Source organism: Drosophila yakuba, chromosome 3L (assembly GCF_016746365.2).
Source record: "Drosophila yakuba strain Tai18E2 chromosome 3L, Prin_Dyak_Tai18E2_2.1, whole genome shotgun sequence".
Classification (NCBI taxonomy): domain Eukaryota; kingdom Metazoa; phylum Arthropoda; class Insecta; order Diptera; family Drosophilidae; genus Drosophila; species Drosophila yakuba.
In genome coordinates, this window is record NC_052529.2 from 694138 (window position 1) to 760631 (window position 66494).

Here is a 66494-nt window from a genome sequence, read left to right on the forward strand (position 1 = left end):
AACTGCAGCAGCAACAGCAGCAACATGCGCATGCGCAGCCGCCAAGATGGCAATTTGTCAAATTTCCGCATCGAAATTGGAGCTGAGGCTAAGGCGCAACTTAAAACTAAGGCTCAAAGCCGCGAGCCCGGTGGAAACTGCCCGTCTGAGCTCACTTAACGCCCAGTCGGCGTTGCAATTATCCTTATTAGTTGTGGCATAAAACATCGGTCCCCTTGCCGAAGGGCGTACAGTGGACACCCGATGAGCGCAACCGCCAACTGTCACTAAAAATAGCACAAGAGCAGTAGAAACATCCTGTATATACAAATTATTGCACTTTTAAAGGGAAAAGAATCCTGGCAAACGTTCTTAATTAAGTAGAAATATTTTATATTGGAATTGACTGTCGCATTTATAGTCGCACATCAAGCAAGCTGACCTGTTTGGCCTCCAGTTTGATATCGCATTTTGGCCTCGCCTCTCGCGGCTTTCGATTTTGGGCTAAGCGGCCTCTTAGCGCTTGTTTGCACTGATAAATGCGAGCAGCAACAGCTTTAGGGCCTCAACCTTAAACATCCCCGACAGCCGCGAGATCGGCGGTTAGGCGGGCATACGCCTAATTACACGGCTCGGGTGTTGCGGCTTCCTGGAAGCCAGCGATCCAGCGATCCAGCGATCCAGCGACCCAGCCACTTGGCCAATTTCACACCAATTGGCAGAGTCACGGCGATCTGCTGACCGTCTTTGGTTGCGCTTCAAGTGGATGTTCTTTACACTTTTATGGGCTGGCAGGGGCCCATCATTAGCCAACAGATCCAACCAGATCCACTTGCGGATCCGGCGACATGGTTCTGTATCCTTGCGATGCCATCAATTGGCATCGGTCCTCGGCAATTACGGATCGCGGCTTTCTGCTACTCCAATTTCCTGCGACTTCCTTCGGTTTGCTGGCTTTTGTGCGGCATTTATGGCGCCGCATACGCGGGCAATTAAACAATCGGCAACAACAATGCCTCCGCCGAGTTGGCCAAATTAGGCGCGTTGACCATAGTTGGTCAGCGTCAGCGTCGTCGTCCGTGGAATCGAAGTCGAAACAAGTTGTAAGCGATAAGAACCTGGCCATTGTTGCTGCTGAACACGTTGCTGTTGGCATTGTTGTCGCCGCTTGTTCATTGACTCTGGCTGTAATTATGGACATTATTGTTATTGCTCGTGGCTTACAACGAAATCTACATGTTGCCGCGGCGCCAGCAATTCGAACTGCACTCGATTAGCGATCGGGAAGGCGGTTCCACAAACGGCTACCGAATCTATCCAATTACACCTGGGCAGCAAGGCGATCCAGTGCGCCTTTGTGATCGACACCTGTCCGATGGCGCAATGCTCGCGATTCACTGCCAATTAAACTTGATTAGTAGATGCCTTCTGCAACGGCCTACCCGGCAATCATGTAACTTTTGCTTAACTCCAGGATTTCTTCCTGCCTGTGCACTTCGGTGAATATATGATGCTATAAAAAGTATATCATGTTGTGTGCAAATCGAATATATCTGTTTAGTACGTCATTACCGCACTGCCATAAACCATTACTGATTTGCAGAAATATTTCTCTCGCCGCTGTCAGAGCTGCTTAAACTTATGGTGCAGCCATTTGCGGTTTCGTTGACTGCGTCTAATTAATTTGCCATTGGTGTCCCATTAGCGTAATTGTGTGTCTCCCCTTTGACATTGCTGCCCATGGCACATGGCATACCACTGCACTTGGAGCAGCCACTTGGAGCAGCCACTTGGAGCGACGACAGTCGGACAACCAGTTAGTGTCCAACCTTTAACTGCGTTTTATGTGTCACCGAGTGTCGCCGAGTCTCTGTCTTGGGTAATTTGCATACTGCCGAGCGACGAGGCCGCGCAGGAATTCGCATCAAAGATCGCCGCTGCGCTTTTCCTGGCGCCTTTTCATTGAAATGGGCGTTCCGCGGCGCCCACATCGCGTCTGCTAATGGCGCCCATCAGTCTGTGGGAACACCTGCAGTTGGCCCACGCAGCTCCCACCTGGCCACGCCCACTCCCCAGAGCAGCACTCCACACCCATCTTGCAACTAAGACCAGATCACCAGCTCACCAGAGCTCCCCAAGTTGGGAAAACACGCAACGATCGCACAGACATCATGGCCATAAATGAAACGAAGCAGAACATTTTCCGCGGCAACTACCAGAGATGGTTGCAAGTGACTAGAGCGGTGACTGAAAAGGTTACTTTTCTAGAATACTTTAGCTATTGAAATACTATTGTTTCCCTGTTTATCAACTAATTTCATGGACACACATCTAAGTTGAACATTTGTGAGCTGCATTAACTGACTCTCTACACCTAAGTATTATGATATAATACAGTAAAATTAATGATTTTTGTAGAACTTCCTCTAAGACACCCAACATAGCAACGAAGAAAATGTAGCTATGCATTTGGACCACAACATGGATGCATGGAGGCCTCGCAGACAAGGGGAAGTGTGTGGCGACTGTCGGCGCGTTTGCCTTAAAAAGGCGAGTCTGCCGAGGATCACAGATGTCGCCAGTGGGACCTGGAGGATCGACTTGGGAATGGGGATCCAGACTGGCGATCCAGCTGCGACTGGGGTCGCGACTGAGGCTGGAGTGAATATGGAGCCCACGCACTTGTCTAGCAGGCTGGCAAACAAAGGCGCCCAGTGCAAACTCAATTTGCCGAGAGGAGTGGAATAAAAGTCGGCGGCGGGACGTGGGAGGCCAAGTCACGACTTGGTCAATCACCAGGCGACGGCGGCTCGCAACCCGATCCCCAGCACATATTTGCAAGAGTTGGTCTCTTAAGGAGTTGCTCGCATAATTCGAACGGCTTTTGAGCGATAAGTGCAAGCCGTAGTTTATGTATGATGTAAACAGGAAAAAAATCTATATACTCCCGATATTTACCTTTTAAAAAGTGTAGCATGAATCATAAAAAGTGAATATATATCTTTTAGGCAACCTAAAGGCATTTGGAGGTGATCTGATATCCTGGCCAATCATCTTGATTTTTTGCTGAGTGGAATCTGAGTGGAAAGCTGGAGGATGCTCCATGCTGGGCACCCCAGAACAGAGCCTGCTGGCTCATTAAAGCAACCAGCGATTTTGGGTCGATGGTCTGGGGTGCTATCTTATCATAAAAAACGCGGTTGCCTCAACACCTGCAAGCCGCATCAAACACGCATTAGCACTCTGATGGAATTTCGCCTTTTTCGCGTTTTTTGTGGCTTTTCGGCGGTGCCGCATAAATTTCAATCGTTAAATTTCAAGCCTTAATAAACTGTAAATATTTTATCCGTTTTTGCGCGGGGCGCATATAAAATGCTGAACATGAAATTGAAATGAGAAGAGCGAAAGAACGAACGAGCGATCGGCCAAGAATTGAGATGCAATCGATTTTAGCAGAATTTTAAAATATATTTTTAATCACGAGCCGGCAGGAAAGTTCTTGCGCTTTTCCCATTTATTTTTATGTGCACTGTTCACTGCTGCCTGGGCCACATAAAACCCACTTTAAGTGACCATAAAAATCATCCAATAATTTTGTTCGAATTTCGCTCTGCACTGAAATTTATGTGCCTGCCAGTCAGTCGGACTTCAGAAGTCCTCGCAAGTCATTGTGATTTCAATTTGAGACCCCGGGGCCTCCGTTCCTGTGGCCCAGCGCAGACGAAGGACCGTCTGAGTGCGTTTGCGTGTTCCTCATCATTTGTTTGCAATGAAAATAACACCAGCATAAACAACCAGTCCCAGACAGACCAATCCGATCTCCCATCCCATCCAATCCCTGACTTTCCTTCCCTTCCCCCCGGAATCGATAGCGATATCGATGCCACCGTCGTCGGGGGCATTAAAATGCACGAGCCCGCTGCGCTTGCCTCCTCCGATCTCCCATCCGATGGCCATGTTCCGAGTCCATGTCCTTTATAGGCGCCACACCCTGCTGGGGTCCCATGCCAGGTCCCGATCCCGATCCCCATCCCGATCCCGATTCCAATACCGAATTTCGAGTGGGAGCCAGCCGCATCTAAGTTATGTCAAAGCCCCCAGAACGACAGATCCTTAATTGAATTTCTTACCTTGCGTGTCCCGCTTTAATTTCTGATTTCTGGATGCTAAACTGGGGGCCTCGGAAATACTCCTCGTACTCATCATTTGTCCGCTCGCATCTGCCGCATGAAGATGTAACTCCGTTGGCAGAAATTGATGAGCTGAAATTGGGGAAATAAATAACGTTATTTTGGGTTTGGCCCAAAGAAAGATGAGTTTTTGGGCAAGGATTTCGGTGAGTGATTAGTTGCGGTTGGGTAAAGACAAAAAAAATTAAGATAAAATGGTTTGGCTTCGAAGAGAATTATCAAGGAGAAACTTGAAAAACATGCTGAGAGCAGACCCAAATTGAAATACGGTCGCTAAATTAAAATACGATCTGGGACTCCTAGTAAATCAGCTGAAAGTAACTCTTGAAATCAAGTTAAGAGCGTGCCACTTGTAATTCGAGTGGCCTCGATTTTTGGCTACCGTTTCCGATTGCAGCTTCTGTTCTTTGTGTATTTTGCCATGAATTTACGGGCAGGAATTGAGACATTAATGATGCAGCTGACACGAATCGGTTGCCAAGTGCGAATTGGAGCTTAGATGGAGGCGTCTCGGATTACGGGCACATCGTCAACTGATGGCTCAATTCCGACTCGAATTACCAGTTATCCCCGTAGTCTATTTGCGCATGGACATTTGCCTGCGCCTCCGATCGAAGCGGCCAATTAAAAAGTCATTAGGCAAGGAGCTCGGATACCCACTCCCTGGTCGAAATGGAAGGTGAGGCGAAAGGAGCCTTAATTGCCGGTTCGCCATGACCAAAATGTCCGGCGGGCAGGCAGAGGAAATCACTTTCAGCACGTGGAAAGGCCCAAAATGATGGGCACTTGCATTAAACGAAATCGTTTAGCCGCTTAGCGGCTCAAGGGGCCAACTTCTGCAGAGAGCTCCGGGTTCGATGGCAATTAAAGCACCCATCGGCAGGCAGACCAACCCAATCCCAATCCCATTCCCAATCCCAGTTCCAATTCCAGGCCCAGTCTTACTGCAAGATCCAAGTCCATGTCCTAAATGTGTTCAATTTAAATTAACGATCGCAAACGGAGAGTTGAGAGTTGCAGCCCAGTTGCAGGCAGCCACATGCGATGCAATTAAGCAAAAGTTTTATTTAAATTGCTGGCGCTGTCGGCTCGAAATTTTGGCGTGTTTATGGCCTGTAACTTCTGGCCAAGAAGTACCACTTGGTGGCTCTCCATCAGCAAGGTGCCTTTCCAGCTTTTCCTTTGCCGAATGGCACATGTGTTTGCTAATTTCTGCGTGCAGCCCAAACATTAATTAAATCGAACATTTTCGCTATAAATTGTTTGCTTAATTGCCATTTAGGGGGACACTCGACACTGGACACTGGATGCTGCTGGAAACTGGTGGATCTTGGATCTTGAATCCTGCAGTTACATCCCATCCAGATTGGCCAGTTGCCATTGGCAGTTGAATGCGGCAAAGGCCAAACCATAAATAAATTAAAAGTCCCAGCGAAATGACAGCAACAAGATCAGGCAACATCAGAACAAGAACAAGAGCAACAGTATCTGGTATTGGTAGCATCAGTGCTCCAGTACCTCTGTATCTCAGTACCTCACAGTATATCAGCATATGGCCATTGGGATTATTAATGATGGCGGAAGCACAGGCGGCATCGTTTGATGCTCGATGTCCCTGCTGCAGTTGCCGCTGTCCAAAAAGTCTGACAGCCATGTTGCAAGTTGCAAGTTGCCGTTGTCGCAGCGATGACAAACGCAGCAACATCTGCCCATCAGCCACACAAAGCAAACACAGCAGCATCTGCGATTTGCGGCCCAAATTAAAGTTAATCGAATGCTGCTGACATGGTGTTCCGAGCCAAAAGTTCAATAGACGGAAATTCGAGCGCCGAGTGCAGCTGGGCGCCTATTTTATGCCCATTTTACTATTTATTTCTTTTCTCGCAGCCATGGGCGACGCATAACTTGGCACCAAGCTGGCAAATCGTTTCCACTACCAAATAAAGCATTCAATGCCCCCGTTTGCGCCTGTTGTCTGTTGCCAAACAAAACCCCACAAATGTCTGGGCTGAATCTCGAATCGAGCCTGCATCCGAATCCGAATCTGAAGCTGAATCTGAAGCTGAGCTTGAGGTTGAGGTTGAGGTGCGTGGTCTGCTGCGCAGCTCCAGTTCGAATTCTCCTTGTTCAGTGTGCGCTTTTCCTTGGTTTTTTTTATATTTTTTTTTTATTTTTTGCAAGGCGGGTTGCTTTGCATGTTGTTCAATTTCAATGGCGCCAAATCTTGGCCGTGGGTTGCAGACGCCAAGAAAGTTGCAGACGCAACAAAATCCTTGGCTTTGCTTGTCGAGTTCAATGTTGCCGGCCATTTAGGCCGCGGGCAGGCAGGCAAATGGCCAAATGGCCAGATAGCGAGCGATATGTTGATATAGACAAGCAGATAAGCAGGAATAGTTTACCGAAAGACACCAATTTAGAGCCATGGTCAAGGGCGAAGGAGGTGGCATGTTGTGTAGTTTAGTTGTGGGTACTCGGTTCCCTGGAACTAGCATTAAATAAATAACAGTTTGCCATTGTTTAAATTCTTTTTCTACAAAACTTTGAATCGTTAAGCTTAAAGAAACCATAATTGGACTGTAATTTTAATCCTTTTTCCTGCTTAACCTTTGTTTTAGCTTATTGATCCCAAATTCAAAGCCAATTTCAAATCAATTCAAAGTCCCGCCAACGCCAATAGGCGACTTTAGGCTGCCGACAAAACAAATTTGGCTCAGTTTGTCTCAATTAGGGGGTTTGAACAATCCGTAAGCTTTGCTGTTGGCTTCTCGTTTCGTCCATTTGCCAGGTAATCACGAGTGCCATGGATTCCCACACACGAGAATCCAAAGCTCCTCGAGCGCGTTTCCTGTTTCACTGGAAAAACTCTGAACAGAACGAGATCCCCACTCCAATTAGCCCAACAAATGCGAACGTGAGAACTTCAATTGAACTTGATGAGTGTTAGACAAGGGTTTGCAGGACAATAGATGGGATTCGGGACTAGACCAGATTACCAGTACCACCGATGGCAGCCACTTTGCCGCATCTGCTCTCAAAAGCTTGGCACCTTTTCGCAGCCCATTGTCTACCTATTGGTATACGGCAGCTGCTCTGGGGTTTCAATAAAAACTTAAGTAGCCCGTTAAGCTCATAAGTAAATAGTAAAATAAAATAATAAAATCAAATTACATTTGCGTTCAATTTGCAGCTGCGGGCATTAAAAAACCATATAATTTTATTTGCGTTTAATTGTGGGCCTGCAATTAAATATCAATTAAAAAATGGCTGCAGCAGCCAAATGCAAATGCGAACGCACTGTCCAAAAAAAAACGAAAGACTCCAGACACAAACTTGACAAATAAAAAAACAAAAGACTTAAGACACAAACTTGACTCTGGGCTGCTGTTTTTCTGAGCTTTTTCAGAGTTTCTGCGTGTGCTGTTCACCTTCGCGACTTCTCAGCATGTCGCACATACGTATGTAAATGGTAAACGCTTAACGCAATTTATGGCGGCCGACAAACTTTATTAAATTTTGCGAATTTAATTTTCGTTCGTTTTTATTATGATTCTGTGTCTTTTGCCCACCAGCCACCAGCCACCAGCCGCAAGTTCAAGTCGTTTGTCATGCGCACACCCGACTTTGCAGCTGGGCGTTATTTTTGTTGTGGCATTTGCATAAACGAATGCCCCTCTAAATGCCTTCTGACACATTTCCCCACTGCGACGGGGGGCGGCGGTAATTAGAATCCGGCCTTTTAATTATGTGGAAACGCCAGACGACGGCGTATCACATCGCAACGAAATAAAACGAAGCGAGTCAAGTGTTCGCATTACAGCCACTAAATGTCTTGTGTAATTGCCCAGTCCGGTGTTCAATTAAACGGAATTGAGTCATTAGGCTGATATTGTTTGGCATTGCCCACCGGCGATCGCGATCGCCAAGTGGCCCTCAGCACTTTGGCGAAACATTCCCGGGAATGCTGAACGGTGCTCCAATTGGGTCAAGTTTGGACACTAAGTGTCCAGGTGTGAAACCCTCTTGAGTTAAATTAAATTGCCCCAAAGAATGTTTCGAAATGTCCAACATATTACATAACGGTTTCAGTTTTATGTCATATACATGTTGTTTCATAGCTTACTCACTACATCATTTCTTAAATAGTAGCTGCAGCATCCCTCTTTTTCCTGGTTCCCCATTTCAGTTGGACAAATGTTCCCATTGTACCGAATGGGATTTTCCCATGACCTCGAAATTGAGTACAATTAGACGCAAACGCAAAAAAGCATAGCTATGAATTCAAATCCGACTGCGATGACCAGAACGACGAGCACGTTGACGGCCAACTGTGACGACGTGACGTTGAAATTAAGTTAACTAGACTAGAGAAGACCCGGCCTGGTCACTCAACCGGCCAGCAAGCCACCAGAGACAGTGAGCCAGACGTTCCAACCACTTGACTGCGATCGTCGGCCAAAACCGGGTTGTTTTTCAGCCAGACAGCGCTTTTTGGCCATCTCCCTGGCTCGCTGGCTCCCTGGCTCGCTGACTAATGCAGCGGAGCCGGAGTGCAAATTGCTTAACATTTAGGCGGCTTTAATTTGCTGCCACGGCCATAATGCAGCGCATTAATGCTGGCCAAGGCCCCCGGGCGACAATTTTGATTAAAATGCCATTTAGCCAAAGCTGAAGTGCAACATGGTCGTGGAAGGCCTTTAATAAAGTAGTTCGGCCGATCGCCGTGACTGCGGGATTAAAGAGCCCTCTCGATGGAAGTGACTAATCGTGGTCATAACCGATGACCAGATGAGCAGATGAATACATTGAAGATGTAGATTATGCCAAGATAAATACTATTCAAAGAGGAGTTGTCAAGCAGATTATCTGCTGCGAAATAAAATCATTAAAAAATATTTAAATTACTTGGATTTTGCAATAAGCACGCAAAAGATTTCCCTAAAAGATTTCACCTAATGCACCGTATCGAAATGATGGCCAATATTTGACTTTTACCCCGACTGCTGGCCACTGATTATTTCACAGTTATTGAACCTAAATTGGAATCCAAGTCAGTACTCCGAGATGGAGATTGAACCTGGCCCGGCACTTAATCGTGGCTCCACGGGTATTCAGGTACTTGGGTTGCCGGGTTCCTTCTTTCTCGGTCGACACTCGACAGTTCAAACTGATTGCAACTACAAATCTCGGACACGTAGACGCAAATTGCGCGCCATGGGCTGCAACTGAGGTTCAGGTTCACGTTCAGCTTCAGCTTCAGGTTGGGGTTAAGATTCAGGTTTCGGCTCAGCCAAAGATCGGGATGCGCGGAGCAGGTTCAGGTTCACCTTGGAGCGCCCTAATAAAGCCGGGCCTGCGAAAGCCGGCGCAAATCAATAATAATTGTATTGACTGAGTGCAACAAAGCAGATCAAAAGGTCGGCGATGATTTTTACTCCTGCCGCTGAGATTATCGACATGAAATGTGGTTGCATGGGGAGGAAATCCTGTAGAATTTGAGGTTTGTCCTTACTAGTTAATTAATATTTTGCAGAATAATTTATTTTTAAATTTCCCTTATCCCTGTTGCTCTTATCATCTGAAACCGCAAAATGCAGATGAATCCATCGGGAAAATGCAGAATGCAACCAGGATTGATTTGCAGAAAGGTCAGCGCGATCATTTCCGCATGATTACGAACCCAATTCGCTGGCTGCTCCAACATTGCCAAAGAGCCGATCTCACGAAGGTGAGAGAGAGAGAGAGACCTCTGAGATGGGAGCAATTCTCCAATGGATCGCCGAGTTGGGGAAACTCAGCCAGTTGGGGGAGTTTCTTCGGCTGGGGAAACGGTCGCGCATGCTCAGTGAGGAGAAACTCAGGGGAAGTTCAGGGGAAACTCAGGGGAAGCTCTGTGTGGAAGTTGTTTCCATGGAGGGGTTAAGGGGTTCGATATCAGTCAAAAGGTGGTGGGTTTTGGTTTGAGGGGTTTTTGAAGGGGTGGTGCCTGGGGTTAAAAGTCTCCGTGGGAACGTAAACGTAGTTCCCCTGGAAACCGAGAAGGGGTTACATTTTTGAAGGTGGGCTCATTGAGGGCAGGGGATCCTTAGTCTCCTCTTTTCAAGATGTCTTAGTCTCTTTGTGAAGAAACAAGAGGGGAACAACTGCTCCACAAAAGGGGTAACTTTTTGGGGCAAAGAAGATCACGAGAGTTATTTCTTATTTTGGCAAGAGAACCATCACTTCGTATATGTTTCTATGCATTAGCTAATATTATTTTGGCGCAAAAACCTTTCAAAGTAAACTTTACTCTTAAGCAGATGTGAAAAATGTTTCAAAAATATTAAGCTTGTTCATTTTTTGTTCTCACTCAGAGATTGTTACCTTCCACTTAACTGATATTCCGCGTAAATGATGATCGATGATCCGTGGTGGGCTGGGATGACTACCAGAAAAGCTTCTTTAAATAAAGATCCCCGCTTGGGAGCTGATAACAATGAGTAATTGCGAGGCGGTAAATGATCATCGTAAACGGGAGATTTCGCAAATGAAGCTGTGGCAGATGGGGCTCCCACATCCCACATCCCAGCTCCCAAACTCCATTCACCAACCTCCTCCTCCATTTGCACATTTATTTACGTATAGTGTCTCGCACCTCGACGATAAGCAAAAGTCAAAATTTTGCAACTACCTGTTGGCTGTTGTCAACATATCATTTGTCACTGCGCCATCGATAGAGGCTCTCCGCCCAAACAAGACAACCTCCTAGCTGCGACTGCATGCACGCAGAGAAAATCTTAGTTCGAATAGATGCCATGGAATTTCGACAAGTTGTGGTTAGTAAAATCAATGGCTCTGTCTTCTCTCTCTGTACATTTATCTATGACAAACGGCAGTTGGCCAAAGACAATCTGGCTATCTCAGTTATTAATGAAGTTGCAAAATCGCGGGGCTGGGGATGCTGGCGATTGGAGACGCACTTGGTGGATGGGTATGGGGATGTGGATGGCTCATGGCCAATTAACCTGCTAATTAAACGGCTGCCACGGTAGCCAGTGGCTGCTGTACAGGAAGCTCTCCTCCCAGTTGGCGAATGTGTTTTATGCCCCGTTATCGGCCGAAAAAGAGAGATGCCTCATGAATTGCAGCGTCGCTGGAGTTGAAAATGCACAGCGACATTTTCTGGACCGGCTGCCACTTCATTAACTCCGAATTGATGGGTTCAATTAGGCAACAAGGTCCCAGTTTGGGTCCCAGTTTCGTTCCCAATCCAGACTCAAAACTCCGATTCCCAGGCAGCTGCATGTCCCCGATTCCCAAAGTCCAGTCGTCAGTAATTAGCGCAGAGATTTTCAAATTGCCAAAACTTGTTGGCAAAAAATGATGATGGCGATCACCTGCTGCGGTTTCACTTTCGCAGGACGGCGAAATGGAATCAAACGAATATGAATTCCGTTTGCCCAATTCTCCGTTTGCAGCTGCCCGGGGTATTCGTAGAATTTTGGGTTGTCGTTTTATATATTGTTATTTATATTTTTTATTTCGGGAGTCGTTAATTAGCTCGTTTTGGAAATGGTATTCTCGTGTTAAAACACTGATTCGATTGGCGCGCTTAAAAGGTGTCGCCGAAAGCTCCACTTTTCGGCTTACCCATTCGCTCATAAAAGTTTCGGCCAAAAAATCAAAAAAATCAACAGCACAAGGAACAATCGAAGCCGTGCTGAGCTGAAAATATGCCAAGAATCAAAAGGCGCCGTATCCTTTTTTCGGTTGTCCCATCATTGGGGTCGAAAGCGAAATTCTGGCGGTGGATTTTTGAATTTCCAGCTGCTCTTGTCAACTTTTATGTGGCTTATGGTATTATGGCATGGGCTTAATAGGTAATGCTCGTTTAGCAGCGCGGCACCAAATGGCCGGCAATTCATTAAGATGCAGGCAGGATAGCAAATCCATATGTGAGCTCATTTATACCCATCTGAATCAGTTCTCAGTCCCACACTTCTTCGGTCATGCGAACAGCACCTGAGATATTTCCGAATTGAAAATGCGGCAAAAAGTGCGAGGAGAATTTTTGATCGTGTAATTGCTGGCCAGAGCAGCCCGAGAGGAGCCCAAAAATCGGAGGAATTCTTCTCATACCCACATACCCACTTGCATTCTGGCTCTGTTTCCCACATTAAGTCAGACACACCTCCTGAGAATATGTGCTCCAACTCAATTTGAATTTGGTTCCTATGCTCTGGAGTATCTGGTACCTCTGGTTAGTTGGCAAATAATTCCACGCCAAAGTTCACACGACACGAGAATCCCACCCTCGCTCTGGCAGCGATTTCCCTCGGATTGGGAATTCCCATTCCCATTCCCACTTCCATTCCCAACATGAGCAACTGTTTCGGTTCTCGTGTGACTCTCCGGATTCCCGATTCTCGCGTCGCAACGCGCTGAGAAGCAACCGACTGTCCAGAGCCCGGATCGAATGGAGTTCCCACCCCTTTGTGACCACCACCTCGCTCGCACTGAATCCGCACCTGCGATCCGCTGGATGCGCCTCTGATTTCGGGGTGGTTTTCGTGTCCGACGCGTGCCGCTGTGTGTGGGAACTGCAATTGGTTATTGTTCAACTGTTTACCCACATGCGAGCTCGACAAAAGGCTGTCTGCAAATACAGATTAAATAGGCACGACTAATTCGGAAATACTAGGCATATATTCAAGTCTTTTTTGGTCTGAGCTGACCAACTACCGATAGCTATCCATGGCATGATGAAGTTTATATATGCATCGATTATCTTGATCCAAACGAATTCATAATCGCATCATTTCCAGAGGGCTGGGCTCTGCTTTTTGGCCAAATTGCGATCATTTGAGCCGCTGTTAAGGCCCAAATGCGGCTCCTTTCGCCCAGATAGGCACTTCAAAAAGCGTTTACTTTAATGCAACTGCATTGGCTGGCGAATAAACCAACAAACGGGCAACAAACAAACAAACAAGCGATATCATCATCAACCGAAGGGGAAAAGCAGAGAAGCACCGAGCGATAAAATGATTTTTGTTGCTTGATTTCGTTGCACCAAAAAAGGCAACGGCAACTCCCATTAAATGTCCCAAAAAGGCAAAGGCGCCGTGTTGCAGATTGTTTGTGTTGCTGTTGCTTTTGCTGTTGCTGCTGTTGCTGCTGCAGATTGTTGCCGTTGATGTTTTTGCCGCAGATCGCTGCTGTTGCAGATTGCTGGCGCCCACCAAGTGGAGGAAAACGGCGACCACCGCGGGTATTTCACTCCGTTTCTGCACTGCCACGCCCACCGCACGCCCACTGGAGCAGCGTTTGTGGCATATTCACGGATTTGGCCAGGCCTTCCCCTCCACACCACCACCCATCATATGCTATCCATTCAGAGATGACTCAAATGCAGAAACAATATACTAAATAAGTACGAGTTTGAGTTTACTTAATATATATGTAAATAAGCAATAAGTTATATCATTTAACTACATATATTTAAAGCAAAGCTAAAATGTTCCTTCCACAATAATCGCCTTTTATGTGCTTAGGACGCATTCCTCTTCTTTGTATTATTAAATATTTCAACATTTACATAAAAAGTAAGTAAAGTAGTATAGTTTATATACATTAAATCATAGATAAATCTGGAAATGGCCAGGTAGTCATCTCTATATAGATGATGAAGCCGAACCGAGTTGCTGCATCAATAAAGCAGCTGCATTTAATTTCAATGCCCATTTAGGACTCGGCCCCTCGAAGGGCGCTTTTCCCTCCTGATTCTGCCGATTGTGGGGTCCCAGGCATCGTGGCCCATGAGCCCCCCGCTTTTTAGCGACAGCTGCCTTGCATTTCTTACAGCATTTTTGCCGCGACTAGTTTGCGGGCAACACGTGCAACTGCAACTGCAACTGCTGCCCAGAGTCCCACAGTCCCAGAATCGCAGAATGCCAGCAACATCACCCCATCACCTCCATCTCACCCAGAACTGGGTTTCCACTGCGGTTGTTGTATCAATTAAAGCTGCGCTTGATTTTTCACTTGCGTTGGGCGGACGACAGGTGCAAAGTGCTACAACAGCTCAGCAGAACCATCGGAACCAGCCCCAATCGGCATCTCCCTCCCAGTGATTTGAATTTTTCCCTGTCCTTTTCTAGCTTAATTGCGGCCCTACAGCAGCGGTCAGTGATATAGTGGCTAATTCTTATTAAAACGTTAAACAGAATAATCAATTTTGTAGATTGAATCCTGTTTGTTGTAGTTAAGTAACTTTTATGAGAACTAGATTCACGAATTTATTTCTTTATGTATGTACATACATACACTATATTAAGGTTTTGAAGATACTTCCATGAAAAGAAGTAAGTTTATCTGCTTAATGCAAAGGTCTGCAGATGCAGCACTACTAAGCACAGAGACTTGACCCATTTACAAGTAAAACTTTCCTCAGCATTAAAAGTAAGACCAAACAACACATCAAGTCAAAAACCTATATATGTTTTAATATAATTAATAACATAACATAATACAGTAAACTGTACAGCTGTCAGAATTCCTAGTATTGTATTACAATAATTTTATTTGATATATACTATCAAAAAATAATTGCGTATTTAACAAATCCTAACAGCTAGCGAGGAAACCAATCCTCGAGCGTAAGCCTTCTAGCTTCACAAGAAGTGGTCGTTTGCAAGGCGGTTACTTGTCGCTCCCTTCTGAAGACTTTGGCGTAGCTGACGGACGAGATCGAAAGCCTCCTGATTCTTTTGGCCGTAGGCGAAGAACTCTACCTGAGTCAGCATGCCCATGATGTTGGTCAAGTCGGTGGAACGATTGCATCCTGTGGGATGCGCATTATTGGATGTTCCTGGGACTGGAGCAGGAGCCGCCGGAATATGTGGTTGGTAGCAGGTGGATGTAGCGGGCGCAGGAGCCAAAGAGTTTTGTGCGGGATATCTTGGTGTAGTCCCTGGTCTCGGCAATGTTGGTTTATAGCTTGTAGCACTAGGCCGTACAGCAGGCACAGGGTTTGGTCTTTGGTAACTGGAGCTGGTGCACGGAGCAGGTGGACGAGGTGACTGGTAATTGGGCGTGGTATTGGGCAGAGTAACCACCGGAACAGCTGGACGCTGATTCGGTGGAGGGTACCAAAACGAGTTGGCTCGTCTCGGATCCACTGGATAGCTGGAGTTGATTACAGTGGGAGCAACCACGGAGAGAGGCCGTGGATATGTCGCGTTGAATACTGGTGTGGGGGCCACAGCAGAGGATTGAGTCGATATGGCTAGTGGGGATGGGGGAACTACTGGTTGGCGACTGAGCGTGGAAACTGGAGAAGCAGGAAGGAGAACAGTCGCCGGATAGGTGGACGTTGAGGCTGGAGCGGTTGGTGGTGGCCCATTTACTTGATAGCTGGCGGTATATGCTGGAACATTCGAAGAATATGATGAGGTGGCCACTGATGTGGGATTATAGCTATCCACGGCTGACCTCTTCGGCTGGCCGTGCAAGCCATTGTCAGTCGAATTGCACTGATTTCCTGACTGTTCCGGTGTCAATCTTCGCTTTTCAGCTGCTCCCGGTCCTTTGGATGGTATGGACGGGTCAACAGGTGCACGTGATGGTGGCTGATCCGATTGCTTCTGCAACAGATCTGTGCGAACCCGAATCGTATCCACTGGCGTGACCAGGTCACTACGAATTCGAATCGTATGTATAGGGAATTGGGGGGGAACTTCTGGAGTAGCATTCGAATTAGGGATATCTTCTATATGAGCCTCTGAGTGGGTGGAAAGTAAGTCCTTCACCAGCGGTATGCCTTTTGCTTCTACTTGCTTTGGTTGCTCGTTCAACTTGGTATTAGGCTTTTCACTTTCACTTTTGCTTTTTGCGTTGGGTTCATTATTTTCTTTTGCTTCTCCATTCATTGCCAAATGCACTTCAGGGTCCGACTTAATTGAGACGCTTCGCAGGACATCGGACTTTGGTTTAATATCTTGGCTTGCTGAGGTTTCTTTCTCGATCAAGTCGTTGCAATTTGGCACCTCTTTCTTGATATCACTTTGGTTGGGCTCCTTATCCGTTGGGGTTTTTGGTTCTTGGCTGATTTCATGGCTCGCAGCTTCTCGATTTATATCCTCAATAACCATGAGGTCGGATGACTTATCTTCCTTGAAGGAGGTGTTGGATATGGTACCATCTTTGACGTTCAGCTCTCGCAGTACCTGACCGCCTGCTTCGCCACTTGCAGGTAGCTTTGGTCGTCTGACATACGTTTTCAAAGCGCGACGGAAAACAGGCGATGGAGTTTTCTCCTTCTGTGTTTTTTTGGGAGTCAAGAACTTCTTTATGGAGGTCTGCTTATTGGCGTTAAACGATGTGTTATCCTCCTCGCGGCGATTTCGCTTTCTTAAAGAGGCTTCATCCAGTTTTCCATCGACGTGATCAGCATAGTCCTTCAGGTTGACCTCGCCCAGCTCATCGTCAAGGACCACAATCGAGGACGTGGAGATAACTGATTCGGCGTCCAGGGTTTCCTTATCAGGAAAGCGAAAAACTGACTCCTCATCTTCCTCATCGCTGCAAAGGTCCACAACTGATGGGTTGGCTAATATTTCCTCTTTCACTTTTTTCTCAGCGAGTAACTCGGATTCCTTGTCGCTGTCCTGCTGGGATCTCGCTCCAGGGCTCACCATGCCGTTCAAGTCGTCAAGTCGCTTTAGCCACTTAGCCACCCAGGTCATCAGTTCCTCGAACGACTTGGCAGGTAGCGTCTTGCGCAGCTCATCCCGACAACTGCTCTCCAAATAGTGACCGTTTGGGCCCTTCTTCACCTTCAGGTTGTTGCGATCGAAGCGCACTAGGAGCTGCCAGGTCCTGCGATTGCATTGAGTTGATGATTTGTTTTGCATAGGAGGTGCACATACTCACTCGGATTTCTTGCCCAGTTCACTGCACCTTTGCATCATTGACAGTTTTTGGCAGCTTAGGAAAGGCGGCAAATGTGCAATTTAAACTCTACTGCCGTTTGCTGCATCGCAGACGTTGAAGTTATAGCAATTTTGGCAAGAATTAACAAATCAAACTATACAGAAAGTATTGGGAACCTAAGAAGGCTCAAGAAGTCAATTGACTCGAATAAGTCGAAGTGGAGGAATCCTTTTGCAGAATGCCTGGAATGTAGCCTCCAAAACGATTGCTGTACCTGCGAAAGTCTCTGTTAAATGCTAATTCATATGAAATATAGACAAGCCACTTACCACAGATCGCATTAGCTTCTTACCAATGGTGTTTACTCCTGCGAAATCGATGCGCAAGTGGTTTTAAAGGACCGGCGCTTGCGCAGCACTTCAACAATTTCAGGTAACGCCGAAACACTTTCGCTTATTTTATCCTGTTCATACGATACGATAGCAAAACAATATCAAAAGAGGGATGTGTGCGTGACTGTGTGACACTGCTCCCCAGATAAAACAGGTAAAAAACTACCGGCGATATAAAACTCAAACAAACACCTCTCAAATAACACAAAAGAATTAACTGCAAGGACATTTTATGGCCGAAATCCTGGAAACCGCCCATTAAATTGTATTCTCTTCGTTCGCAGAATTGAAGACGCATCTCTAAATTATATGGCTTCGTTCGGCTGCACGCCGTTTTCCAACACTGTAGTGTTTAGGCGCGAAATTTAAATGCATGGATGATCTTTTGTACAGAAACATATTAATTCTGTTTGGTTGATATATTTAAACTGTATTCACTTTTACATCTTAATTGTATTTGTTGTACCTATATTACCCTCTAGTTTGCAATGCCTCCTTCATCGTTATTATGGCCTGAGTGGTTTCGAACTCTCTTTAGAGCCTTTAGTGCTTAGTTCTGAGTTTTCGAAAACTTCAATTGTGATAGTTATATGAAATGCTTCAAAAGTCGTAGAGTAACAAATGCAGAAATATCCAATGACTTGATAGTGTTAATATAGGATTCAGAAGTGATTTCCCACGGTGCTCTGCTGTTCGCCACGGTTTATTCGCAGGTTGCCCATGCATCCCTCGAACAGGATGTCCGCGATGGCCTTTCGGGCCAGAATCCGTTGCGTGGGCGACATTTCCTCGTACTGGATGGCCCAGGATCTGGCCAGTGCTTCGGAGGACTCGCTGAGTTTCATGGGTGCAGTTCCTCGCTCATTCTCGGGATCTGTTTGGATCGAGGATGTGGGTTCCTTCGGGTCCAATGAATTTTCCAAACACGTTTCCTGTTTGACTTCACAGTGCCCTTCCTCCGGCTCTATGATCTCCACTTTTGGACTCAGCAGGGAACCCTCTTCGGATTGTGGGGCTGTGGGTTCGGACTGGTAGTTGAAAGCGTTGTCATCCCTCGTCGGCCAATCACAAACGCTGTCCGTCTTGAGATCTGTATTCTTCGAGTTGTATTTGTCCTAAGCGATTTACATATTTCATATGTTGAAAAATCTTTCAATCGTTAAAAACCGCTGTCTTACGTTCTTTTCCCTGCAAAACTCGGGCTTTTGTCTGCCGCCGCGACCTTTTCGGGTCCTGTGCTGGAAGGTCTCCTGGGTCAGGAGGAAACCCATGTAGTCGTAGAACCAGAGGGTCGGTTTGCAGAGGTCGGAGTGCAGACCCAGCTCCTTCTGCTTGAGGATTCGCATCTGCTCGCGCCTGTAATTGGTGCGAAATATGTTGATGCGCCTCCCCACTTCGGTGCGCGTGGCATTCGGCTGTATCTCCCGGAGTTTCCTCTCCAGCAACTCGTATGCTCGGTTCCGCAACTCCTTGTTTCTATAATTGACATGGTGGACGTCCCACAGCTCCGGCATGCCCTGATATAGGGCCAGAAACTCGCGCCAGAACTGCCGTTTGCCCGCACTAAAGCGATCTGGAAGAGCAGTGGCCATCTGCCAGCCAACACATATTCATTGTAAGCTCAACTGCATTGTAAACATAAATATTTACCTTTTTTGTTGTTTCGAGTCAAGCAGCTGTTGTTGTTTACAGTTGGCCAGAGTTGCCACTTGGAGCGTGCAGTGTTGGCAAACACCTCACATGCTCCCACCGATTGTTGTAGTTGCTCTGGATCTGGACGTGCATATATATGTATTAACTTATTTCCACCACCTGGCGAGACAGACGACCGGCGTAATGCTCTCCTCAAGCGACAATCACAAACTGAATTGATGTAGAACCGAAATGGGCGGGTGTGTGTGTGTGTGCGTGTGTCCGATTGAGTGATTGATTAGTCGACTGACGTGAGGAGCGCGTACATGTGTGCGTGTGGAAATGCGCAATAAATCATGTAATTCCTGTATATTTGTGGCAAACAAGAACGTAGCTGAATCCGAATTTTGTTCGTTATTTATTTGTAATATTAGTTTTAATTTTGAATTTATATAAGACATCCTGCAGTGGCGTATTTACAAACAAAGAGCCACAGCTCCCCCGCAATTTCAGTTTCGCTGCACGTGTGTGCGAAAGAGGGAGCGCAGAGAGCGGAAAACAACAGATAATCAGACTTCAACTAAGGGCAGACCTGCGCACTTGCCCAATTTAGCGCCAATCAAGATTGTCGGCATGAGGAAATCGGCTAAATCTAAATTTATTTTTAACTCGTTCTTCGGCATTGCACACAGATCGGGTAAATGTTTAGAGTACACTCTAAACATGGGAAATTCGCTCTTTAGTAAGATTGAATTCAATGATTGACCTCTTTGTTCCTCTTATTTTTATTTTCGTGCGCTCTTTCTCTCTCTCCCTTTTGGCTTGAGTGAGTGTGTGTGTGTGTGTGTGTAAGGGCGGTAGTGGGCGACCTCCCGCCCGGCGAGAAATGAAGAAGAAGAAGCTCAACTAAGGGCAGACATGCGCACTTTGCAAAAAAGGCAATCTAGCGCGTATATTTAGCCGACTTTTTGTTCTGGCGTAAATGTGTGGAAATAGGTAGCTGTAATAGCACACAGCGTAGGTCAAGATAATGGGGCTACCGTCGTGCACACTCACACCAGAGGTAACGACAATAGCTCCCATGCAAGAAGTACGTTATATAGATAAAATAGTCACCAAATGAATATCATTAAAAAACACCCCCAGTGGAAATGCGCTCAATACGAACTTGGTTTGATTGCGTTTATTTGGTTCAAATACAAATTATGTCCGCCTTAGATCTAATGATTGATTGCATCCGACCGATACCGACGTGCATCTTCTAGATGCATCAGTTTGCGTAGCGTATGCTCTTTGGCTGCAGCTATTCCTCCTCCTCTCCCCACTCCATGTTGCACTCATAGCTTGGAGCATTCTACGGCACATTGTCATCCATTTCCCGCATCACCTCATCGGCTCGTGTGATCAGGCCAATCAGCCGGTAGTTCTCCTTGTACAGAGCAAACTCCTCGAGGAGCTTTAGGTACTTGCGTGCATCGGCGCAGCTGATGACACTTGACCCACTTCCTTGGCCAGATTCCCCGCCATTGTTGTTATCATCCTGGGCGGACTCATGACGACGTTTGGTGCCCTGGCGAGGATTCAGTGACTTTTCGACTGCCGCAGGCGAACTCATCTTGCGCTGCCGCATCTGCTCGATGTACTCCTTCTCGTCCTCCACATTGGCTGCCAGAACCTCGGCCAGCGAGGTGACACTGGAGCGACCATTGTTCGCGTCTTCATCGAGATCCGCTGGGTCCTGGTCCTGGTCCATTTCCGATTCCAACTCCGCCTCTGGCTCCACTTTAATTTGCACGGTGGGTGTAAGTTCAAGCTCCTTTTCCCTTGGTGCCCGCACTTCGTTCTCCTGCAGCTCCGCCTCCAGCTGATCCGCCGGAAACTCTTCCGGGTCCTTGGGCTCCACCTTGATGTCCTTTTCCTGCTTGATCTCCAGTTTGGGTGGCGGCACCACGGGTCCTTTGTCCTGCGGCTGTGAGGCAGGCACCTTGGTGATGCTCTGAGCCAGAGTGGCCAGTGGTATGATGGTCATGGTCATGGGCTGTCCGCCCGCTTGCGTCGGAACAATGGGTGTGGCGAGGAGTACTTTTTGGGAGGTGCCCGGCGGTGTGTTGGCTTGCAGGGGTAGTCTAACCAGCGGCGGCAAGGGCTTCAGAGCCCTGGCCAGATTAAGTTCACTTATCGAGGGCTTGACATCAGGCTCCTCCTCCAGATCATCTTCGCCGCTGACCCCGCCACCGTCCACATCCACCTCGTCGTCCTCGTCTTCAGCACAGCTGCGAGGATGGCTGCTCAGCGGGCTGCCCAAGCTGACCTCTTCGTCGTCCTCCTCGCCGTTCCGCGGCCCACTTTCTGGCATGGTTTCGGACATGACATCCTTGACGATGTCCTTGATCTGCACCGAGTAGCCCTGCGTGTAGCCGATCTTCAGCAGTCTGGTGTCGCTGTGTTGGATGCTGTAGGTGCGTCGGAACTTGTCGCACCACTCCTGGTGCGGAAAGAATTGGGCCAGGCCCATGGAGCTCTTGAACTGCAGCGCCATCTTCTGAATGAGTCCGTCGGAGATGCTGAAGTCCTTGTAGTACATCATGCGGCGTATCCAATCGTACACGGCCTTGCCCAGCATCGAGACCCTGACGGTCTTCGTCTCCATGGTCTTGGCGTCCTGGCTCCGGCGCGTTCGCTGATCCCACGCGTTCAGAATCTCTGGGCGCTGCTGCACGATACGCTTGATCTGATCCGGACTGCAGTTGAACAGCCGGCCCACGTGCTTGTAAACCGGCAGCCGATCGTATTCCCGCAGAGCAGCCACCTTTTCGTTGAGGGCCAGGACATTCTTGCGCTTGATGCGATTGTCGAAGGCCACCTTCTCGGCGGCCGGCAGGCTGGGGGTGTGCGTGCCAGTGGGTGTGGGTGTGGATGTGGGCGATGCAGTCGAAGTGGGTGCTGCTGGTGGAGCAGGCGCAGGCGCAGGAGCTGGTGTGGGAACCTCCGTGTCAGTGGCCTAACGACGAGGGAAAAAAGAGTGCTGTCATTACCGGGCATTATTGTGGTAACAGTTGAAATCGTGCATAGTAATGCCACCATGAAGGTACGCGTACAGTGCTCCCTCTGAACATGAATAATGTAGTTAAAGCCATTGAAGGACCAAATTCTTTGAATTTTCACTCAATTACGTGGTTGAACCAGTAGTACTATGTATTATGTTACAATCTTAAGAAAAAACTTTGAAAAAGGAAAAGTGTCAAGGGATCAACCTTGCATTTTTGGATACTTTAATACGACCTTAGTAATGAGCTAAAAACAAAAGAGTCCTTCAATCTTATAGGATATAAAACTCCTAGATCATGTCATTTGCACTTTTGCGTTTTTTGAGCAGTGAATATGGGGTGGAAACACTTTGCGAGGCTTGACTGTGGCCACTCACCTTCGCCTTGTTGTTGTTGTCCTGCGTCTTGGCGGACTCCTTGTGCTCCTTCTTCTCCCGCTCCCCGCGCTTCTCCTCCCTCATCTCCCTCTGCAACTTGCGTTTCTCGCGTATCCGCATTGTTTGTGTTCTCCGTGCAATTTACACGGCAATTGCCGTTTGTTTTCGTCTTGTTTTCTTTTGTTGTTGCTGCTGCTGCGCCCACTCAATTCCGCCCGCCCCCTTGCACCCTTTCGCGCTCTCTCACTCACACTCCCACCCGCCTGTACCGTGTGTGTGTGTGTGTCCGTGCGGCTGTGTGTGTGCGATGGCTACGATTATGCGCGTTGACTGGCAAGCGAATTCAAATCATTTCGTCATTGCTTTTCTCGCTTTTCCTTGGCCTTTCCATGTACTTTGGCTTTATTCGCTTTTGTTGTGACTTTCTGGGCAACCGATTTGTCCGCTGATAGTGATTTTCCAACTGGCCGTGCACTGCACCTTGCGTATTTTCCGATGTCCGTGCGAACTAGACGACGACCCATACAAAAATAGCTGCCGCGTTATCTCGCGCAGTTTTTCATGTTCTGTTCGCCCCTCTACCGCTCTCTCGCTCTCCTCTCAGTAGCATGCGCAACGTGGCCGACTGGTGTGTGTGCGTGTGAGCTGCTGAGAGGGTGCAACTGCGCATGCGACAACTTTACTGTTACTCACGCCATGTGGCAACGCTGCAGGCGATCGCTTTTTAAGTGGCGTGAGATTAAAGGGAACATTTCTAGTTTTCAGTTTCATAATGCATTGATTTCACGAACACTTAAAACACCAAAGCTAAATCAACTGTACAATGTAATTATACAGTTTTTGCTAATTATAACAAATATTTGATTAAAATGTATCAAAAATATTTCCCCTCCTAATTTGAAACTCAATTGGAGACAATACAATCCCACCCATTTACAATGCCAATACTTTTCGTAAATAATCTTTATTTTAGGCTTGTCCCCTAGCAATTCGATTAACCGAATTTGGTAAAGTGTTGCAGGATGTGCGACATGGCCGCGGGATTATCGGCAGGAACCATGTGACCAGCCCGGTTCACCCAAAACATGCTGAAATTGCCATAGGTCTTTTCGTAGCCCTCCAGAACTCGGTCTACGGTGATTCCCACGCGGGGAGAGGCCTGGTAAGAGGATTTGTGGGTCCACTCCATGGCTTCGATCCAATTAACGGCTCCCGGAGTGGCGCAGATCAGGTCAAGTCCTCCGGAGAACACGCCCACCTTTACGGTGGTGTTGCTCAGCAGCTCACCCACTAAAAATGTCATAGGGATATAACTTGAGGTAGCATCCAGACCGTTGGCACATACCAATATCCACAGCTGGCTTCATGAAATCACCCATCAGCTTGGTGAAGGTGGTGCCGCTCTGGGCGCCCCACTTGACTCCGGTGTCGATTCCAAGGGCCTCGGTGACAGGTCCAAGCATTAGATCCTCCAGCAACTTGTCGCGGTCCTCATCCACATCGAATTTCACGAGGGTGCGGTACATGACCTCTGGATATGTGGTTGTTAGGTGGTTTATGATAATCAGCTCAGTAAGTAACTCGACGCATCTTACCCTCGGGAGTCATGGCAGCTCGGGACATTAACCTGTACTGATCGCCCAGGGTTGGGGTCTCCACATTATAGAAGTCCACTCCCTTGGACTCGCGCAGCACCACCGACTGGGTGGAGCTCCACTGCAGAGTGGCTTGGGTCCACCTCTCGCGGTCCACGTAGTCCTTAGTCTTCAGGGCCGAAGCTTCAATCTTGTCGTGGCCATCCTGGTCCACGATTCCCAACTGCAGCAGGAAGGGAGCCCACGAGAGCACAGAGTCGATGGGGGAGGTCCAGGGATCTCCCAAGGCCACCGAAACAAAGTTGCTCTCGATCTCTCCCCGCTGGATGGCGTACTCCAGCTCCAAGGCGAACTCCGGGGCCATTTTTCCGCCGTAACTCTCGCAGAAGATGTGCAGCGGCACGGTCTTAAATTCCGGGTGCTTTGTGTAAAAGCCCTTCATTAGCTCCACGAGATCCAGGGCGATCTGCTTGTTGGTGGTCGTGTAGTAGGTAGATCCGTCCACGTAGCTGAAGCCACTGCCCACGGGATTGTCGATGAACATCACGTTCATGTCCTTGACCCAAGTCCAGTCGCGGTAGCTGCCATCGAGCTTCAGGGGACCCAGCTCCTCAAAGTTTCCGTATCCCGTGGAGGAGGCACCTGGACCTCCTTGCAGCCAAATGGCCAGGGGACGCTCCGTGTAACTGGTGACATTGGCGGTGGTGTAGTAAAGCCAGTAGAACATGTGGGCTCCAGTCCTGACATCCACAAATCCCCAATCCTGCTCTCCAGATCCATAGCCCTTGCGAGCTGGGAATAAATTGAAGTATAGTTCATATACATTTTCGATTCTTTCACTCTCGGTTTTCAGCTGCTTTCACTATGCCACACTTCTGATTAAAGAGTTATTAATGTTTAACTTTGACTTTGTTATTTATGAACGCATAAACGTCCTTTGATGATAGATTTCTATGGAACACTTGAGTAATCTAGCCTTTAAGTAAATTAAACGGCTGCACGAGTAGCCACTTAGATAAGATTAATTGATGAAGATATTGTAGATAGTTGATTGCATTGGCTTATAAAAGCACTTGCCATCTCATGGCAATCAAATCGAAAGGCGGTTTGTCACTAAATCGTTTAACAAAGGTAATGTGGTTTGTCCCAAATCGAGACATAAGTGTTTACGGATATAAAATTAGGCAAAGTATGCAACCGATAGTTCTGTTGACCTGTTCTACAAGTCGTAAAGAACCGTTTGTTGTGGAACACTTTCTCGCTGATTAGCACCCCTGATTGGAATACAAATCACGCTTCTCACCGTCAACAGAACCCAAGCCGGCAATTCCCAGTAGGGCCAAAAGAGCGATGATAGCGCTTCCAGTCATGGTGCACCAGTTTCAGTTCCAATTCCAAATTCAATTTCAAGAGACTCCGATCGAGACACAACCGCACACTTGGCAGTTCCACCGCCAATTGATCGCTGGTTGCTCCCAGACATCGAAGGTAAAATAGCCACAGCACCTGACACACCTGGAATTCGTAATCTGCGGACGGGGGAGTTCTGTTTGCAGAGTATTTATGGCCCTTCCCCGGACGGTGACGCGGCTTTTTCGGTCAATCTGTGCTTGACACTCGTCCGATTTGGCGAATCTTTGTGTCATATATTCAGATAGAGCCTATGAAGCCCCGAAATCATCGCATAGATTGCACTCCGCTATCTTGAGTGGGTTTTCGGAGGGCTTTTCTTTTTATTTTTCGCTTTAAGTTGCAGTTTATCCCACGTGACGCGCGTGGAAGATAACTAAAGTGTCTCCCAAAAGCTCTTCTTAAATCATCAACATACTTTTATATTGAGTAACAATAATTTCAACATAAGGTGCTTAAAGAATCGTGTATTCATTAATTCTCTGCATTCCTATTTAAAAAACCTGGCTAATGCTTTTCTAAAAGTAGACAGCGACACCTACAAACTTCACACATTTCTCGAAATAACTAATAAGATAAGTTCCAAAGTTTCCATAAGCAAAAACCCATTACAATTAGCATTTTTCCTAAAGTAAAACACGCCTCTATTTTTAGACCAACTGGCTTGCATACTGAGTTTATTATATTCCCATTAAGAGAATTTACCCAAATGAAGTAAACTCCCGAAGTACATGACTCATAGCCGCTGGGTTGTCCGCCGGAGCCATGTGACCACTTCGGTTGATCCAGAACATGGTGAAGTTGCCGCCCGTCTTCTGATAGCCCTCCAAGATGCGGTCCACGGTGATGGCGTTTCGTGGAGCAGCCAGGTACTCGTCCTTTCGGCTCCAGTCCAGCTTGGCGATCCAGTTCACGGTGCCCGGTGTGGCGCAAATCAAATCCAGGCCACCGGAGAATACGCCGACCTTCAGAGGAGTCTTCTCCAGCAATTCGTTCACTGTCATTCAATAGATGTCAGATGTTTTCGTTATGTAAGAAATAATTTCCCTACCAATGTGGATGACTGGCTTCATGAAGTCAGTTCTGTGGATGTCAAAAGTGGTCCCACTCTGCGATCCCCAGACGACATTCGAGGGTATTCCCAGGGTTTCTGCAACCGGGCCCCGCATCAGTTCCTCCAATAACTGGGTTCGATCCTCGTCAATATCGTATTTCACCATTGTGCGATAGAGACGTTCTGCAGGAAAGTATCAGGGCTTAAAAAAAGGTCGTTTAATATCGAAACGTCAGGTTCACCTTCGGAGGTCAAGGCCTTTGCTCTCTGGTAGAGACCACCCTTTGTCTCCTTCAGCACGTTGTAGAAGTCCACGCCCTTGGAGGCCTTCATCACCTCCCACTGGGTGTTGCCCCACTGATAGGTGGACTGAATCCATCGCTCCTCCTCCACCAGCTGAGCCGTGAGGTTAGCCGCCTCCTGAATGGCATTGTATCCCGCGTGGTCCACGATTCCCATTTCCCGAAGGAAAGGACCCCATGCGAGCACGGAGTCGATGGGCGAGGTCCATGGATCCCCCAAAGCCACCGAGGTCAGGTTGCTCTTGACTTCGCCGCGCTCCTTGGCGTAGTACAGTTCGAGGGCAAACTCTGGAGCCATCTTTCCGCCGTAACTCTCGCAGAAGATATGCAGCGGCACCTTCTCGAACTCCGGGTGCAGGGTATAAAATCCCTTCATCAGCTCAACCAAGTCCAGAGCGATTTCCTTGTTGGTGGCCGTGTAGAAGGCCGTGTTGTCCACGTAGCTAAAACCACTGCCTACGGGGTTGTCAATAAACAGGACATTCATGTCCTTCACCCAAGTCCAGCTGCGCCAATCGCCGTACAAGTCGACGGGACCGAGTTCCTCGAAGTTTCCATATCCCGTCGAAGAGGCACCAGGACCTCCTTGCAGCCATATGGCCAGAGGTCTCTCGGTATAGCTCGAAACATTAGCAGTGGTATAGTAAAGCCAGTAGAACATGTGAGCACCGGGACGCACGTCTACGTAGCCCCAGTCCTGCTCTCCGGGCCCGTATCCGGGTTTACCTAGGATTTTCCATTTGTTCGTTTAAAGATTACAGTTTTTCCTTTCGGAGATAGCGCCTGATTTACGATTCTTACCGTGCGCCAAGGCGGCGAACAACGCCAGGAATACTACCAGCCAGATCGCCATTTTCAACTGGGCGTGATACTGAAGCTCACGGGCTTATTTAACGGCTACAGCTCTATCAGCAGAAGTTGACACCAGATAATAGTTTCTCAAAAATGATAACTTCTATCGATCTGGTTCGTTTTTTTTATTTATTTTTGTCTATTATTTATTAACTTTTTTGCGATTCCCGGTTTCTAAAGTAGCTACAACTAATGTTAAACTCATAACTGAAGTTTAAGAAAAGAGTACTTGCACTAACCACAGAAAACTGACTAAACTAAGAGATATTTGTATAAAACCCCATTTTAAGACTGATTTGCAATATATATTAATGGGTGAAATTGTTTCACCTAAACAAACATAGATCACAACTGATAAGACAATTTGAATTCGATGAGAGAATTCGAATTATCGGTCATCGACAGCGTTCAAAAGGCTGGCAACGCTGCGAAGCTGATTGTTTTTGGCAGAAACAGCTGTTCTCGCACTGTTGTTGTCGCCTTTGTGTCTGCAGGTGCAGAGTAATATAATAATTGGATTAATTCGGGTTTAATCGAGCAATCACAGCCATGGCCACGATGCGCATACCCAAGCAGAAGGTGATCCTGTGCGGCGACTACGGAGTGGGCAAGAGCTCCCTGTTCCGGCGCTTTGCCACCAACACCTTTGTCACGGATACGGACAGGAAATCCACGTTGGGACTGGACCACATCGATAGGGAGTACAGTGTGAATGAAAAGCAGATCAAGGTGCGTTCCGGAACCCTTACTAGGCTTCAGTTGAATGGTCAAATTGATTACCATAATCATTCAACTTTTTCGATAAATGTTGTAAACAATTGCCTTGTCTAGACAAAAGCAAAATTGTTTAGGAATGCAACATATTGTGTGGCCGGACACTCATGTATATACCGCCTTCTTTGGCAGCTCCAACTCTGGGACACCGGTGGCATGGAGCGCGTGGCCTCGGTCACATCCTCATACTACAAGTTCGCCGAGGGCGCCATCCTGGTATTCGCCTTGGACAACGCCGCCTCGTTCCACTCGCTGTCGCAGCACTTGCTGGACATTGTGACCTATGCTGAGAACGCCAAGATCTTCATCTGCGGCAATAAGAGCGATCTGGAGGGCAGGGAGCCGGAGGTGAGCGACGAGGAAGTGGAGGCCTTCTGCGAGCAGTGCCACTCACTGATTAGCGCCACGTACAAGACCTCCTGTCGCAGTGGCGCCGGTGTGGAGGAGATGTTCCGGGACATCTCAAGGCAACTGGTCCACGCCAATCGCTCCAAGATGGAACTGCAGGCCTTGGAGCACAAGAGCTTCCAGGTGGACACGGCGAGCAGCGGTGCGGCGACCAACGAGGAGGACGCCTCCTCCTGCGGCTGCTAGCAGTTGGGGAACATTGAGTTCGGCTAGGCACCCCCAACGCCACCGGGCTCAATGCTCATGCAGAGATGCATTTTTACTGTTTCCTTTATTTATTGACAGCTCTCGGCTATGTTATGATTTTTAGATACATGTTCATTTCGAATTTTTACGAAAAATACGTCCCGAATGAGAACACGAGTCATAGAGTAGGTTTAGTTTCTATTAACCAGGCGCCAAACATTAACCATTTAAACTTTGTACACGTAAACTAGGATGGGGTTCACTCGTAGGATAGGTAAGTAATCTGTGGAAAGATCTCGGGTATAACAACAAAGAACTAGGAAGTAATACGAATTCTTTCGCTTAACAACAAAGTCAAAATAATCTTAAAGGTTAAAGGACAGCAACATACATATATAGACATTGATAACTCATTAATCAAACGCAGATATCTACACTGAGCCTCGACTCTTATTGCAATTACCCCATCCTATCGTATATAGATTAGTGCGTAGTCTGCAGCTTTCTTCCACAGAATATCTCGTAAAAGTAACATATGCTAAACAATAAATAATCAACTCACGAAACTGGAATGGACAGGCAGCTACGCCATTTGAATTTGGGCTAAGATCAGTGGTTTTTGGTTTGCTAGCTAAAATAACTACGAGGAGACGGAGCTGCTGGAACTGGGTGCGAAGGTCAAGTAGAGACTGACGCCCACGGCTACCACAAAGCAGACACCCACTCCATACAGCACCACCTTCTCCCGCAGCGCTCTCAGCATCATGGTGTTCAGGGTGCGGGAAGCTCTGCCCAGCTCGGCGTTGGTTTCTCGAAGTCGTGCCCTGGCGCCCTGTAGAGTTTCCCTTTGGTGGTGTAGATCGTTTAGGACCTGGGCGCCCAGTTGCTCCGTCTCCACAGCCACTCTGTATCCTTCGGTTAGCCGGTTGCCCGTTCGTTCAATCCTTTCCGAGTTGTCCAGGAGGCGTTGGCGTTGATCTGTGCTTATGGACACATCCTCATAGCTGTCACCCAAGTCCAGAGTGGTGAATGCGTTGGCTTGGGAGCGCTGTTTGTCCTTGGTCATCCTGTACTCCGCCTGCAGGCGTTTCAGTTCCGCCTGGGCCACCTGCAGCTTTCCATTGAAGCTGCTCCGCTGTCCAGGATTCAGCTCCCTCACCTCCAGGCCCATCTGCTCCAGTAACTCCTGGGCCTCGGGCAAACTGGAGTCGATCTTGCTGCACAAATCATGACGCTCGCCTGGAGTAAATTTGCAAATGGTAATCACCATAAGGGACAATCCTTGGACAATAATCCCACTCACTATTGTTATTTTGCTGCTGCAGTCGTCCAATATGGGCAGTTATTTCTGCTATCAACGAGGCGTACTGCTGTTCGTATTGCTCTAGAAGCGACATTTGTGCGGTTGGTATTCCTTCTTATCCAGTTGCTTATGATATTTGCTTTGTTTTAGTTCGCGAATTTTCCCCGATTTTTCGTAGAAAAGAAGTAAACATTGATAAAGTGTGACCAACTCACGAGGTGAGTACCAATCCATAAATATTTGCAGGATGTGGTCACTCTGATTTTCAGGCAGCGTTGCCATACTCATGTATTAGTAACGGCCGGTTTCAAGGATTACGATTTTTGATCTGATTATTTATTTTTAAGTCCAATTTAAAAAGTGTGAAAATGTAAATCAATAACCATCTTGCGTATTCAAGAAGTAAAGAAAACAACATAGAAAAACTTGTTTATTATTTTAAAAATTTAATTTTATTGTACTTAGAGTAAGTAATAAATTAATTAATTAGGTTCCATACTCATGTATTAGTAACGGCCGGTTTCAAGGATTACGATTTTTGATCTGATTATTTATTTTTAAGTCCAATTTAAAAAGTGTGAAAATGTAAATCAATAACCATCTTGCGTATTCAAGAAGTAAAGAAAACAACATAGAAAAACTTGTTTATTATTTTAAAAATTTAATTTTATTGTACTTAGAGTAAGTAATAAATTAATTAATTAGGTTCAGCTGTATGCGAGTGGAGATTCTTTGTTAACCTAGGCAACGGTTTTGGCTGTAGTACGATTCAATAATACTACTTGATACATATGTACACTGTTCATCACATTTGTGTTTTGTGCATTTCCGATCCGCGATGAAGGAAACTCTTAGCCCTCAACCAGTGTGGCCTTGTCCCCTTTTCGGAGCACCAGTTCCAACTGGGAGAGCAGCCCAATAGCTCGAAAGTTCTCCTTGAAGAGCACAAAGTCCTCCAGCGGTTTGAGGTACTCCAAAGCCTGGTGGTAGCTCTCCAACTCCTTCAGCATGGACAAAGCCTTCTTATCCTCGTGATCTGGGGATGTGTGTCCATTGGTTTGGCTGCCCGAGGAGCTGGATCCATTGGGAATCTTTTTCGGCGAGGCGGGAGCGGAGGCGGGTTTGGTGGACGCAGCTCGTGCTGGTGCAGGTGAGTCCTTTCCCTTGGAGGAGAGGGCAGGCGTGGATTTGCCACTAGCTCCGCCTCCCTTGGGAGCGTTCTCCTTGCTGCTGGCACTGTCCCTTCCCCCGCTGTTGTTGTTGTTCTGCTCGTTGGGACTGGAACTTCGACTGTGCTTGCTGGTTAAAGTGGATTCTGCTAGCGGATGTGGTGGTGAAGTCATCGCAGAGTTGATCTCCTGCACTTCGTCGTCATCGGGTGACTCCATTTTGGGTCTCTTGGCCAACTGAACGGGCTGGAAGGGACTAGCTCGCTGCGGAGGAACATTTGGCGGCAATTGGGGCTGAAAGGGCTCCCTTTGAGGTGGCATAGTGGGTGGAAACTGTTGCATCTGCTGCTGATGCTGCTGGAGTTGCTGTTGCATTTGCTGCTGATGCCGCTCAAAGTAAAAGTCGTTGAAGCTGGCGAACCCGGGATGCGGGGTAGGATGTCCGGGATGACCAGGAAACGGTGGCCATGGGTGGGCCATTTGATGCTGCTGCTGTTGCATGTGTTGCTGCTGGAGGGCAAAGTGCTGCTGTTGCTGCTGCTGTTGCTCCTGATAGCTCTGCTCCTTCACATCCATGCTGTCATCATCCTCTTCGTATTCCCCGTACTGCTGCATGTAGCTCATGTACTGCTCGGGCATCTCCTCCAGTTTGGCCACTCTTTCGGCGCTGGCGGGCGGAAAGAGGTGGGCCAGGTCCTGTACAATGTCCGGGATCCAGAGCGAGGATCCTAGAGGCTTCAACTGATTGCTGGCCAGTTTTTGGGCGAATCCTTGAAGATGAGTCTCCCGGAAACGGTTCAACCAGCGATTATCCGCTATAAAGGATGTGCTCCCAATGACTTGGCGGGCATTCTCCGCCTTGTCCTTGATCATTCCGTGGGTTATGCTGCCTCGCAGCTGGGGATTGATGTTGGCTCTCACTAGCCATTCATATACCACTGCATTGATGTAGGCGCACTTTCGGCTCCTCTCGATCTCCTCCACCATGGCCTGCTGCTCCACGGCCTCCAGGTTGGAGGGCACCTCCAGGCGCAGGGTGGGCAGCGCATTTGACTGCAGCCTCCTGCCCCCCAGAACACTGGGGTCAAAGTGCAGGGCACACACCACCGGCTTCTTGAAGGGCACTATACGCCTCAGGGAGGCGTGGCACGCCTCTTTCCACAGCTTGTGGAAGGGGTTCTCCGGGCGGGGAAACGCAAAGAACTGCATGCTCGGGTGCTGGCGCGAATTGGACAGACATCCGATGATGCAGCACCGCCGGATGGTCGGCATCTCGACCTGCGGATGCGGATGGAATTGCTGTTGGCCCCGAATCTTAAATGCTGGTGTGCTGGCGTTGCTCACGCTTCGCCAGGCCACGAAATGGAAATAAAATTAAAACAAATCCACTGGAATCTGCAAGAGAGTGTTTGCACACATTATTAAGTGGGTTATTTAACTTCAATTTAAGTATCTGCGATTTTTTGTATGTTTCGTTTCGCCCGCGATCAAAATGTACTGTCAGATTTTACGCGGTCTGGCAAGGCCTGGGGTAGGACATCAGGTCTGGCATCCTTTAACCCTTTTTTGCTTGGCGCACTTTGCAACAGGTGTCTGCTTTTGAATAATCCTAATGCAACTGAGCCAAATATTTCCATAGAGCAAATCAATTGGAGTTTAATGATACATATATTGCAATTTAAAGGTACATGCATTAGTCAGAAAACAACAAATTAATGGTGAATTCCCCGATTGATCGTGTTTTCCCAGAACACAGATATTTACAACAAGCCAATGAATCAGCAACTCTAGAAGGACAACCATTATATATACCATATAATGAATTCGACGAACAATCTAGTGTCTATCTCTTGGGACTTACAGATTGAGCTGTAGCATGAGTCATCGAAATAATAGCAGCCCAAATACATAATCATAAAAATGTATATCACAGTATATCTATCTATATAAGAACACAAGCTCGGAACCTCGAAATAGCATCTGCCAATAGCACGACCACCCTAGAGAATTTAAAGATACAGAGACGGCACCAAAAGATAAAGATACATATGTATACACACATTAACGAACGTTATAAAAGTGCTCATAGTTGAAAACGCTGCTTACGCCTTCGGAAATCAATAAAGCCACCGAAAAACCAGAACCAAAGCCATACCCCCAGAAAACCATATCGGAGCAAACACACACCCACTTGTGACTTGTATTTTGTATCGCTCAGATACACACCGCTGGAGATTCACAGAGATGCCTGGCTATTACGAACGACTTTGGCCGCGCCCCTTTTCGTACGCCTCCAGAGTACCGAAGTAGAGATAGACCTGTATAGCTCGACTGAGTCACGAAACGGAACGCACCTGCCTGACTCAGATTATAACAGAGCTCGGGGGATTTGAGATGACTTAATCCCAACAGCATGTCCGTTTCATTTCTCGTGACTCAAAAACCGGGTCAAAATAGACAGATTTGTGTTCATTTCAGAGAAATTTGTGTAAGTATCTAGAGAGTTATTTACATTAAAAGCTATATAAAATATGATAGTAACAAAAGAGAGGAGTACCTCTTGTGAAGCAGCATCTTTTAGTAATTTTACAAAAATACGTTAATTCAGTTGTTACTAACTTGCTAATTGAAAACGAAATTGATGCGCTATTTTCGACTTGAATATTTTGTATATTCCTTAGAAAAATGCCCAGGGAACTTAAATATGAACCCAAAGTAGGTTTATATGACATTGATATGGGGGTTGAATCAAATTGAATATCTAAATACTGATGGCACAGTTTGGGCTGATTAAGCTTAGGATCAACTTGGATTTGCTAATAATATAAAACGTTCAATTGTTGCTCTTATTGTTCCCAAGGGAAGGATTCGAGGTTACGTGTGGTGGTTAGCCAGCATCCAAGCATTGTCCTAGTTGTTGACAAGGATATACGGAACCGAGCCGTATCTTCCGGCCAGCTTAGGGGTTGCTCACTGTGCCATCGCTCTATCTGACAGATTCCAACTCGATTCCCGTCCCTTTTTCGTGCCTCGGGCAGCTGTTCGCTCTGCTCGAGCAAAGTTTTTGTGCCGGAAACTTCTTGGCAGCAGCGCTGCCAGCGTCAAAGTTTCGCTGCCCGAGAAACCCAAACTCAGTCGAACCGGAGGAACCCAAACCCAAGAACCCTTCCACTGCTCCATCTTGAAGATATATCTTGTACTCGCACCTTGACACACACACAACGCGACTGCGCTTCGTCTATGTCTTGGGCTTGTGTGTGTGTGTGCGTATCTGTGTGTACATCCGCACGCACACCACGACGTAGTCGAGTGCACTACACCATCAATTCCAATTCAAATCTCCCCTGACTGACTCGCTTTATAAATGGTTTTATATTTCCTTTTATGTCGCTCTCTATGGCCCAAGCTATGGCTATGGCTATTGCTATGGCTCAGACTCTGAGTATGGCTATATATCCACAGCAGCGGCCAAGGCAATAGCAGTGGGTTTTGAAAAGTGATAAATCTAGATTACACTGTGGTAGTTTTATGCTTGTCAAGAGCTCAGTTCAAGTCTATTTCTTTACAAAACTAATAAAATATATATGTGTTATATATAATTATTGTGATTAAATAGGTTCGAAAATAGTTTGGAAATAGAGTATCGACAATCTTTTACCGCTACTATTTTTGTGGCGTAGCCTGTGCATATACACAGAGCATCGAATGCGGACGTTGGACGTGGATGTAGCTCCAAGTACGAGTATCTCGACATCTCAGCTCGCTCAGTTCGGTTCGCCCGTTCAGTTCTTGCCTTTCTTTCCCTTATATCGATTGGCACTTTATCTTAATCGCCTCGAGAGTTGTCCCTCGCCAGTCCCCGGGGGGATTCCCCGTGCAGGTCCTCCTGCATCTTCCCACCATTCTGCAGATTCCGATTCGGACGCCCCTCACCTCCCACAGATTCACCCTAATGGCTGCCTATGTCGACTGGGCTGCCTTAGCTCCTGGGTTCTTCGTGAAATTTCGTGCAGCGTCATTATCATCGGAGCCATCAAGATGATGCTCCATTCCGGGTCTCGGTTTTGGGTCTGTGTCTGAGTCTGAGTCTGCGTCAGAGTCCCAATCCCAATTGCAGTTCCAGTTCCCAAACCGAACCCAGGTTCCCTTTGTTGGCCACATATCTTTTGTATCTCGGTATCGCAGTATCTCCAGCCATTGTTCGCCTAGGAAGTTGGCTGGTTTTCGGTTCGGTTTTTTGGCTCGGTTGGTTCGTTTAGACGTTCTACCTACATGCCTTCCTTCTGCCTCGCGCCCTTTCGGCCATGCTCTATAGCAAAGTATACTCTATATATAAAAGTAAGTATTTCCCCGTCCCGAATTCCGCCGCACTGGGGATTAAGCTGGTAGTTTTGGGTTTCACTCGGTTCGGTTCACGATGTCAGGTAATTTTGCGATTGGTTTTCGTCTTTCTTGGGCTTCGGCCTGGCATGAGTTTACTTATTTATCTTATATCTCAAGGTGGTTTGGTTTGGTCGGACCTTTTTGGGCTGCTTTAGGTTAGCAGCAGCGCATAAATGGATGGGATGTTATATGGCATGGCATGACATGCCATGATTCGAATTTCGGATTTCTGTGTGTCTGTGTTTGTGAGTTCCTACAGATTTGAGGGGGAAGATATACTCATGGGAATAAAGAAACATACTATGTCTATGCAGTGTGTTTGTATCTCGATTTCATGTCTATGAGGTCATTAATGTGAGATATGGATGGCAAATGCCTGGTATAGTATAATACAATAGATTGTAGTTCAATTGAAGTTGCCAAGTGAAAAAGATTGGGTTTGCTGTCATTTTACAATTTATATTTGTATAATGTGCATGTTTATTTAAAACATTATTATCAAATTCTGAACATATAGCTTTTATTACGTTGTTTACTTGAGCTGAGAGCTATTGGTAATGTCCACTCCATCTCAAGCACATCGTTTATCCGAATAAGCATAATTTATTTACAGGACTACTGCTAATCCAATAAAATAGCTTTCAATGAGCAGCTTTACTTATTAGTCATGCCCCATTTAAACCAAGAGCACCCACTTCCGACCACCAGCACACGCCCACTCCGATTTCCAATTGTCCTTGGCCGATTCAAGGACTCTCTTCCCGAGGAGCACGTTCATTCAATTGGCGCCAAATCAGCGGGCAATGTACTCTTATCACACCCACGCAAAAGGCTGCGAAAACAAATAGGCAAATGCAAATGCAAAACCAAAACCAAAACAAACCCCACTGACGCCGCGCGGTCTAAGGAACTCAAATAAAAACAAAAGCGGGTTTTTTCAAAGGCACGCACACAACAACAAACACAAACACGCATGCAAATGCGGCTTTTTTAATTGCAAACACACCAAAACAATAACAAAGAGGCGTTGGCAGCGACGCGACAGAATCTCAAGACCCTGTTTGTTTACATCAGCGAAACACACATCGCAGTTACTTAAATCATAAATATATCACTCATCCGCACAGTGGACTCTACTCACATCCAGTGTCTCCGAGTAACGCAAATGCGTTCAGATATATCCACAAATCAAAGTCTAAAAATCCAGCCAGGTCTCTATGGACTATGGTATTTCGAACCACTCGGGAACTCGGCGAAAAACCTGCGGACGCGATGCGTGAACCGCCGCCAACGAACGTTCAACACAGAGTGTACGAAACTGAAACTAGCGACATCATCATCGCTACGGCTACAGCTACAGCCAACAGCCAACAGCCACGACTCGACGAACGACCCCGACCGACTCGTTTTTCCCATCTATAGGAAATATTTAATCCCAAACAAGCCATGCCAAACCAAAAATCTAAGGCGCTGGCAGCGAAGCGGCAGAGGCAGAGGCAGCGCAGCGACAGCGGCCGAAGAAGCAAAGAAACGGCGGCAAGGACGGCTCGATGCCAAGAACCCCTCGAGCTGAGATGCCAACTATGCTGTGCAGCTAGCTGAATCCTCTAAGGCAAATAAAATGCTCGTCATTTAGTCTCAATAGGGATGCTCTAATTGCTCCCCAGTGTTAAAAACCGACATGCGTTCCGGGGAAAGTGTAATAGCATTAAAAACGCAATTCATGTTGTCCGCTACTATCAATGTCCGCTTAATGGAGATATCTTTATTGTTGTGGTAAATGCGTAAAATCCGCCAGGAAACCAGTGCTCAATATATACCTTAATTTCCACAATGAAATCTTATAAAATTCATATAATTTTTTATCCATATAATCGTTAAACAAAAGAAATACAAGTTTTTTTTTAATCTTAGCATACTTTCTGGAGACCAAATGCAGTGAGGTAAAAGTAAGTCAAGCAGTATTGTTCTTGGAACTAGACTACTAGATATAAAATTTGATATGCGTTGGCATTACAGAATAACAACCTTTTGGCTTAAAACAGAGACGTGTATTCTTCAGGAATTTTCCAGAAAATAGCCAGACTGTCAGCTCTGCTCCGCAAGGGGCGTCGCAGTCGACGCTGGCGTTGGCGTTGGCGCAAGACGTGAAAAACAAACAGGCAGAGCGACAACAACAAAAGTGGCAAATACCAGGCGACTGAACGTGGAATCGCCAGACTGAACGGGGGTGGTGTCAGTTGTTGGGCGTCTAGTCCGTCCGCCGTCGGCGATATATGCCCGAAGACCCGAACTCGAAATCCAGCCCGAACCCAACAGCCGAACCCGCATTCGAATCGGAATCCCAATCCGAAGCCCAACCTGTCATCTCGTCCTACCTTTGGGGTGCGTTTACGGCTTCAGACTGGGGCGCCTGTTCTGTATATAGCTCTGTGATGGGTTTTTCGAGTTTTCGGGCTTACGTAGAGCTCGCCATGGGAACTGCCTCCCTGTTACTCAAACTCCTCCATCCCGCCGTGTTCGTGTGTATCTGTATCTCTTTTGAGGTGAATGAGTGGTTTCGGTTTTGGGGTCTGACGAAACTCGCTTGGAATTCCGGTATCTATATGCCTGGGGCAGATATATCTATCGTGGGGATGGATGGCCGCTCACAAACGATGGTAATTATACCTATATTTGGGTATTATTATCGACTTTTTCGATTCTATATGCGGGGTGAGCCCAAAAAGTGGGGTGGACCCAAAACATTCTTGTGATCGATCCTTTTGATCTCTTCCTAAAAATTTTCTCCAGTAACTTGGACTTTAGGTTATGAAGAGCTATACTAACATTTCCAAATTCCTAACTATTGGATCCCTGAATCTCGGGTTATGAAACTGTCAAACAAACAAACTATGTATGTTGGTCCACTCAAACTGCGGGTCTTGTAAGATTTGGTTTTCGTTTGGCATCGGGCCAATTGAAACAAGTTTTCCTATGGATACTCCATATAAGCGAGTCGAGATGCTGAGGTGCTTGGTTCGAAGTCGGAATCGGGTTCTTGGGACATTTACTATAGGCATTGCAGACTCACATCCGCTAGCAGGGGCGATGGCAACTGCAATATATATAAAAGTTTAGGCGAACGTACAGAAAATCCATTCCAGGCAAAAGCACACACATATCTTTGAGATGCTGGGAAGCCGAGATGCCGTGGCCATGTGTATCTGTATCTTGTACATATAGCTGTAACTTGAAGTATCGCTGCCCGGTTTGGCAGGTGATTGGGTTTGGTTTTGGGATTGGGACTAAATAGCTTGGGCGTCGGCAGCGACGTCGGCAGAGATGAAACCATTTGGACGAAAGCGTTTGATGGATTAGACTTAATACAATTCGAAGATATAAATGGATAACGCTCAGTTTGGGTTCGTATTTTTCGGTCGGTTCCCTTCCATCTCGATGCGATTTTGTTTCGGTGGTGGGAAATCGCACACATAGCATATATCTGGTAGCTGGTATATATTAGGTGTGTGTACAATGTACGTATATAAGGAAAAGTATTGGAAAAGGTATAAAACCACAGCATCAACCTCTGCGGCGGGTGGTGCTAATGGGTGGGTTCTGGGTGGCCTGTCGCTTGGGGACTCCGGGTTTTCGCTTCCTCGGATGCTCGGATGCTTGACGATGACTCGACTCTATTATAGTATATTCCAGCAGCTATCCGCTGCTGACCAGCCAAGGAAACTTTTCTACAAACGCTTTTTGCGGTGGAGATGAGGGGCGGTGGTGCGGGTGGCTGTCGCAGGGGGTAAAAGCCCTTGGCAACCTTTACAAAACGAGCTGGAGCATCGAAGAAAATGACCTTTCCTTTTGCCATTTCATGACTCCGAATACGAGTCCGAAGTGATTGCGATGAGCCAGGAACCCTACAAGCACACACCCTCTAGCTCACACGCTTTGAATTGCACAGCGATATACATATAAACAATATATGTAAGTACATATAAGCAGTCGAACATCCATAAATCGCTAGTGGAATGTTCTTAAACTCGAGCAAAGTTGGGGGTCAATAGTGTTAAATATTTAGGATCAGTTTGGCACCTTAAGGTATTCATAATACCCGTTACTCGTAGAGTAAAAGGGTATACTAGAAATACTTTGAAATATGTTTTAATATTTTTTCATTTTTGTATTGGTCTTGTAAATTTCTATCGATTTGCAAAAAACTTTTTGCCACGCCCACTCTAACGCCCACAAACCGCCAAAAACTGTCAGTGTTGAAAACTCTCTCCCGCACTTCCACTAGCTGAGTAATGGGTATCAGATAGTCGGGGAACTCGACTATAGCGTTCTCTCTTGTTTTATATGCAAATGATAAAAGTGTTTTAAACTTTTAATACAAAAATAAAACTTATATGAACAATATTTAACAATAATTCCTTTACGTGGACTTAAAATTATAAATTCTTTTAAAGTAGTATCCATTATAAAAATTTATAATTTTTAAATCTGCTACTCGTGTAATAGAAAACTCGTCTTCAAAATAGAAAACTTTTCTAAAACATTTCTTTTATGTTACGTTTCAAGTAGTTTGGTTCCACTGTAAGTGGGAGGACCGCCCACCCGCCCAGAGCTCCACTAAGCTCATCTATTATGACCTTTTTCTGAAGAGATGCGGGGATTTAGCCATGGAATTTATTATGGTTATGTATTATATTGAACCTAGCTCCTCATCCCTCGGGACAGAGCGAGCATTGTGAAATCGCTGCCACAACCCGAGATAGTATTTTCCATTACCTTTTTTGATTAGGTCCCTCTTCCTCGCTGGATTCCGATGCCAAGCCAGTTTGAGGTTCAGTTCAGTTGGGTCTCAGTGCTCCGTTGTGGTCCCTCGACCGAAGGTATGTGCATATCTCCACTGGTATCGCCCCATCTTCCGCTCGTTCCCCATTGTGCGCACTATAATCTATATGTGATGTCCGCCTGCAGCGTCCGTCGGTCGTTCAGTGGGCTTCCCTGATTATCTTTTGCTATATAGCCCTGTGTGTATGCTTGCGAGTATCTATGCGACGACTGTCGCACCCAAAAGCACCATAGGGACCTGAATTTTTCCAAGTAATTTCCTTTGTGCCTTCTGCCACTCCAGTTGGCAGTTGCCAGTTGCTAGTTCCCTTGCCCGCTTCCCTCGCCCGATTCTCGATTCTCGATTCCGTGCCACTGCCCCCTTGTTAGCGAAGTCGACTCTGCTGTTGGTAATCCCAATCCCGATTCCGAATCCGATCCCCCTCGCCGTCCATATGATGTGAGCTCATTGCCGTCGCTACTACGAGTTTATTGCCATTTCCATATCGGGGCTTAACATCTCGTGTTATGCCCTGAACTACATGGTGGTGTAATATCGCTCAATTTGCACTGTGGTGGTGGGAACTGGATATTGGAAAAATCAGTTTGGAAAAGTTAAAGGCTATAAAATTAATTAATTTGTGTCTATATTCTATGTTGATATTAGCAGTAGTTATTAGAAAATTTACCAAAATACAGGGTTGTAATTAATGTAGCCACAAAACCGATTAGGTAGAGAGGAATATGAAATTGTAGTTAATCCCTGGGGCTCGTCATCTCTTGCAAGGCAAACAAACATGCACAAAAACTGAACAATTCACTTAAAAAAAATATAACAAAATGGCAAATCGATTTGTTCAACCCAAAAGCTAACCCAAATGAAATCCAATACATGTCGCAGGATGTATTCGGATGTTCGCAGGGAAAGGACGTCAGAAAAGATACCCTCTTTGGTACCCTAGTGCGAATCCGCTCGTCATCTCTGGCACAATACAGATAGATAGATAGCCATCTATCGCAGGCTGTGTGGCAAGGAAGCGAGGAAAGGCGTTGTGCGAGTACAAGAAACGAACTCGCAATGTTGGAGCGGCGCATGACAGAAAGCTGAGGGCCCATCGTCATTATCGTCAGAACCTCCAGAGTCTCGGCTCAAGGGCCATCATCATCATCATTATTATCATCCTCATCCTCATCGTCGTCATCGTCATCGTCTGCAGCAGCCTCCGAAAACCCAAGAGGCTTATGCCGCACCGACAACCCAAATAAGAAGTACGGGGTATAAAGCTGAGTAGCAGAACCAGAGACTAGAGCTCCAGACTTGTTTCGCCATCAATGCCATCGCCTCAGCTACAGTCGGTTCTCACGTTTTCCGCTCGGAACGAATATATATAGCTACATACGAGTATATCTGCACTCTAGATGAACGGGTATTCGTAGAGTCGCTCTTGAGCCGGGGTCTACAGTTTTGGCGAGCCATTCGTATTTGGCATACAATGGAAACGATTATGGCATCGTATGTATGTTTAGCGATTAAAGGGGTCGATTGGCTGAGTCTGGGCCTGGTATGGTGAAAGAATCAATACTATATACGCAACTAACCGCCAGCCAAAGTAAATAAATGAAATGGCATACATTTACAGGATGCTAATGGCTGCGGGGCGATGATGATGAACCAGGTAATTGCCTTTGGTTCTTCCCATGAAAATATCATCGGTTATCGAATGATCTTTAAATAACTAGATTACTCATCGAGCTAAGAGACAAATAAAAATCCAGTCCAGGTTATTCACCGATTTAATTTCATCACATTTCTAATGAAACATTAAAATTCAAATAAAGATTACCTTATGTAGAAATAGAGGGTATTATGCACAGTTTAAAAATTTACAAAAAATCCGCATCCCCTGCTTTCCTAGCTGTAACAATGAAAAAGTTTTCTATATACATATACCAGATAAAATTACCTTCATAAAGTTTGGGGAGCACTGCATGGCAGTTAGACACGCCAGGTCCAATGAGCCACCCTTGTGGGTGAGAAAAGCGCGTGGAACCAGTGGGACTCGATGATTCCGACACAATAAAAAAGTTACACCCAGACGCGCTATATAAATGCCATAAATAGAATAGGCCCCAGAGCTCTAACATTTATAATCCCAATAAAAGGCGACGTACTACGATTTTCTTCTAAGGACAAGGGAATAAAAACGCACTCAAGTTTAATGCAACATCCAATTGAAATGATGGTTAGCAACGAAGTTTCATAAAAAGAAATATATACCCCGCATATCTAAGATGAAATATTTTTTTGGCCCATATTGTATGTATTTATAGTACCCTGGATATGGCTATAATTTAGATCGTGATTTACTTGGTGGTTAGCGTGATTCACACATGCCTTCCCTTATATTTCAGTGCATCCACCGATCACAAACAGTTCCTGACCGGCGAAACCCACGTCAACAGCACCCAATTGGACATTTTTACATGCCCTTCGGCTTCACATCCTCTCAGTCCTGCGATTGGCATATGTACTAGACCGTCTATATATGCCGAACCCCAGCTACACTCGAGGGAAAAAGAAGAAGCGGCACAAGAGTACGAGGACGAGGACGAGGATGAGGTTGAGCGAGCTGAAGAGCTAAAGGTAGTATATATAGTCTGTGCTCATGCTCGTCGTATATCCCTCAACGGCAATTCCGCTTTCAGGGTTTTATGTCAGAGCTCTTAACGCGCTGGGGTTTCAATTTTGCTTTGGGGCGCAGCCGTGTGGCAGTAACCTGAGCCAAAGTTGTTGTGTTTGCATTGATGTTGCCTCTTCTTCGCGTTCTACCTTTATCGGGGAGCCCCCGAGCACCTAACCCTACACTCGTAGGTTTTCCGCCTGTAAGAGTGCTATATTCAAGCCGTCGCCGTCGTCGTTGCCGTCAGTCGAGTCTGACGGCGTCGGTCGGAAATCCTTGAAACGAAAGTCCTGAAGCTCCTGCTTCAGCTTCAGCTGCCAACCCAGGAGGGTTGCCATCGTATGGCGAAACTTTGCCGCAACCGGAACGGATAGCGATGTAGCAATGGCGATGTGGCGTATCCAACGCTCCATAGACCCGGTTGTGTAATCGTAGCGCCCTTAATCGACACTGCGACATTGGCAACTAAATACCTTTTTAATATATTTCCTGCAGTCTTGACTAAGCAACTTCATAACTTATAATGTAGCTAATAGGTATTTGGCTTTAACTCAATTACAATATAAGAAAACCAATAGGTGAATATGTTTCTTTCAGTGCACTTATATGCTCTGCAATCTGTAGGTGCGAGTGTGATTGTGAGTGTCCACCTTCTGGCACCGCAAGGTCCCTCACCGGGATGCTGCTCTGCTGGCATCCGCTTCCCCCACATTTCGTCCTGAGTCCTTCGGACTTCGCCCCTCGCCCTTCGCCGCCCCACCCCCGGCTGTACTCCCATCTAGAATTGATGTAGCACCTACGGTGCTCCCTTTCTCTCTCCATCTGCCCACTTCCGGAGCTTCTGTGCCACGCACGTTCAACTTCAACTTCGCTGCAGGTCATTCGGACTCGTTCAGTCACATTCCACATCGCGTAAAGTTTTCGAGGACGAACGTAAAGTTTTTGCGTTGATTGTTCGTCTCGCTGGGGCGAGTGGAAAGTTGTCTTATAGCTTGGTAACCTGGTCAAAGAACCAGATAGCCAGCCCGAAAACGTCTTAAGAACAACTATAAAGGAGCATCACCTTGACAATGTCAATTCTGATTACCATTTAAGCACTTGAAAAAGAAATTATAGCTTATAATTGGTTTTGAAACATGTTATTGAGGAGAAATTACCTAATTATTACATTCATTTTATATATTTATGTTTGAAACTTGCATATGATATACAAATGGTTGGTATACGCTTGCTTGTTTGTTTATAGTTAAATCAACATTTTCAGTAAATTAGAGTTTTTACCACGAGGAAATAACTCCGTTTTCATAAGGGCTATCTTATACCTTATATATATCTTATACATACTTATAAACTAAGGCACACGTTTTTGGTTGGGTTCCTATTCTAAGGATTTGTCCTTTTCCTCATTCTTTTTCGCAGCGGCCTCAAAGATCTTCTCCAACTGCGTGAGCAGGCCAATGGCTCGATAGTTCTCCTCCATCAGGGCGAATTCCTCCAGGGGCTTCAGTAGACGCAGTGCATCCTTGTAGCTTTCCACGCAACGCGGCAGATTCGCTTCATCGCTGGTCTCTGAATAATGACCGGGACTATTGGCTGGCAGTAATTCCGTATCTTCAGGCAATTGCTCACTGAGCGATTGAATCTTCTGAATCTTTAAACCACAGGGCATTGGACCGCCGTTCTCTTCTGATTTTCGTTTAGTTGCCCTGGCTGGCAAGTCATCGTTATGCTCATCCTCATTGTCCTCGTCATCCTTGATTTCTATGAGTTCAGGTGGCACCTCAATGGCCACGCAATCATCGTCGTCTTCGGGCTCTAATTCTTCTGGTTTTGGATCCACCTGTGGGAAATGGACCAAGCCAGATTCCAGTTCCTCCTGCGACTTCTTGTGGGCCAGGGTGATTTTGTGTTCATTCCGGCCGCAATAACTAACTATATCCCGGAGGTCTAGGGAAAGCGGGACGCGGCGATTGGTCACCTGAACTCCCACTGAAAAAGTGAAGTTGTAGCGACTCTTGAAGTGCTTGAACCACACTTTGTCGGGAAAGAAGGAGTCTATCTTCAGGATGTCCCTCAAACTAATGGCCACAGAGCGTAAATTGTCCAGGTCTAGACGACCCTGGCGAACCAACTGTGATCGCTGGATGTACTCATAGACGCACTTCTCCAGGAACGCTATCTTTCTCTTGCGACGCAGGTGCACTTCATCCGAGGTGGCTTGGTTTTGGCAGGAGGTTGTAACCAATGTCTTAGTTCGATACAGAGGTCGATCGATGGCCCTTTGGTCACTGCTCGTGAGAGTAGGTTCCGGCGATCTGGGCGCCAGGCTGCAAGCCATCGAGGTGTGTCGTCCGCAGTACGACATTATGTCCCTCAGGTCCATGGATCGTGGTGGCCGGCGGGTTATCGTGATCTGACGATTCGACAGGGTTATGTTGTAGGCGGCCTTGAAGTGATTGATCCACGGTTTGTTAGGCACGAAACCTTCAAGTCGCATAAGGTCCCGGAACTCAATCGCACGGTTGCGAATCATTTCCTCGTTGACATCGCTGTGGAGGTAGAATTGGGCCCTCTGGATGTACTCGTACAGGCAGTGGCCCAGAAAGTTCAGCTTGCGCCGGCGCAGCTCGGCATCCTTGTTGGCCGGCTGGCTCAGCCGATTGGTGGCTTCGTGGAACTCCAGGATGGCCTCTCGATTGGACACTATGCTCTTGATTTGCTCCCAGCTGCAGTTGAAGTTCCGCGCGATCTTACTGTACATGGGCACAATGTCGTACTGTCGGATGGCGGCCACCCGCTCCTCCAGAGTCAGCACGTTGCGGATGCGCTGCGATCCATTTGAACTCTCGTGGGCGTCGTCATTCTGAAATGACATCATGGTTTACTTCTTTTTAAAGTCAGATTTATAGGCTAAGTTATGAAGCTAAGAGTGCATTACATGCGAAACTAAAAACTTTACATTAAATAAATATTATAGGAACTGTCATTTTTGTTTTTAACTCAATTGTTGTGTTGGCATATGCTAGTGACTGTATCTGTGTCCGGATATATCATGAACGCTTTTATGTACATATATGTATGTATATATAATAACGCACATGTCCTCATCTGATTCTCAAAAGGCTCTCCGCACATTTCAGCTGAGAGATAACAATTTCAAAAGACTTAACTCAATCGAAGCATTGCACTCTCACTTACTCACTACGAAAGTACTTACGTCAGAGTACATTTCCACTCCCACTCTCACGCTTTCACGCTCAGGTTCTCCACTCTCTCTTAGCGTGCTCTCTGCTCTCCCTCTCGTGACCGATAAAGTTCTGCTCCGTTCACAATGAAGGTAATGGGTAATACGAAATCGTTATTATAGAGACAACTGATGGGAATCTTGTATACATACCTCTTAGTCGCACAGCTTAGAGCATAGAACACACTTTGCCACAAATGTGCAGCAGTTTTTTAGGCACATGAAACTCACTAAATGTGCGGGCGCACGTTTCCAGTTTCCAGAGCGAGTGCAAATCGAAGACTGAACATGCGGACCGAACAGTGCAGAGATCTGGACTCTCTTCCGTTTTACGGAGCGCGAAAAACCGGATCTTCGCGAGAGACATTCCGCTCTTTCTCTCGCGATCTAAACCGACTTCCCACGATCCGATCGCAGCTACAAGTCTGCGGTATTCGTTTGTGGTATGGGATTTATTTTCGGATCGAGAGTAAATAATCTCTTGCTAAAGCAGCTATAACTGGTTTAACATGCCGAAATACACAAATCGCATTACCACCTAATCGGAGCGAAAACTGGTTTGATTTGTATATATAAGCTATTTCTTCTCAATTTATATCTAGTGCTTCATTTAACGTTTATTTACCTGGTGAACACCTAACGTTCACCAGACAATCTATTTGATTTTTATAATTATTTGCAAAGTCTTGGTCTTAACTCTCATTTTAAATGTAGTTTAGAGGTAAAAACAAAGCGCAGATCGGATCAAAGATCGAAATCCTCGTTTTGTGGCGGATTTACGACCGATTTTTCAACTTCAGTTAGCAGTCCAATGGCCCGAAAGTTGTCACTCATCATGGCGTACTCTTGTAAAACCTTTACGTAGGCCAAGGCCATATTTTTACTGTCGATGGATTTCAGCGAATTTTGTAAGGTGGCTACTACTGCAGGGTCCACTTCATCATTACTAGGCTCATTTTCCTCCTGCTTTTCAGGAATTCATCTTTAGGTTATTTCTATAATAGCCAAAGTATCTGTTTACTCACCTTAACTACTGTCGTTGCTTGAGATTTAACAGCAACGATAATGGGAAACAACTGGGAGGACTAGAAAAAGCTTTCGAAAATTAGACAGATTTTGCATTTTAAAGGAAGAACTAACCTGATCAAGGTTTTCTTTTGAGCTAGTTTCCCTTTCCAACGACCTCATTTCCTCTACCTCGTTAATTTCAATAGGCTAAGGAGTTCATAATAAGTACTAATAAGTTTTTGATGATTTACTAGAAATAACCCACCTCTATCTCTATTTTGATGGTAGATTCTTCTGAGGTAGAATCCGTACGTACTCGTATTTCTAATTCCTTCGACTTCGTCTGCAATAATAGTATTAATTGTTGTTGGCACTTTTTATTTGTGTTCTACCATTTGTGGCGATTTGCTGGTTTCCTTATTTACTGCCGCTCTAGCCTTTTTATCATCAGCCCATTTTTTACACACTTTGCAAAGCTTGGATGGATTTCTAGTCACCTTTCTTAGGTATGCACACCTCTTGCAACCACTTTTATTTAATCCGATTTGTTTCTAAGATTAGTTTTATATGAAGTAGCATTTAACTTAGCCTTCAATTGGTTCACTATACTCACCAAGTTAATGGCTTCCTTTAACTTTTGGGTTTCAGCACTCAACTGTTTTTTATGTTTCTAAAAATGTAAATCGACCAGGATTTAAAAACATGGATAGGTAAGGGAGATAAGGAAGATAATGCTATAGGCGGCTATCAGATACCCCTTATTCCGATAATGGAAGTGCAAGGAAGTAATTACAAATTCTTTTGTAATGATCCTTACATTGATCAGCATCGGCTTCTCAGTAAGCTGTTCAGTCTTGTCCATCCTGGCCTTCGTCAACTGGTCCAGGCGATCCCGCCACCGCTCGCAGAGTCCCTTGGTCTTGTGCTGTTCCTGCACCAGGTAGAAGGAGCTGCCCACGTGGATCTCGCGCTTTGTGGGATCGGTCTCCGCTTGGATTTTAATCCTCAGGGAGACCAGGCGGCTGTTCACCTCGGCGAGCATCTCCTCCATTTGCTCTATGTGCCGCTTGACCTTGAAGATTTCGGCATCCTGCAGGTCAATCAGCATGCTCCTGTACTTTCCAATAAGTGCCTTGGAGCGAATCACTTGCTTGGCTAGCGCCATGGATTGTTCCCTGTAGTCCTTAATCTTCGCGTAATTCTTCTCCTTCTGGAGGACGGTGCGCAACTGATCGAGCCTGCTATAGGTATTCTTATGGTAGCGGGTGGCCTTCCGAAGATTCGACTCCGCTGAGGCGAACTCGGCAGCATTCGGGGCACGAAATCCTGGCGGGGCAGGACCCAGGGCAAATACCCGGGACTGCAGGTTGTCCGGTAAAATGGATTTCCTCTCCATCACTTTAGCAAAAATAGAAGACTTCCGACTTCCACAGAGTTTGTGGCTGCACAATGATATTGCCCAACTGATTCAGTTTGGGTTGCCAGTTCGTATTTATCGATAAAGTCTTGCTCCAATTGATCAAGATTGCATAATATTATAAACTATTATTTATTTTACATATTTTCAAGATTTCTCGTTTATTTCGTTATAAACATTTTTTCATTTTCTATTACGTGCAAATGAACTTAATTTCTTATACCCCGGTTGTGATTATGGTGTTGCCAGACTGTCTGGTTTTAGCTAATTCTTAAGCCCCAATTGCTCCGTTTGCGTGGACTGGATGCACTTTATTCCTCTTTTAAATATAAAAAGGGTTAGAACTGTTGGTTTTTCATTAGAAATTCCTCAAGACAGTCCTTTCCTTATGTATAAAACAAACGGTATGGCCAGAACGCAAGATTTTAGCCAATACCTAAGCCCCATTTGTTCAGAACCAGATTCGTTGTTCAGTGATGTTAGCGAATGCATAAACCATATTAAATAAAAGTCTTAACTCTCATTTTAAATGTAGTTTAGAGGTAAAAACAAAGCGCAGATCGGATCAAAGATCGAAATCCTCGTTTTGTGGCGGATTTACGACCGATTTTTCAACTTCAGTTAGCAGTCCAATGGCCCGAAAGTTGTCACTCATCATGGCGTACTCTTGTAAAACCTTTACGTAGGCCAAGGCCATATTTTTACTGTCGATGGATTTCAGCGAATTTTGTAAGGTGGCTACTACTGCAGGGTCCACTTCATCATTACTAGGCTCATTTTCCTCCTGCTTTTCAGGAATTCATCTTTAGGTTATTTCTATAATAGCCAAAGTATCTGTTTACTCACCTTAACTACTGTCGTTGCTTGAGATTTAACAGCAACGATAATGGGAAACAACTGGGAGGACTAGAAAAAGCTTTCGAAAATTAGACAGATTTTGCATTTTAAAGGAAGAACTAACCTGATCAAGGTTTTCTTTTGAGCTAGTTTCCCTTTCCAACGACCTCATTTCCTCTACCTCGTTAATTTCAATAGGCTAAGGAGTTCATAATAAGTACTAATAAGTTTTTGATGATTTACTAGAAATAACCCACCTCTATCTCTATTTTGATGGTAGATTCTTCTGAGGTAGAATCCGTACGTACTCGTATTTCTAATTCCTTCGACTTCGTCTGCAATAATAGTATTAATTGTTGTTGGCACTTTTTATTTGTGTTCTACCATTTGTGGCGATTTGCTGGTTTCCTTATTTACTGCCGCTCTAGCCTTTTTATCATCAGCCCATTTTTTACACACTTTGCAAAGCTTGGATGGATTTCTAGTCACCTTTCTTAGGTATGCACACCTCTTGCAACCACTTTTATTTAATCCGATTTGTTTCTAAGATTAGTTTTATATGAAGTAGCATTTAACTTAGCCTTCAATTGGTTCACTATACTCACCAAGTTAATGGCTTCCTTTAACTTTTGGGTTTCAGCACTCAACTGTTTTTTATGTTTCTAAAAATGTAAATCGACCAGGATTTAAAAACATGGATAGGTAAGGGAGATAAGGAAGATAATGCTATAGGCGGCTATCAGATACCCCTTATTCCGATAATGGAAGTGCAAGGAAGTAATTACAAATTCTTTTGTAATGATCCTTACATTGATCAGCATCGGCTTCTCAGTAAGCTGTTCAGTCTTGTCCATCCTGGCCTTCGTCAACTGGTCCAGGCGATCCCGCCACCGCTCGCAGAGTCCCTTGGTCTTGTGCTGTTCCTGCACCAGGTAGAAGGAGCTGCCCACGTGGATCTCGCGCTTTGTGGGATCGGTCTCCGCTTGGATTTTAATCCTCAGGGAGACCAGGCGGCTGTTCACCTCGGCGAGCATCTCCTCCATTTGCTCTATGTGCCGCTTGACCTTGAAGATTTCGGCATCCTGCAGGTCAATCAGCATGCTCCTGTACTTTCCAATAAGTGCCTTGGAGCGAATCACTTGCTTGGCTAGCGCCATGGATTGTTCCCTGTAGTCCTTAATCTTCGCGTAATTCTTCTCCTTCTGGAGGACGGTGCGCAACTGATCGAGCCTGCTATAGGTATTCTTATGGTAGCGGGTGGCCTTCCGAAGATTCGACTCCGCTGAGGCGAACTCGGCAGCATTCGGGGCACGAAATCCTGGCGGGGCAGGACCCAGGGCAAATACCCGGGACTGCAGGTTGTCCGGTAAAATGGATTTCCTCTCCATCACTTTAGCAAAAATAGAAGACTTCCGACTTCCACAGAGTTTGTGGCTGCACAATGATATTGCCCAACTGATTCAGTTTGGGTTGCCAGTTCGTATTTATCGATAAAGTCTTGCTCCAATTGATCAAGATTGCATAATATTATAAACTATTATTTATTTTACATATTTTCAAGATTTCTCGTTTATTTCGTTATAAACATTTTTTCATTTTCTATTACGTGCAAATGAACTTAATTTCTTATACCCCGGTTGTGATTATGGTGTTGCCAGACTGTCTGGTTTTAGCTAATTCTTAAGCCCCAATTGCTCCGTTTGCGTGGACTGGATGCACTTTATTCCTCTTTTAAATATAAAAAGGGTTAGAACTGTTGGTTTTTCATTAGAAATTCCTCAAGACAGTCCTTTCCTTATGTATAAAACAAACGGTATGGCCAGAACGCAAGATTTTAGCCAATACCTAAGCCCCATTTGTTCAGAACCAGATTCGTTGTTCAGTGATGTTAGCGAATGCATAAACCATATTAAATTAAAGTAAAGCAAATAGATTTAATTATAAATGTAAAGGAAAAGTTATAACCAGAGGTATCAATTAGGAATGTGCTTTTAAAATAAATCGTTTAAAAGTATTATTATTTTTTTTTTAGTAATTTGAGTGCTTTTTTGTGCAATCCCTACGTTTGATCCACCTCGAAGTCTTTGCTCTTGGCTGGATATTGAATGGCGCTCTCCGCCTGCATTAGCAGTCCGATGGCCCGGAAATTATCCTGGATCATGGCGTACTCCTGGAGCGCTCTTAGGTGTCTCATTGCCTCCTCCGCGTTGCTTATGGAGATCTCGTCCGCGGGTTCTGACGAATCATTAGCATTGGGACCGGCGGCATTAAAGACTGTGATGTGGTCCTCTTCCTGCGTCCGATCCGTTTGCACCTCGTAGTCATTCTGGATCTCGGTATCGACATCCTCCAATGGCAACTTTCGTTTCCGATACGGACGAATCTGCCGGGAAATAACTGTGCTGACAGTGGTGCCCATGGACAACATCCTGCCTTTCGGGATACCGGTGTCCGCACTGACCACCGTTTCGTCGTAATCATTGATGGTAAGTTCCCGCGGCTGTGGGAGAGGCTCGTCCTTCAGAATCTCGGCCATCTCGTCGTAGTACAGCCAGTTTGGATGGTAGTGCGGGCCCTTCGCCAGGTGCTTGCTCCTTATGCAGTAGTAGGTCTTCTTCAGGTTCCTAAATTTGCGATCCAGCTGAACGGCATCGATGTCTGTCATTCCCTGGCTCTCAAGGACAACGACCATTTCCCCCCAAATGTCCTTGATTTTTCTTCTCGGATCCCGAAAATCAGCTTGGCGTTCATTGTAAAGGGACAGTAAAAGTCGGGTGTTGGACGCACACCACTTCTTTTCGTCATCTGGGTTATTGAATGTTTTCTATTAGTTTTCCTTTTGCATTGGCGTACTTTACTTACACTTGAAATCCATTGCTATAAATAGCAACTCAGTTGGATGACGAAAAAATTGTCTTTCCTAGGCTGCGATTTTTTTCTGGCGGCGTGGTAAAGGTATCATGATCCAAGCAGCTGTGTTTTGTTTTTTCTCTATCGATAACTATCGAAAAGGTTGCACGAAACAAAGATGGGAATGAAAATTTGGTTTTTTGAAGATGCATTGGGTTACTTAAAGAATATTGCAGTATTTAAGTTATATTTGGCTTATACACACCTCCGGTGATAAGTACTCACTATTTTATATTTACTTGATAAATAACCTTCACACCTTTTCAAGCGGGTTCCTGGCGAGTTTTTTTTCGAAAATAATGATCTTTTTAATTTCAAAATCTCGGAGTTAGGTTTCACTGGGAAAGTAGTTTCAGCTTTAGGCCTTCTACTACCTAATTATAGAGGATATATATTTATGGGCCTAGAATACCCTACAAATGAACATATAAACTATAACTGTGCTGCCATCTATCGGCAACGTCACTTCCATTTGCAGACGGTAGGTGTCGCCCAAAAACAGCTCGCCGATACAGGCGCTGTTGCAAACATGTAAAATAAGTGGATATCACTTGAGTATACATAGATACAAAAGTATCTTAAAGTAAAGTATCTTAAATTTCACATAAGTATATTTCTAAAGCTATTTTTCCAAGATATTTTAAACGTTTCAACTATATGTCATTTCAGCACCCTTTTTATTACACTATTATAATCTAATATATAAGTCTTTGGAGGAATTTATGCCCATTTTCTCATATCAACCCAATGGAGCGTGTCCTAAATTTAATTTCCGCTACAAATAAAATGGAAATTTACGTATGCATAATGGGTCTGAATGTTTTGGCACATTTTCCTAGAAACACCTGCGCAGCGAGGTGAATGTGTGAAAAACTTGGTTAGAATATCTCAAGAAGCGCACTTCCGTTTGGGCCTAGATAATAACCGTGAAGGGCCAACTCAGTAGTACGTAAAGCAGCCAGTCGGTAGTTGCAACCCCAGAATGTGACTTTCAATAATATTTTGGTAGGGGGTTCAGCGAAGCGCAACCTTGTAAAAGGTGTGTGGACCCTACAGGCCCTCACAAATAAAGGGCCCGAAACCAGAGCCAAATAATTGTTGCGCAAATAGGCGAAGCCAACTCACTGATTTTCCCATGAGGAGTTGGACCAAAACGCGACCAGTGGAGCAAACAATGTGGGAAAATAGACTCTTGAATATGATTGACAATGTTTAGGGGCCTTTTTTTAGGACTCTAGATATATTTTTTTGACGGTCTGCCCATGGCAATGGCTTCATTATGTTGAACAGCTCCCACAGTAATAAGGCCCACAGTTTCGGGCTGACTGCTTGAAAATTGCACTTCGTGCAGGCGGACTTCAAATTCATTTCGCTTAAATGTGTGGCGCTGCCTTTGGGCCCCAAGTCGCCCAGTCTCGCAGTTAGTTGCACCGTGGAAGCCAAGGTGAGATCGTTAAACAATTGACTAGTGAGCTGTTCTTTTATGGCTCACCTCACCTTACTTAAAATTGTTCCTACAACAATCGAAAAAGTGCCGACATTGCTGTGGAATATGAACTACTTTCAGGGCATTCATTTTTCTCTGTGGAAGACCTGGGCGAATTCCAAATTATCTGAGGTCCACAGTAGGCGAGATCGGTTCACTGGGAGTTCAATGCTCGCGGGTCACGACTTTGCCTCCATCGAGCAGACATAAATCGGAGCAGCCAACAACTTGATGCGGGGACTTTGACAGACTGTTCGAGATCTGCGATTTCCTTGGGATTTGGATTGGGACCCGGATCGAGATCAGGAGTGTATGCATCTGGACTCGGGCATTTCAATCAATTGACGGAAGTGCCTTTTTCGCCAGCGAAACGATCATGATGTATGTTATTGGCCCCGAATCCCGGCCTACCCATTTGCTATTTGTCAAATTTTCATTAGATGGCCATAAATTGAAATCACGCCGCATTTGTTTTTGGTCAGCACACAAATAAATTTCGCGGTGCCGCACCGATTCTCACGATCTCAGGAGCAAATGATTGGATTATAGATAGATGAGGGGTAAGGCACTAAAACTTTCTAGCTGTTCACACCAGCTGGTCTCTCGATCTACGTTTTGGTCTTGGCCAATCGCCACCTGCACTTGGGAGTTTGGCAGATCTGCCAGAGGTCTTACACTCGAAGAATCAGAGAGTACCCATGTGGCTTCACTTGTTTGCATTATAGTAATATTAAAACTAAGAATGTCATATTTTCTGTGAGTGCATCAGTTGGTGCCGGAGCAGGATCTGAGATGCTGGACCTGGTCCCCACACGTTCGAGTATGTTGCTTGGCTAAAAGCGAATTCCAGTTGCAAACCCATTTTTGGCACGATCGCTGAGCTCAAACCTTTTTGGGAAGAAGCCGCCGCCACAAGGAGCATTGATTTGGAGTTGCATTTGCTTTTGGTATTGGTTATTGGGTATTCGGTATTGGGTATTGGGTATTGGTACAGCCAATTGCCAGAAGGCGACCAGAACGCACACGTGGATACGGAATGGGTATGGGTATGTACCATACTCTATGGAGCATGGGATGGTGCTGGAGCTGTGCCATGTGTTGCGGGGAGTGGCAAGGGGAACGCGGGCAGTGAGAGTTCGCAGGTGTGTGCTGCTGTATCTGTGGCTTGGCTTGGATCGTGATTGCTGGCAGTTCGGCTCTGACTTGGACTTGGATTTGGATTTGGACTTGGACGTTGGGTATCCAGCTGCGAGAACGCACCCACTTGGCCAGCACACACACTCGCACACTCACACTCACCCGCACACACACACCCACAATCAGCGGGTCCAGACGAGGCCAGCGGCAAAGATCGTGTTCATGCGGTGTCTTTATGACCACACCGAGAAAATAGGGGGTATACAAATGCTGAGTTTGCTGTGACCCGTTTCAAAATCATTGATTAATGGACATTTCCCCAATGGGCAAGGAAACCTATCTAAATAATAAAAGCGTTGTATAAGAGTAATATTCAAGGGTATCTTATAAATGGTTGACAAAAGTGTATAGCCAGCATACGTGCATACATTGGAATGGGATGTTTGAGATTGATATTCGTGTGCTGTATCGCAGAAAAGCACAGTGCCCGTGCTGATTGATTAATCATTGCCGGTAATTTGATTTTGTGCCTTTTGTGCGCAGTTCCACCGTTAGACGGTCGGCCAGGCCCATTGCTATAGCTCACATGGATCTCGTGGCTCCGGCTCCCATAGCCATATACTCCGTGCTCCGATCTGCTCGACAAGCCTCTTTCAGCGCTTTGATTGATTGTTTCATTGCATTTTGAGCACTGGGCTTGAGCTTGCCATATTCACCTGGTTGCCAGTCAGTCATACAAAATACTCGAGAAACTCGTGGAACTCCGAGACACCCGACATGTGTTCCCTGCATCTCCATCTCCATCTCCATCTACGGCTGACTTATGGATTTGTTTCTTGCTGGCCCCTCGCTTTTCTGCATGTCAGCTTAGCTGTCAAAATCCTTGAGCCGACTACAATGTCTAAATGGCTGGCACACTTTTGATTCGGCTGATTAACAACTCGGCAGTGGAGCTGCCGTTTGACAGTTTTTTTCGCGGAGAAAATCGGAGAAAGATCGATGACAGTTTTGGCTGATCTTCGGCCTGACGGATGGCCATAAATTAATCTATTTACCAAAGCCATTGCAGCCATTGAATAATGCAGATGATATGTGAAATTAAAATTGCATTAGAAATTTAACGCTGATCGATGGCAGTAAGAAAGCTACAGGGGATTTTTTGTTTATAGTTTGAACTTAAGCTGAATTATTTATATAGAAATGTACAATAATCTTTTAAACCTAATATAAAATATGTAATACGTTATATATCTGACTGCCCTTTCATAGAAGCGCACTATTCAGAAGCGGATTCCCATGGATCTTAATAAGCTTAATCGTTTCATATATTATTTTATTTTTTGGCGATCCCCGCCAGCAGTCAATAATAACAATAAGCCCACATAATCGAGGTCTAAACCATGGCTTTTACCCACAGGGTAAAATAGCACACCCATTTCGGGGCGTTTCCCGTCGATGAGCAGGGATCCTTCATGGGAAGTCAAGCGGAGGACAAAGGCGTTCGCTGACTGGAAGGCGTCGAGTCCTGCCTCTAAACACCTGGGCCTCGGGTGAATGCAAATATCTGGGAATAACAATGCGGTGATTCACATTGTGACGTCACAATGTCGCAGTATGTCAGCGGCTGCTTTATCGTGATCCGGCCAGATGACAACCCCTAATTGAGGTCGCCGCTCTTGCCACAGTCCCTGTCGACGGCTCTCCATCTTCTTCTACCCCAAGGACGCTAGCCAGGACTCGACGGGCGGCGCAAAAAACAATCGCGAAAAAAAAGAAATCAAATAGCGTACACTGGTAAAAATGGAAAAATTTAATGTATAAACAACACATATAAATCCAAGTGTTTCCAGAGCAAACGGGAATTTATTTTGAAAGCAATTGTAAAGGTATATAGGTATGCAACAAAATATGTTTATTTTTTAGCTCTGTTAAATTTTTTGAGGTGATGATTACAAGTTACTCCAGTGGAATATTCATTTCTCAATTCCCTTAAATATTTATTTGGTTAAACATATTTCTAAGAAATATTTCCCTCACTGTAGTCGATGAAAACAGCGCGCAAAAGTGCAGCTGATGCTGACGCAATCGTGGGAAAAGTTCGCGGCGCAACCCTGACAACCCAGATCGCAAACGACAACCCTTGGCCTCCCGGTCGCGACGCAAGGAGCCACACAGCTGGTCAAGATGACTTCGATCCTGATCCTGGGCTCCGCGATCCCAGCTGCCGCCAGTCGCAGCCGTACAGTCGCGTCTTGTTTGGCGAACGTCGATGGGTGATGGCCTAGGATGATTGGATGGGAGCTGGATGGACTGCGGAGTGGATGCCATATGTCAACGCTGCGCACGCGCAGATACAAATGTATCTGTAGCGGGAAATCAGTCCAATTAAAAATAATAAAGGTGCAACTGCGGACCGTTCGGCAGCTTGTTAGTGTGGACCAACTCCCAAGATGGCAGATTGCACACAAAACAATAGCCCCTCCGATATTCCTCCTCATTGGCAAAAATCGCCTCTAGGCGCGTGGGAAAGCCAAAATAAAAATCTCCACCTGCCGCGCCCCTTTTGTAGAAGAAATCTGCGTTTCACCATGTTTGGTTTCGGCAAAAATATGTATTTACTTTATGGGTTCGTGATCGAATCAAAAGCGCGGCCATAAAACCGCTAAATTGCGGAATTCTAACAGCAATTCGAGTGCAACACGAACATGCACAAGGAAAAAAAGTGCCAGTTTAAATAAAAGTATTTTTGAGGCAAGGAGTAAGGACACAAGTCCTATTTAATGAAATGGGAGACTGTACAGGATGTCGCTTTAATACCATTTCTAGATAACATTTTATTTATTAATAGTTTTATTGACAGACTGATGGCAATATTTTTCTCTCTGCTTGGAGTTAGCCCGCTGACAATTCTATTTGGCACGAGCTCATTAAGCTCCATTTATATGCAACCTGAGCCATGACTGGTCCAAAATCGCGAATGCAGCCGCCTCTCGAACTCCCGATCGCCACTCGATCCACTCGAGACCCCACTCCAAATCCGAATCTGAATCCGAATCCGAATCGCAGTCCCAGCACCATACTCCCCGTATTCCGTACTCCAAAAGCCGATGACAAGTTGTTGTCCGTTGTGGCCGGCGAATGATTTACGGGCTCTCTAGAGAGCCAGCCAGCTTCTCGGCATCAGGTCGCATGCCAAAAGGCAGCCAGCAAAGTGCGGAAAATACATACACATATGTAGGAAAACAAAACGCTTAAATGGAAAACACACAGGTGGGGTGTTGTTGGCTCGCAACTCTGGCCAACATGCGGGCAACATTCTTGTCTTCGGTCATAGGGCGACACAGATAAACAAATGGAAAACAATGTTGAAATATTTTAATTGCCTGCCGGTGACATTCAAGCCGCATGAATGATGTCGTTGCCAAACCGTTTACACGGCAACGTGTAGACAACTTTTTCTAAATGCCCAAGACAGTTGATGTTTTTATTTAGAAAGTTTATAGGACCTTATAAAATATCAAAATGCCTGCATAGAAACAGTCTGTATGAATAAATTGTGTCTTGTTGCTGTTATGTGATACTTCTTGATCGATCGTAGTTCGATTACCAAACTAGTCTAGTCACTCCAATCACTTTCAAGACATATGGCTTCTGCACCTATTTCGCCGAATCGACACCTTGTCACACCCGAGAGTTTATTTTACAGCGGGGGTCATTAGGTCATCTGACAGTCAATCAGCGGCTGCGTCTGGCTTTTGCAGCCATACAACTGGTTTTTCCTTCGCCAAGAATGCTAAATCTTTTTTCCAGCTTTGTCAGCTGCTGGCTGCGGCAGTTGTCGCAATTAGTTGCCGCCTCTGTTCACGGCGGCTGCGAATTTTCGCCAGAGCTGCGATTTTGAGTAATCATCGGCTGGCGGAAATCCACAATGCAGCGCCCCGGCAGCAAAGTAGCAACTCTTGACCCACAAACTTGACAAATCCATCAGCGGCCGTACGCCCCGAAACTCTTGAAGCTGCGATGGAGCCTCTCCCTCGATCGTAAATCAAACGCTCGTAACTTTTTCTGTAAATCATCGAAGGGGCTGGCGAAAAAAGAGCGAAGATTCCACTGAAAAATCATAAGTCACTGCATGTCTGGGTAGTCATCTTCATCTGCAGTCCGCTCCACAGGTGGTTGGTTGAGGGGCGTGGGAGAGTGTGCAGGGGGGTGGGAGGGGTAACTTTACCGCCTCATATGCAAAGTGTCAGTCATAAGTGACTTTTTTGATTTTGTCTGCCAGCAGCAATAACAGCAATACACCAACACAGCCAGCTCAGCAAATTAATTATAGCCAAGCCGTTTTCAGACGTATTTCTTTCGCGGCGATTTTTATAGCCCCGCAGAGGGTATGGCAGTTTTGCAGAAGGGTTCAAACTTCTTAGATGGAAGCACTTCTGCGTAAGATACTCTTATTGGTCAACTCTGCGAAAAAGAGTAATAAATAATGGTGTGATTATAGCAAATTACAATTTCATCAAGTCAGGCTGAGGCTGGCAATGGCATTGAATTTTTCTAGGATTCTTGTAAATGTAAATGCAAGGGTATTTCCACCTTCGATGTCGGAAATTAACCTTTATCCTCTGCATTTTTTTTTGGTAACCTGGCAGAGTTGCATGTTGCATGTTCGCGGAGCACCTTTCACCTTAAACTGTTTGCTTTATGACCTCTTTCAGATGGATATTGTTGACGGCTGCGGCTTGGCTGTCAGGTGCTATTTTCCTTCTCCTTTTTCCTCATTTCAGTTCGCTTGATGGGTGTCTGTCCGGTTTGACATGGCCGAGGGCCAAAAAGGCCGAAGCCGACTCCAAAGCTTCTAGGCACCTTTCACTCGAGTCCAGAGAATCCGCAGGTTCGCACCTGTGTACGTTTTTGGATGCCAGTTGGATGCACCTCCGTACCTCGTGAGCCGCTAATTAATCGACTTTGCAGGGGCCTTGATTAAACCGAGCTCTCTGTCTTCCTCTTTCCTTCCAGCTCGTTGTTGGCAGCATTTGAACTTTCGACCCGGGCCCATAAATATCGGCAAAAGATGTGAGATACGCGACGTCGTCGTCTTGGTACGCAACAGCAGCAACAGCAAACGCAGCAGCATCAGCAGCAACATCGCAGCAACATTGCAGCAGCAGCACCAACAGAGTCATCATTAGCTACATCCATAAGCTCCAGCGGAGGCCGATGTCGATGTCGTTTAGCATGTCGGCTTTATGTCAATTAGATGTTCGTCTTCGATTAAGTCCAAGCCACTGGGCGAGTACACATAATTTGGCGCTTGTGACAGCAATTTGCCTGCCCCGCGGCCACGCCCCCAATGTGTATTCGTGGGGCATACCGCCCCTTTTTAGGTGACATTCGAGGCACTTGCGAGTGACAAGTGAACCCGCCTCGAGTGCGTCGTATGATGACCCATTGACCAATCGATTTGGCTTGATTGATGTTTTGGGCGCGCAAACACAAAAAACTTATTACGAACATCGATTGGAAGCACTAAACAAAGCTTAGGGCTAAATCTATCAAATTTTAAGGAAATGCATGCCTAAAAATCAATTAATAATATTTGTGAATAAAAAAGTTTTAGATTGATTTTGGTCTTGTAATTTTCCCTAAATTGTATTATTTGATGATCCATTTTGGCCAGTGTAGTCGCGGTTTTTGTGTTAAGCACTTGTGATTGCCCCTAATCATCGCAGGTGCTCCTTATTGTGTCCTGGTTCAATGGTTCATTGCGTGAGTGCACCGAAATGGAAAAGCGAGAATCGAATCGCTATTGATTTTCTTTCGATTGCGGGTTAATTCGATAGTAATGCCATGTTCAAATTGATTGATAGGTGTAATTTGGTAGCAGAAAGCAAAGGTCTAACGAGAAATCTAACGAGCACTTAAGACAATTTGATGGGCTTTAGGTATTTTAGTTACTTTTCCTGTTATACAGCCAGTGTTGAGGTAATTGGGAAAAAAGATTGAACAAAATTGTAAAATTTTATATCCCACATGCGCTTCAAACGTCTAATAATTTACGAGGCAATTTGATTTGGTGATTACCTAATTTAATTGATATTATAGTGATTGCTTTAATTTCTAAAACACTTTAAACTATTTTTGTTGGCGAAACTGGTTGGATTTCCTGCTTTTTCGGCTCAACGGCGATTTGCCTAATTTTTTTGCCCAGCGGCTTAATTCGATATTAATTGTGCGGCCTGACTGACTGACTACCCCTGACTGATGGCCGCAATTTGTTTGGTGCAACTTGGCCAAAAGACCACGAATGTGGGCCCGACTTATCGGGAATAAGCGATACCGTGGCACTCCCCTCTTAACCCGTTCTATTCCAGCCAAAAAACTCCCGCTGGCAACGAGCGCCAGTTTTCAGTTTGCAGATCTCGGGCACGCTCCCCAAGTTCCAGATACCAGATACACTAGCAGCTCAACTCCCAACTTCCAACTCCTGGCTCATTAATAAGCGCCGTCTTTAGGCTAACGTTGGCAGGCACTTGAACCACTTGTAAAATGCAACATTTGTTTGGGCGATAAAATCGAGTCCAATAAATTCACAATGAACATACCAAAAGGTGCATAAAATGCAGCCACCAGCCAACCGGCAGACGATCTCCGATCCAGATACAGATACAATACGCCGCCTGCCATCTGTATCTGCAAGTATGCGATGCATTCTATGCACGATGTCGATGCAAAGCCGAGACGCCGGTGCCTCGCTTCGGAGTTAGGAGGTCCAGGTCTTGGACGCCTGGTAGCCACTGGTCAGCCAGCCAGCAAGCCAGCAACCAAAGAGAGCCAGCCTAATAAACGAGCGACCACCGCTGCAAAGCGACTTCGGCGAGCGCGACAAAATAAAAAATAGAGTTGTACGACGACCACCTGCAGACCGGGTCGCCCCACCAAAGACCCCCAACTGGAGATTCAGCGTTAGAGCCCGGGGATCGGGATTACACCAAGAATAAAGTGTTTGAAATACAATTTAAATAAGTCGTAAAATATCGATAATATAGATAGTACTATCACTGATGTTATGTGGAGTAATATAATAGTTTTCCTTGTGCAGATTAAAGTTAACTTATTCCCTTTTATAGCAGTTCCATTTGTTTCGCCAGGTGTAGCATCTTGGTTCTCTGCCATTTGTCGTCATGCGGCTGCGTGGCACTTGTTGTCCATTGAAATGTCGCCGTGTGCCTCCTAAAATATTCAAATCTCCTTTTGAATGCCTTGTAAAACGAGGCAGTGACCCCCAGCTCGAGCTCAGTGCATGTCGGTGTTAGGCGGAATAGCTGATGGGCTGCTGCAGTTGCTCCAGTTGCCGGTCTCAAAGAGGTCGTCTTGGGACTTGAGTTTTGTGTGTGGGCTGCAGATTCAGCCTGGGGTATTGTAATTTAGGCTCGTCCATTGTTTGGCACTGGCTTCCAGAGGAGAAAAAGGGGTCTGACTTCTTCTTATGTTGGATTGTAAGTCACTCAAAAGAAGAAAGCGGGACTTGAACTTAGTTGAGATCACTCGTTGCTGTGGCAAGTTCACGACCATCTCATGGCTATGATAGAATAATATTTATACTATGTGTTTCTTGTATTGCTGATGTCATAACATCACTTTACTTTGCGACACTAAGCATTTCCTAGTAATCAAGCAGCCTGACCCTAACTGGTCACACCTTGCTCTGTACATGCGGCAATATTAATTGTCCGACATTACGAGTTGTCATTTGACCCAAGCCGAGCTGTCCGGCGTTCGAATAAGACAATTTTCAATTGCCCAACTGCAATGGAGTAAATTGAATCAGCAGCACCCGGAGCAGCGATCGATCTATCTATTACGATCCCAGCTCAGCCACAGCCCAGGCACACTAAGCAAAAAAGTTTAAAGAAAACGAAATCTATATGGGATTCGAAGCTTTTTCTTTCTTATTTGGTCGACATTAAGTAGTACTTTTATGCCAAAGCCATACAAGAACTTTAAGTATATTGCTGACAGATTTTTAAATTGATATCAAGCCCATTTTTTTCTGTGCTTTTCATATCGAAACCGAAACCGAGGCGAGCAATTGAAGGAGAATGCTGCGTGTCGATTGCATGTTCCGCAAACTAATCGAACGAATCGATCAAATTCTCAGCGCCGCCGCAACACGCAACCGCCGAAGATCAATATATATGAGTGTATATATAATAGATGCATATTTATATATATCGTAAAGAGGGCTGGGCGATCGACTAGCGGTAACTGGCTGGAGTAACGCCCGCCGCTGGAATTCAATTATGACGATTGCTTTTAGGCGCGATCGCTGCAGCAAGCCAATAAACAAATGTACGGACAGCAAGCGTACGTAATATTTAATAATAATAAAGCACGCGGCCGACTTGGTCCAGCAACTAAGCTCCACACCAACTCCAAACAGAGGAGGGTTAAAAAGGGGGGTAAATGTTAGGCTTAGGCCATATTAAAGAGAAAATAAACTTCCGAAAGGAACTCCAGTTTAGTATTTCCAATAGAATAGTACGCTACCCCCTTTGAAGAAGTAAAACACTACTCCCCTGCTACTCCGTTGGCGCCCGTTGGCCATGTGTTTTGGCCACCTCCCGCACCCAACTGGCAAAAATGAAGAAAAAGACAAAATGACTTCGGTGGCCGAGTGGCAACAATAAAACTTATTTATGTCTCTGGTCAAATTTGCGTTGCTATTTTGGGACTTATTTGACAGAGCCGGCGTTTGCTTATTGTTATGGCCACGGTGAGCTTGGCTCAGATTTCGGGATTCGGATTGGGTATCGGTGCTCTGGGATTTCGGATCCCCGAGGAGTGGGTGAGTACGAAGTGGTGCCAAGTGGTTTCAGCGCCTGTCTTTTGTTTGGTCGTGCCAAAAGGTTTACGACCTGTTAATGTCCAACTAGGCAAACTGCATTGGCCGTTTTGCCATTTTGGCCACCGTTAAGGTGGGATATTGGCATTACTATTGCTCACAGACAACACACAAGACACCCACCGCAACAACACGGCTGCTTGGCTACGCAATTTGGCGCACATTTTGTTTATATTATTTAATAAATTTCGTGTCGGACATTTTTTCCTGGCATTTCGCCTGTGGGGAAGGTGTGCTGTGCTGCGCTGTGCTGACCCGATCTGTTTTACATGTGGGTTGGTAATAATATTTTGAAAGAGCGAATGCGAATGCGAAACATGAGGCATACATGGCATACATTAGCATGGATTTGAAATTGGTTGAAGATTGATATATTGCCTTTGTACTTTCAATCTGAAGTTGAATGCAGTTTGATCTTGAGTTAAAATTGATTTATGTTTAAATTAGATTAAGTTTTCTTGGCAAGACAGCTAAAGTTAAAGAATACTGAAACATATCTATGAGCAAACAGTTTTATTTGCGTACCTTTATTTTCTGCATTATTGCAGTTTATTTGTTGTAAGGTAATTTATTTATTTTCTTAGGCGCCTGCAGTGTTATCGGTTGAATTTGACTCATCGTTTACGAGTCTTTCTATGAATTTCAGAGCTCTTTGTTGAGGGAGGAATAGAGGAATAGACTTGATTAGATTAACATTTGCACTGCCATAGGGGCATGAAGAACTATTCATTTCCGCTTCTACCAGCCTCCCTGTCCCACCAGCAATGGCAATTGTCATCTTATCATCGCCGGGTCTTGCGAATGGCCAATTGATCGAGTGAACAAAACAGCTGGACTTTTACAGACGGCCCACATAGGCGCACGTGCACTTAATTTATTTCAATAAAAACATAATTTCCAGTCTATTATCCGCACTCTCTCACACTGTTGAGTGTGCATACCAGCAAAGCCGATCCAATTAAGCTCTGAATTTCTTGGATGGACGAATGGAGGGGCGAAGTTCGGGGTTTTTGGAGCGTTAATCGCACCGAAAATTGGACACACCGAACCGTTGGCATTTATGTGGGCTCAGCAGCATTTAAATTCGGAGTGCGGTGTTCTCTTCTCAATACTCGTACAATAAATCTCGAATTACATTATGCATATGAATGTGGCTTGTATTGAATTTCGTAAAGTGTTAAAATGGAGCCCGACGGAATCGGAATCGGTATCGGAATCCAAATCGAAATGCACCACAAAACTGTCACAGACATCGGGTTCAGGTTCATAAAACATAATGCTACCCGACTGGGGGTCACGACGTGACTTCTCCGGGTCCACCACAATCTATCTTTCGTTTCTTTCACTCGAAAGTTCTGCGGCCTGGGAAAAAGAAACAAGCCGAGGCGATTCCAAAACCTTAAAGACCCAAAGACAGTGCACGGTCTTGTGGACGTAATACGATACTTCATATTGCCATGGACATGGATTCGGTCTTGACAAACATGACACTTCATAATTCGCCCGACCGAAGGCAAACAGACTAGTGTACAAACAGCAGTTTCAATTTATATATACCATATACCAGTATGTACCTTTGTCCAACTTAAACTCTGTGCGTGGATCCACTTGTTGATGTTGAATCAGTTTGGAGTGCGCAGGCACACTGCGTTCACTTTATGAAAAATACGATTATTCTTTTGAATTATACAATTTTATTAATCGTAGTCACAAGTTTGTGATGCTGAAGAATTCGCGTTTATATAAAAATTCAAGTCTTCGCAGCTTTAAAGAAATTTTAAGTGAGCCAAAGAGCAGATTCGTTTGTTTCTCTTTAAGAGCAACCTTTTGATCCCACTGTGCCACTCCGTGGAATATTTGCTGCCACAGCTATTACCATGAATTACATTTCTTATCAGTGACTTTCGCTGTACTAAAATACGACGACCCCAGACTTAGGGCATGAATGCATTCCCATTTCCTGTGGCAACCGAAACGTCTTGGTCTTTGAATAAACTGACTTGAGGTTCGACTTTCGTTCGGCTTGAGTGCATGTTTGCTCAACTCACGCGTTGCACTTGAGTCAAAAGTTGGGAACCCAATATTTGTGCTT

General features: G+C 45.7%; 12 protein-coding genes and 1 long non-coding RNA gene across 17 annotated transcripts; 2 read left to right on the forward strand and 11 right to left on the reverse strand.

Annotated features, from left to right (window-relative positions):
- Positions 1–1724: 1724 nt before the first annotated feature.
- Positions 1725–3352, forward strand: LOC120321593. Its single transcript, XR_005561300.2, has 2 exons — positions 1725–2325; positions 2398–3352. It is a non-coding gene; the product is annotated as an uncharacterized LOC120321593 (long non-coding RNA).
- Positions 3353–14415: 11063 nt separating this feature from the next.
- Positions 14416–17650, reverse strand: LOC6532256 (proteoglycan 4). Its single transcript, XM_002092992.4, has 3 exons — positions 17405–17650; positions 17076–17349; positions 14416–17021 (listed from the first exon to the last, which is right to left on the reverse strand). The coding sequence occupies exons 2-3, from the start codon at positions 17111–17113 to the stop codon at positions 14816–14818; spliced, it is 2244 nt and encodes a 747-aa protein (XP_002093028.2). The 5' UTR covers positions 17114–17349; positions 17405–17650; the 3' UTR covers positions 14416–14815.
- A 221-nt stretch (positions 17651–17871) lies between these two features.
- On the reverse strand, positions 17872–19627 carry LOC6532257. The gene is made up of 3 exons (XM_002092993.4): positions 19118–19627; positions 18646–19059; positions 17872–18582 (listed from the first exon to the last, which is right to left on the reverse strand). Exons 2-3 carry the CDS (start codon positions 19057–19059, stop codon positions 18130–18132), a joined length of 867 nt encoding a protein of 288 aa, XP_002093029.1. The 5' UTR covers positions 19118–19627; the 3' UTR covers positions 17872–18129.
- Positions 19628–20267: 640 nt separating this feature from the next.
- On the reverse strand, positions 20268–23076 carry LOC6532258. The gene is made up of 2 exons (XM_002092994.4): positions 22524–23076; positions 20268–22100 (listed from the first exon to the last, which is right to left on the reverse strand). The coding sequence occupies exons 1-2, from the start codon at positions 22641–22643 to the stop codon at positions 20454–20456; spliced, it is 1767 nt and encodes a 588-aa protein (XP_002093030.1). The 5' UTR covers positions 22644–23076; the 3' UTR covers positions 20268–20453.
- Positions 23077–23471: 395 nt separating this feature from the next.
- Positions 23472–25580, reverse strand: LOC6532259 (retinoid-inducible serine carboxypeptidase). The gene is made up of 4 exons (XM_002092995.3): positions 25422–25580; positions 24119–24910; positions 23869–24054; positions 23472–23813 (listed from the first exon to the last, which is right to left on the reverse strand). The coding sequence occupies exons 1-4, from the start codon at positions 25486–25488 to the stop codon at positions 23518–23520; spliced, it is 1341 nt and encodes a 446-aa protein (XP_002093031.1). The 5' UTR covers positions 25489–25580; the 3' UTR covers positions 23472–23517.
- A 593-nt stretch (positions 25581–26173) lies between these two features.
- Positions 26174–27790, reverse strand: LOC6532260 (retinoid-inducible serine carboxypeptidase). Its single transcript, XM_002092996.3, has 4 exons — positions 27686–27790; positions 26825–27610; positions 26580–26765; positions 26174–26525 (listed from the first exon to the last, which is right to left on the reverse strand). The coding sequence occupies exons 1-4, from the start codon at positions 27735–27737 to the stop codon at positions 26230–26232; spliced, it is 1320 nt and encodes a 439-aa protein (XP_002093032.1). The 5' UTR covers positions 27738–27790; the 3' UTR covers positions 26174–26229.
- A 399-nt stretch (positions 27791–28189) lies between these two features.
- On the forward strand, positions 28190–29676 carry LOC6532261 (ras-related protein Rab-14). Its single transcript, XM_002092997.4, has 2 exons — positions 28190–28465; positions 28643–29676. Exons 1-2 carry the CDS (start codon positions 28286–28288, stop codon positions 29102–29104), a joined length of 642 nt encoding a protein of 213 aa, XP_002093033.3. The 5' UTR covers positions 28190–28285; the 3' UTR covers positions 29105–29676.
- LOC6532262 (vesicle transport through interaction with t-SNAREs homolog 1A) lies at positions 29171–30625 on the reverse strand. The gene is made up of 2 exons (XM_002092998.4): positions 30408–30625; positions 29171–30343 (listed from the first exon to the last, which is right to left on the reverse strand). Exons 1-2 carry the CDS (start codon positions 30499–30501, stop codon positions 29745–29747), a joined length of 693 nt encoding a protein of 230 aa, XP_002093034.1. The 5' UTR covers positions 30502–30625; the 3' UTR covers positions 29171–29744.
- Positions 30626–31045: 420 nt separating this feature from the next.
- LOC6532263 (ataxin-2 homolog) lies at positions 31046–37362 on the reverse strand. Its single transcript, XM_002092999.3, has 2 exons — positions 37101–37362; positions 31046–32971 (listed from the first exon to the last, which is right to left on the reverse strand). Exon 2 carries the CDS (start codon positions 32846–32848, stop codon positions 31259–31261), a length of 1590 nt encoding a protein of 529 aa, XP_002093035.1. The 5' UTR covers positions 32849–32971; positions 37101–37362; the 3' UTR covers positions 31046–31258.
- Positions 37363–44584: 7222 nt separating this feature from the next.
- Positions 44585–47006, reverse strand: LOC6532265. The gene is made up of 3 exons (XM_002093001.3): positions 46859–47006; positions 46679–46778; positions 44585–46324 (listed from the first exon to the last, which is right to left on the reverse strand). The coding sequence occupies exons 2-3, from the start codon at positions 46688–46690 to the stop codon at positions 44840–44842; spliced, it is 1497 nt and encodes a 498-aa protein (XP_002093037.1). The 5' UTR covers positions 46691–46778; positions 46859–47006; the 3' UTR covers positions 44585–44839.
- A 296-nt stretch (positions 47007–47302) lies between these two features.
- On the reverse strand, positions 47303–49178 carry LOC6532266. Of its 3 annotated transcripts, none has more exons than XM_015193780.3 (7): positions 48531–49178; positions 48327–48383; positions 48106–48264; positions 47979–48050; positions 47846–47920; positions 47731–47790; positions 47303–47671 (listed from the first exon to the last, which is right to left on the reverse strand). In XM_015193780.3, the coding sequence occupies exons 1-7, from the start codon at positions 49107–49109 to the stop codon at positions 47450–47452; spliced, it is 1224 nt and encodes a 407-aa protein (XP_015049266.1). In that variant the 5' UTR covers positions 49110–49178; the 3' UTR covers positions 47303–47449. The 3 variants fall into 3 exon arrangements, with proteins under 3 accessions (XP_015049266.1, XP_039230624.1, XP_002093038.2); XM_039374690.2 differs by having other exon boundaries at positions 47979–48056; positions 48531–49176; XM_002093002.4 differs by having other exon boundaries at positions 47303–47668; positions 47979–48056; positions 48531–49175.
- Positions 49179–49650: 472 nt separating this feature from the next.
- On the reverse strand, positions 49651–51424 carry LOC120321591. 3 transcript variants are annotated; one of them, XM_039374689.2, is made up of 7 exons: positions 50777–51424; positions 50573–50629; positions 50352–50510; positions 50225–50296; positions 50092–50166; positions 49977–50036; positions 49651–49917 (listed from the first exon to the last, which is right to left on the reverse strand). In XM_039374689.2, exons 1-7 carry the CDS (start codon positions 51353–51355, stop codon positions 49696–49698), a joined length of 1224 nt encoding a protein of 407 aa, XP_039230623.1. In that variant the 5' UTR covers positions 51356–51424; the 3' UTR covers positions 49651–49695. The 3 variants fall into 3 exon arrangements, with proteins under 3 accessions (XP_039230623.1, XP_039230622.1, XP_039230621.1); XM_039374688.2 differs by having other exon boundaries at positions 49651–49914; positions 50225–50302; positions 50777–51422; XM_039374687.2 differs by having other exon boundaries at positions 50225–50302; positions 50777–51422.
- Positions 51425–51881: 457 nt separating this feature from the next.
- Positions 51882–52967, reverse strand: LOC6532267. Its single transcript, XM_002093003.4, has 2 exons — positions 52830–52967; positions 51882–52772 (listed from the first exon to the last, which is right to left on the reverse strand). Exons 1-2 carry the CDS (start codon positions 52840–52842, stop codon positions 52027–52029), a joined length of 759 nt encoding a protein of 252 aa, XP_002093039.2. The 5' UTR covers positions 52843–52967; the 3' UTR covers positions 51882–52026.
- Positions 52968–66494: the final 13527 nt, after the last annotated feature.

Bases quoted from the DNA above. Each gene is read 5' to 3' on its own strand.
- LOC6532256 (XM_002092992.4), bottom strand. From the start codon at position 17,113: ATGATGCAAAGGTGCAGTGAACTGGGCAAGAAATCCGA. The intron at 17,022-17,075 runs GTGAGTATGTGC...ATGCAATCGCAG, and splicing joins GAACTGGGCAAGAAATCCGA to GACCTGGCAGCTCCTAGTGC.
- LOC6532257 (XM_002092993.4), bottom strand. From the start codon at position 19,059: ATGGCCACTGCTCTTCCAGATCGCTTTAGTGCGGGCAAACGGCAGTTC. The intron at 18,583-18,645 runs GTAAGACAGCGG...TAAATCGCTTAG, and splicing joins AGTTTTGCAGGGAAAAGAAC to GACAAATACAACTCGAAGAA.
- LOC6532258 (XM_002092994.4), bottom strand. From the start codon at position 22,643: ATGCGGATACGCGAGAAACGCAAGTTGCAGAGGGAGATGAGGGAGGAG. The intron at 22,101-22,523 runs GTGAGTGGCCAC...CCTCGTCGTTAG, and splicing joins ACAACAACAACAAGGCGAAG to GCCACTGACACGGAGGTTCC.
- LOC6532259 (XM_002092995.3), bottom strand. From the start codon at position 25,488: ATGACTGGAAGCGCTATCATCGCTCTTTTGGCCCTACTGGGAATTGCC. The intron at 24,911-25,421 runs GTGAGAAGCGTG...ATTTATTCCCAG, and splicing joins CGGCTTGGGTTCTGTTGACG to CTCGCAAGGGCTATGGATCT. The intron at 23,814-23,868 runs GTATGTGCCAAC...TGACATTTTTAG, and splicing joins GAAGCCAGCTGTGGATATTG to TGGGTGAGCTGCTGAGCAAC.
- LOC6532260 (XM_002092996.3), bottom strand. From the start codon at position 27,737: ATGGCGATCTGGCTGGTAGTATTCCTGGCGTTGTTCGCCGCCTTGGCG. The intron at 27,611-27,685 runs GTAAGAATCGTA...GGAAAATCCTAG, and splicing joins GTTCGCCGCCTTGGCGCACG to GTAAACCCGGATACGGGCCC. The intron at 26,766-26,824 runs GTGAACCTGACG...ACTTTCCTGCAG, and splicing joins AAAGGCCTTGACCTCCGAAG to AACGTCTCTATCGCACAATG.
- LOC6532261 (XM_002092997.4), top strand. From the start codon at position 28,286: ATGGCCACGATGCGCATACCCAAGCAGAAGGTGATCCTGTGCGGCGAC. The intron at 28,466-28,642 runs GTGCGTTCCGGA...CTTCTTTGGCAG, and splicing joins TGAATGAAAAGCAGATCAAG to CTCCAACTCTGGGACACCGG.
- LOC6532262 (XM_002092998.4), bottom strand. From the start codon at position 30,501: ATGTCGCTTCTAGAGCAATACGAACAGCAGTACGCCTCGTTGATAGCA. The intron at 30,344-30,407 runs GTGAGTGGGATT...AATTTACTCCAG, and splicing joins GCAGCAGCAAAATAACAATA to GCGAGCGTCATGATTTGTGC.
- LOC6532263 (XM_002092999.3), bottom strand. From the start codon at position 32,848: ATGCCGACCATCCGGCGGTGCTGCATCATCGGATGTCTGTCCAATTCG.
- LOC6532266 (XM_039374690.2), bottom strand. From the start codon at position 49,109: ATGGAGAGGAAATCCATTTTACCGGACAACCTGCAGTCCCGGGTATTT. The intron at 47,791-47,845 runs GTTAGTTCTTCC...AGCTTTTTCTAG, and splicing joins CAAAAGAAAACCTTGATCAG to TCCTCCCAGTTGTTTCCCAT. The intron at 47,672-47,730 runs GTGAGTAAACAG...ATTCCTGAAAAG, and splicing joins AAGCAACGACAGTAGTTAAG to CAGGAGGAAAATGAGCCTAG.
- LOC120321591 (XM_039374687.2), bottom strand. From the start codon at position 51,355: ATGGAGAGGAAATCCATTTTACCGGACAACCTGCAGTCCCGGGTATTT. The intron at 50,167-50,224 runs GTGGGTTATTTC...TGAACTCCTTAG, and splicing joins CCATCAAAATAGAGATAGAG to CCTATTGAAATTAACGAGGT. The intron at 49,918-49,976 runs GTGAGTAAACAG...ATTCCTGAAAAG, and splicing joins AAGCAACGACAGTAGTTAAG to CAGGAGGAAAATGAGCCTAG.